Source organism: Mercenaria mercenaria, chromosome 17, assembly GCF_021730395.1.
Source record: "Mercenaria mercenaria strain notata chromosome 17, MADL_Memer_1, whole genome shotgun sequence".
Lineage (NCBI taxonomy): Eukaryota > Metazoa > Mollusca > Bivalvia > Venerida > Veneridae > Mercenaria > Mercenaria mercenaria.
This window is the reverse complement of record NC_069377.1, coordinates 39714112-39779052: the sequence shown is the minus strand read 5'-3', so window position 1 is coordinate 39779052 and position 64941 is coordinate 39714112. Positions and strand designations below refer to the sequence as shown.

General features: G+C 36.3%; 1 protein-coding gene across 2 annotated transcripts; it reads right to left on the bottom strand.

Moving 5' to 3' along the window:
- Nucleotides 1-17061: 17061 nt before the first annotated feature.
- LOC123536359 (uncharacterized) lies at nucleotides 17062-60954 on the bottom strand. 2 transcript variants are annotated; one of them, XM_053527998.1, is made up of 8 exons: nucleotides 60728-60954; nucleotides 35672-35832; nucleotides 30675-30851; nucleotides 28994-29149; nucleotides 28085-28274; nucleotides 26184-26275; nucleotides 24322-24432; nucleotides 17062-19548 (listed from the first exon to the last, which is right to left on the bottom strand). In XM_053527998.1, exons 1-8 carry the CDS (start codon nucleotides 60879-60881, stop codon nucleotides 19324-19326), a joined length of 1266 nt encoding a protein of 421 aa, XP_053383973.1. In that variant the 5' UTR covers nucleotides 60882-60954; the 3' UTR covers nucleotides 17062-19323. The 2 variants fall into 2 exon arrangements, with proteins under 2 accessions (XP_053383973.1, XP_053383974.1); XM_053527999.1 differs by having other exon boundaries at nucleotides 60795-60930.
- Nucleotides 60955-64941: the final 3987 nt, after the last annotated feature.

Sequence of the window (64941 nt, the reverse complement as noted above, 5' to 3'; positions counted from 1 at the left end):
ATCTGGAACGGCTGAAGTTTCCAGATGATAACTTCAGAATTATTGGCCGTAGGATCATGAAAGTTGATAGGGAGGTAGGTCATGACCCCTATTGGTTTTGAGGTCAAGGTTACAGTGACCCAGAACAGATAAACGGTTTCCGGATGATAACCCGAGAACACTGGCCTAGGATCATGAATGTTGATCGGGAGGTTGGTCATGACGAGCAGAGGTCAGTAGGTCAAATGATCCCTATTGATTTTGAGGTCAAAGGTCAAGGTCACAGTGGCCTGGAACAGTTAAACCGTTTCTGGATGATAACGCTTTTACCTAGGATCATGAAACTTAATGGGGAGGTTGATCATGAACAGCAGATGACCCTTATTGATTTTGAGGTCAAAGGTCAAGGTCACAATGACCTGAAAAATTTCTGTTCCTCTTGCAGTTACTGAATGCATCAAGGGGGCATTTTGTGGTCTAGGAGCTTACTGTCCTACACTACCCGAGGTTGGCATCCATTACAGATTCCTGGTTGAAATTCTGATTCCCTTGTTACTTAATGGATTCGCTTCAGACACTGCATCATTACCCACATAATGATGATGCAAAAGCTATAAACCTGGCACTAATAATGAATTATTATACCACTTTTATTATGAGCATGTTTGCAGCAGCAAGTCCAAGTTAATTAATTTTAGAAGTTCTTTTCAGAGTAATTGGTATGCTGAAATTGGTGTATTTTGACAGTTTGCACTTTAATTGCAAGTTAAATTCTAACGCACTGAGGAAGTCTAGATTTATGCATTTGTATGCGAGGGCAAACATCTACTTGGCGCTTTGGTTGTCCGTCCATCACGCTTGCCCGGAGTATCACTTGAAAAGTATTAATGGTATTTGATTGAAACCACATAATCATAGAGTGCATTGTCAAAGAATCGTAACTACCTTGCCTAGTTTCTGAATTACCTCCCTTTATCAAATAAGGCTTGTCCGAAGCATTACTTGAAAACTACCTAGTTTTTAGCTTGCCTCACCTGAGCAGGAAGTGCTCAAAGGTGAGCTTTGTGATCGCCCTGTGTCTATCCGTTGTCCACAATTTGACAACACTCTAGAGGTCACAGTTTTGGTCCAATCTTAATGACACTTGGTCAGAATGTTACTCTCGATAAAATCTTGGACGAGTTAGATATTGGGTCATCTGGGGTCAAAAACTAGGTCACCAGGTCAAATCAAAGGAAAAGCTTAATACTAGAGGCCATATTTATGACTATCTCATAATGAAACTTTGTCAGAATGTTAAACTTGATGATCTTTAGGTCAAGGTCAGGTGGGGTCAAAAACTAGGTCACCAGGTGAAATCAAAGGAAAAGCTAGTTAACACTCGAGAGGCCACATTTATGACCATACCTTAATGAAACTTGGTCAGAATGTTAATCTTGACGATCTATAGGTCAAGTTCAAATCTGGGTCAGGTGGGGTCAACAACTAGCTCACCAAGTGAAATCAAAGGAAAAGCTAGTTAACAGAGGCCATATTTATGACCATACTTGGTCAGAATGTTGATCTTTAGGTCAAGTGGGTTCAGAAAGTAGGTCACCAGGTCAAATTAAGGTAATCAAATCGGGTAAAGCTGAACACCCTGGAGGCCGCATTTATGAATATATTTTAATGACACTTGGTGAGAATGTTAACCTTGATGAACTTTATGTCAAGATTAAATCTGGGTCAGGTGGGGTCAAAAACTAGATCACGTCAAATCAAAGGAAAAACTCTTTTAACACTATAGAGGACACATTAATGACAATATCTATGAAAGTGGGTCAGAATGTTTATCTTGATGATCTTTAGGTCAAGGAGAATCAGAAGCTAGGTCGCCAGGTCAAATCAAAGGTAAAGCTTGTTAACACACTAGAGGCCACATTTAAGACTATTTTTTAATGAAACTTGGTGTGAATGTTAACCTTGATGATCTTTAGGTCAAGATTAAATCTGGGTCAGGTGGGGTCAAAAACTAGGTCACCAGGTCAAATCAGAGGAAAAGCTAGTTTACACTAGAGGCCACATTTATGACCATATTTTAACAAAACATGGTCAGAATATCTTCTTGATCTTTAGGTCAGATTTAAATCTGGGTCAGGTGGGGTCAAAAACTAGGTCACCAGGTCAAATCAAAGGAAAAGCTAGTCGACTATTAAAGGCCACATTTATGACTGTCTTCATGAAACTTAGTCAAAATGTGAAATCAAAGGAAAAGCTAAACACTAAAGGCCACATTTATGACCATACCGTAATGAAACTTGATCAGAATGTAAATCTTGATATCTTTAGATCAACTTCAAATCTGAGTCAGAAGGGGTCATAAACTAGGTCACCAGGTCAAATCAAAGAAAAGCTAATTAACACTTTAGAGGCCACATTTATGACTGTATCTTCATGAAACTTAGTCAAAATGTTATTCTTTATGATCTTAAGGTCAGTTTAAAATCTTGATGTCTTTAGATTAACTTCAAATCTGGGTCAGGTGGGGTCAAAAACTAGGTCACCAGGTCAAATCAAAGGAAAAGCTAGTTAACACTTTAAAGGCCACATTTATGACTGTATCTTCATGAAACTTGGTCAAAATGTGAAATCAAAGGAAAAGCTAAACACTAGAGACCACATTTATGACCATACCATAATGAAACTTGGTCAGAATGTAAATCTTGATATCTTTAGATCAACTTCAAATCTGGCTCATGTGTGATCAAAAACTAGGTCACCAGGCCAAATCAAAGGAAAAGCTTGTTAACTCTATAGAGGCCACATTATTATTATTATTATTATACCACATTTATATAGCACTCTTTTCATGCACTTGTACACGTTCAAAAGTGCTTTACAGAATAAATTGCAAAAATACAAACAAATACGTATACAAAGATAATGCATTCCACATTAACAAAAATCATGAATGAAAACAAGTATAATTTAAAAAAAACAAGATAAAAAAAGTAAATGTATCGGTCAGTTAACAAAATATTGTACAAAAAAGTGGGTTTTGAGCAGGCTTTTGAAAGCAGCTAGCGTGTCAGCTTCCCTGATTTTGACAGGAAGAGAGTTCCAAAGCTTTGGAGCAGTGCACGAAAAGCTGCGATTGCCATACATCATGGTATTAGATTTTGGCATAACCAGTGACAGCGTGTCTTGCGATCTTAGGGTCCTGACCGGTTTATACACTTCTAGCATATCCCTAATATAGGCAGGGGACTGATTGTGTAACGCCTTAAAGGTGTGGGTCAGAACCTTGTACTGCACCCTGTATTTCACTGGCAACCAGTGAAGCTCCTTCAGAACCGGTGTTATATGATTGCGACGGGGCGTCTTAGTGATTACGCGAGCTGCAGTGTTCTGGACATGTTGCAACTTGTTAAGTGTGCTGTTTGGTATACCACTTAACAAGGCATTACAGTAGTCTAACCGTGAAGTAACCAGGCTGTTTATAAGGGTTTTTGTGGCATCACTGGTAAGATACCGTCTGATGTGACCTATTCTGCGAAGTTGTGCATATCCAGCCCGGCACACCGAGTTGACTTGTTGTTCCATATCCATACCGCTGTCAAATACTGCTCCAAGATTCCTAACACATTTCGTGGATTTTATCACAGAATCACCGACCTTCACAGAAACGTCATCAATGTACTTGGAGTTACGCTTTGATGTCAATAGCATTACCTCAGTTTTGTCAGCATTGAGCTTCAGCATGTTGGAATTCATCCACGAGACAATTTCAGTCAGACAGCTCTCAATGCGGCGCAAAGCTTCACTTCTGGCCACAGCCTCTATCGGCTTAAAAGATAGGTATAATTGAGAGTCATCAGCGTAGAAATGATGAAGAAGTCCATGACGTCTGCATATGGCACCCACGGGTTTAGTGTACATGATATAGTTCTTTGGACCAAGCACTGATCCCTGGGGCACACTGTATTTCATCAACGTAGGCGTCGACAACTCACCATCAACGCATACAGTTTGATAGCGGTCACTAAGATATGATGACATCCATGCAAGTGCTTTGTGTGTGACTCCAAAATGATGTTCGAGCCGGTGTAACAGTGTTTGGTGATCAATCGTGTCGAAAGCCGCAGAAAGATCGAGTAGCACGAGGACTGTTACAGAATTTTGATCGAGAGATGTGAGGATGTCATTCTGTACCTTTATCAAAGCCGACTCAGTTGAATGAAACTTTCTGTAAGCAGACTGCAGTCCCTCATGTAGCTCATTTTCACTCAAGTGCCGCTCAAGACGCGCATCTACTACCTTTTCTAAGATTTTTGAAATGAAAGGGAGGTTAGATACAGGCCTGTAGTTTTTGAGAATGTTTGGTTCAAGACCTGGTTTTTTAAGCAGGGGTCTTATCCTAGCACTTTTAAACTCTTTTGGTACATAACCTTATTCCATTGATGTATTTAGATGTTTGTTATCAGCGGCAAGAGCTCATCTAGACATTTCTTCAGAAGCCATGTTGGTAAAGGGTCAAGTTCGCAGGATTTGTTTGGAGATTTTTGTATAATTTGTTCTACCTCTTCTATCGTTGTAGGAGCCAAATCAATAAGACAGTTTGCTACTTCTTGGTGTTCTGGACAATGCAAGTCTACTGAATCACGATCAGTTTGGCTATGCGAAATAATATCATTCCTAATGTTCTCAATTTTCTCGATGAAAAAGTCACTAAACTTCTGCGCAAGTTCCTTTGGTGATGTGTTAGAGGGACGGGAAGCATCTTGGCTGTCTCCTAGTAGATTTTTGGTTATCTTGGCCAAACTTTTGTGGTCAGTGCCACACGACTTCACCTTATCAGAGAAGTAGTCGGTTCGGGCCTGAATTAGGAGTTTATTCATGGTAGCACATTGGTCCCTATAAAGTTGATGGTCGATTGTTAGTTTGGATTTACGCCACTTCCGCTCAAGCTTGCGTTTTAAGTGTTTAGCCTCATGAAGTTCGTCTGTAAACCACGGACAGCTAGGTCGAAGAACGATAGTTTTTGTGCGTAAAGGAGCGTGTTTATCTATCAGTAAGGATAATCCTTTTGAATATGCATTTACTAGCTGATCCACGTCTGCGCCTTCTGGAAGCGTATTTAGTGCAAGGGACGCTGAGATGTCTTGTTTGAAAGAACTTACGTCAATAGAGCGTAACTTCAAATTTATGATAATATCTCTATGACACTTTGTCAAAATGTTAATCTTGATCATCTTTAGGTCAGGTTCGAATATGGGGCAGAAGTGGTCAAAAACTTGGTCATCGGGGTCAAATCAAGGCAAACACTTGTTAACAGTCTAGAGGCAAACTTATGACTGTATCTTTGTAGTCCTGTTTGGCGCCATATAACCTATACTGTGTTGGTGCGCCGTAAAACCCAAATAAATAAATATGACTGTATCTTCATTAAACTTGGCCAGAATATTAACCATAATGATCTTTAGGTCATGTGGAGTCGGGAACTAGGTCACCAGGTCAAATAAAGTCAGTTTATGATTATATCTTAATGAAACTTTGTCAGAATGATAACTTTGATAATCTTTAGGTCATGGTCAAATCTCGGTCAGGTGGGGTCAAAAACTAGGTCACCAGGTCAAATCAAAAGAAAAGCTTGTTAACACTATAGAGGCCACATTTATAACCATACCTTAATGTAAATTGGTCAGAAAGTTAATCTTTACGATCTATTGGTCAAGTTCAAATCTGGGTCAGGTGGGGTCAAAAACTACTACACCAGGTCAAATCAAAGGAAAAGCTAGTTAACAATCTGGAGGCCACATTCATGACCATATCTTAACGGAACTTGGTCAGAATGTTAACCTTGAAGATCTTTAGGTCAAGTTTAAATTGGGTTAGGGGTGGTCAAGAACTAGGTCATCCGGTTAAATGAAATGTAAAGTTTGTTAACACTCTAGAGGCCGCATTTATGATAATATCTCCTTGAAACTTGGTCAGAATGTTTATCTTTATGTGAAGGTCAAATCTGTGTAAGGAGGGATCCAAAACTAGGTCACCAGGTCAAATCAAACGAAAAGCTAGTTAACACTCTAGAGGCCACACTTATGACCATACCATAATGAAACTTTGTCAGAATGTTAATCTTCATGATCTTTAGGTCAAGTTTAAATCTGGGTCAGGTGGGGTCAAGAACTATGTCACCATGTCAAGTCAAATGTAAAGCATGTAAACACTCTAGAGGCCACATTTATGAAAATATCTCTTCTAAATATATTGTATTGAAACTTGGTGAGAATGTTAACCTTGATGATCTTTAGGACAAGATTAAATCTTGGTCAGGTGGGGTCAAAAACTAGGTCACCACGTCAAATCAAAGGAAAAGCTAGTTAACACTATAGAGGCCACATTTATGACAATATGTCTATGAAACTTGGTCAGAATGTTATCTTGATGCTCTTTAGGCCAAGTTTAAATCTAGGTCAAGTAGAATCAGAAACTAGGTCGCCAGGTCAAATCAAAGGTAAAGCTTGTTAACACTCTAGAGGCCACATTTAAGACTTTATCCCCCGACGAAAGTCGGAGGGATATAGTTTTGGCGTCGTCCGTCCGGAGCCATATCTAGGAAATGGTTGGGAATATTTATTTAAAACTTCATACACATGTTCACCACTATGAGTTCTTGCGGCCCGTCAAGTTTCAGTCAGATTGCCCAAGTAACACCAGAGTTATGACCCTTAGAATTTTCTAGTGTTAACTATATAGGGTACTATAAATATGGCAATTTCTGCATCATAAGTTTTGATATATTTGACCTAGAACTATGAAAATTAAACAGAATTTAGATCACCATAATGTGGTTGTGTACACACAATTTCGTTCGGATTTATTTGTAAATTATTTGTATAAAAATCCACATATTTGTACATAACAAACTTACCATTTGGTAGAATTTCATTAAATTTCTTTCAATCTTTTCCATGAAAATTTATTGTAAACATGTGAATTTGTGTACCCACACCTGGTCACCCCCTTACCTTGATCACACCTCTTCCTATCCCCCGACCCCCCCCCCCCCCCCTCCCCCAAAAAATCCTTATTTGAAATTTTTTAAACTTCATATACATTGTTCACCACTATGAGGTTATGGGGCCCATCAAGTTTCAGAGAAATTGCCCAAGTAACGCCCGAGTTATGGCCCTTAGAAGTTTCCAGTGTTAACTATATAGGGTACTAATAGATCTATAGATATGGCATTTTCTGCATCATAACTTTTGATATATTTGACCTTGAACTATGAAACTTTAACAGAATTGAGAGCACTATAATGGGGTTGTGCATACACAATTTCGAACGGGTTTCTTTTGTAACTTTAGAGTTATTGCCCTTTAATTTTCTAAAAATCCACATATTTGTACATACCAAATTTACCATTTGGCAGAATTTCATTAAATTTCTTTCATTCTTTTCTGTGAACATTTATTATAAACATGTGAAGTTGCGCACCCACTTGCCTTGGTCACACCCTGTCCAGCTCCCGCCCCCCCACTCCAAAAAAAATAATTTTTTTTTTCATTTCTTATTTTAGATTTTTTCAAACCTTCAATGATTATTTATCAGCATGCAAGTTGTACCATTCCCCCACCTCACTCCTCCACCCAGTCATGCCCACCACTGATCATGCATCATCTGCACCCCCACTTCACCCTTTTTTTTCATTTTTAATTTTCCATCAATATTTATAATCAACATGTGAAATTTTGTTTCCTCTCCCGTTCCCCTGCACCCCCACCCCCTAGTCCTCAGCCATGTTTAAGATATCTTACCTGTGTTCTCTTAAGAACATCTGTTCTTTTAAGTTCAAATGTACATGTTAAACAGCAACACCTGGTGCCAAACCACTCAAAGACAATATTTCGTTCCAGTTAAACTTCAAGCTCACATTTCAATTAACTGCATTTAATTTTAAAAGCTAAGCTTATTACAGTAAGCATATCCCATTCAAAATAAATTCTTTAGTCAGGATCAAAGTATCATACATTTATTATGTACTGTTTTATTAAACATTTGTTTTCTGTTAAATTGATTTTGACTAATGAAATTATTTGCTTCTTATTAACATCCTTAACTTTTTGCCGGATATATTTTTTTGCCATTCCTCACCACAAACCCTTTCGGCGGGGGATACCAATTCATCGAATTTGCTTGTTCTTAATGAAACTTGGTCAGAATGTTAACCTTGATGATATTTAGGTCAAGTTCGAATCTGGGTCATGTGGAATGTGACCTACTGACCTACTTTTTTGTTTTTAGCTCACCTTAGCACGAAGTGCTCAAAGGTGAGCTTTTGTCATCGCCCTGTGTCCTTTGTCCGTCCGTCCAAAAGCTAGGTCAGCTTAAATCAAAGGAAAGTCTTGTTAACACTCTAGAGGCCACATTTATGACTGTATCTTCATTAAACTTGGTCAGAATGTTGATCTTGATGGTCTTTAGGCAAAGTTTTAAGCTAAGTCAAGTGGAGTCCGAAACTAGGTCACCAGGTTTAATCAAAGGTAAGGCTTGTTTACACTCTAGAAGCCACATTTACGAGTATATCTTAATGAAACTTAGTCAGAATGTTAACCTTGATAATATTCAGGTAAAGGTCAAATCTGGTTCAGGTGGGTGAAAAACTAGATGACCAGGTCAAATCAAAATTAATGTAAAGCTTGTTAACACTCTAGAGGCCACATTTATGATAATATCTCTAAGAAACTTGGTCAGAATGTTAAACTTGATGATCTTTATGTCAAGTTTAAATTTGGGTCATGTGTGGTCAAAGCTAGGTCACCAGGTCAAAACAAAGGAAAAGATTGTTAACATTAGAGGCCATATTCCTGACGATATCTTAATGAAACTTGGTCAGAATGTTAATGTTAATGGTCTTTAGGTCAAGTTTAAATCTAGATCAAGTGGAGTCATAAACTAGGTCACCAGGTCAAATCAAATGTAAATCTTGTTAACACTCTAGAGGCCACATTTATGAAACTTGGTCAGAATGTTAATCTTGATGATCTTTAGGGCAAGTTTAAATCTGAGATCAGGTCAAATCAAATGTAAAGTTTGTTAACACTAGAGTCCACATTTATGACAATATCTCTATGAAACTTGTTCAGAACGTTAATCTTGATGATCTTTAGGTCAAGTTCAAATCTAGGTCAAGTGGAGTCAGAAACTAGGTCACCAGGTTAAATCAAAGGTAAAGCTTGTTAACACAATAGAGGCCACATTTAGGACTATATTTTAATGAAACTTGGTCAGAATGTTAATCCTGATGATCTTTAGGTCAAATTCAAATCTGGGTCAGCTGGGGTCGAAAACTAGGTTACCAGGTCAAATCAAAGGAAAAGCTAGTTAACAATCTAGAGGCCACATTTATGACCATACCTTAATGAAACTTGGTCAGAATGTTAATCTTGATCATCCTTAGGTCCAGGTCAAATCTGGGTCAGGTGGGGTCAAAAACTAAAAATCATTCGTCCTCCACCTCTGAAAATCCATGTGGGGAAGTTGGTAGTTACTTGCGGAGAACAGGTTTGTACTGGTACAGAATCCAGGAACACTGGTTAGGTTAACTGCCCGCCGTTATAGGACTGAAATACTGTTGAAAAACGGCATTAAACCAAAACAAACAAATAAACAATGTATCATCATGTGACCCAATCTTTATGAAACTTGGTCAGAATGTTTGTCTTGATGATCTCTAGTTAAAGTTCTAAACTGGGTCATGTCGGGTCAAAAACTAGGTCAGTAGGCCAGATCAAAGGAAAATCTTGTTAACACTCTACTGTTTAAATATGAAACTCGCGAGAATTGGTCAGATGATGACGTCAAGTTCAAATCTGGGTCACGTGTGATCAAAAACTAGGTCACCTGGTCAAATAAAAGGAAAAGCTTAACACAATAGAGGCCAAATTTATGACCCTATCTTCATGAAACTTGGTCAGAATATTTACCTTGATGATTCCCATGCCAAGTTTGAAACTGGGTCATATGGGGTCAAAAACTAGGTCACGGTCAAATCAGATGAAAAGCTTGCTAACACTTTATAGAGGCCAAATTTATGACCCTTTCTTCATGAAACTCGGTCAGAATGTTTAACTTGATGATTCCAAGATTAAGTTTGAATATGGGTGATATGGATTCAAAAACTAGGTCACTCGCTCAAATCCAAGGTAACGCTTGTTTGTCTTGATCTCTAGGCCAAGTTTGAAATTGGGTCATGTGGGGTCAAAAAGTACGTCATCCACTACAATCAAAAGAACGCTTGTTAACATTCTAGAGGCCACATTTATGACCCTATCCTTATGGAAATTGATCAGAATTTTTATCTTGATGATCCTTAGGTCAAGTTCGAATCTGGCTCATGTGGGGTCAAAAACTAGGTCACGTGCTCAAATGACATGAAAAGCTTGTTAACACTCTATAGAGGCCACATTTATGATCATATCTTCATGAAACTTGGTCAGAATGTTAATCTTGATGGTCTCTATGCCATGTTCGAATCTGGGTCATGCGGGGTCAAAAACTAGGTCACCCCGTCAAAGAAAAAGCCTAACATTCTAGAGGCCGTAGGCCCAATTACTCAGCGATCCAGGTTCATCATGACCCTCTTGTTTATTTCAAATGTGCAAACAAATTTTATAAAATATCTCACAAGTACTGTAATATAAAATCTGAAAAGTAGATCCCTCGGAAGCACCGAAAACAAGACAAACTGTGAAAATTGCAGACTCGGTTTGATTGAGTCTGTTCATGAGCAGTAATGGAAAATGCAACACCGCCCACGCCCCCTAGCACCTAAGCAGTATTCAGTCTTCAAATCTAAATCTAACCCACTTTGCACCCGCCTTACAAAAGGAAATTGATAAAATTAGGTATGCAATCATGCCATCTGAGTCAAAACAGGATAATGCAAATTTCTTTCTAATGACAAACTGAAAGCAAGAGCACCCCAGTACTTTGGTGAGTAAACAATCAAAATGATTACAAAAGAAATGACATAGCACTTGTTAACCCAGATTCGAACGTGACCTAAAGATCATCAAGATTAACATTCTGACCAAGATTCATGAAGATACAGTCATAAATGTGACCTCTAGATTGTTCACAAGTTTTTCCTTGTTTTTTTTGACCTGGTGACCTAATTTTTGATCCCACATGGTCCAGATTCGAATTTGACCTAGAGGTCATCAAGACATCTAGAGTGTTAACAAGCGTTTTCTTTGATTTCAACTGGTAACCTAGTTTTTGACCTCAGATGACCCATTATCAAACTCGTCCAAAATGTTATTGAAGGTACCAAGACCAAGTTTCGTTACGATTGGGCCAAAATTGTGACCTACAAGCTTTTCCTTTGATTTGACCTGGTGACTTAGTTTTTGACCCCACCTGACCCAGATTGGAACTTGACCTCAAGATCCTAAAGATTAACATTCTGACCAAGATTCATGAAGATACAGACATAAATGTGGCCTCTTGAGTGTAAATAAGTTTTTCCTTTGATTTTTCATTAAGATACTGTCATCATAAATGTTGCCTCAACATTGTTAACTAGCTTTTCCTTTGATCTGACCTAGTGACCCAGTTTTTGACACCACATGACCCAGATTCGAACTTGACCTAAAGATCATCAAGGTTAACTTTCTGACAAAGATTCATGAAGATACAGACATAAATGTGGCGTAAATAAGTTTTTCCTTTGATTTTTTGACCTGGTGACCTAGTTTTTGACCCCACTTGACCCAGACTTGATCTTAGCGTAAAGATCATCAAGATCAACGTACTGACCAAGTTTCATAAGAGATATTCCATAAATGTGGCCTCTTGAGTGTTAACAAGCTTTTCCTTTGATTTGACCTGGTGACCTAGTTTTTGACCCCATCTGACCCAGATTCAAACTTGAGATAAAGATCATCAAGATTAATATTCTGATCAAGATTCATTAACATGTGGTCATAAATGTGTTCTCTAGAGTGTTAAATAGCTTTTCCTTTGATTTGACCTGGTGATCCTAGTTTTTAAAAGATTTCAAAATTACCTAAAGATTATCAAGATTAACATTCTTACCAAGTTTCATGAATATACAGGCATAAATGTGGCCTCTAGGTTGTTAACAAGCTTTTCCTTTGTTTTGACCTAGTGACCTAGTTTCTGACCCCACACGACCCAGATTCGAATTTGACTTAGAGGTCATCAAGACAAACATTCAATTCTCATGAGTTTCAAACTTAAAATTAGGTGTCCAGAGTGTTAACAAGCTTTACCTTTGATTAGACCTGGTGACCTAGTTTCTGACCCAGATTTAAACTTGACCTAAAGATCATCAAGATTAACATTCTGACCAAGTTTCATTAAGATATGGTCATAAATGTGGCCTCTAGAGAGTTAACTAGCTTTTCCTTTGATTTGACCTGGTGACCTAGATTTTGACCTCACATGACCCAGATATAAACTTGGCCTAAAGATCATCAATATTAATATTCTGACAAGTTTCATTAAGATATGATGAGAGTTAACTGGCTTTTCCTTTGATTTGACCTTGTGGCCTAGTTTTTGACCCCACATGACCCAGATTCGAACTTGACCTGAAGATCATCAAGATTAACATTCTGACGAAGTTTCATGAAGACCCAGATGACCCAATATCGAACTTGTCCAAGATTTTATTGAGAGTAACATTCTGATCAAGTTTAATAAAGATTGGGCCAAAATTGTGACCTCTAAAGTGTTAACAAGCTTTTCCTTTGATTTGACCTGGTGACCTAGTTTTTGACCCCACTTGACCCAGATTTGATCTTGGCCTAAAATCATCAAGACAAACATTCTGATACAGTTTCATAGAGACATTGCCATAAATGCGGGCTCTAGATTGTTCACAAGCTTTTCCTTTTATTTGACCTGGTAACCTAGTTTTTGACCTCAGATGACCCATTATCAAACTCGTCCAAGATTTTATTGTGGGTAACATTCTGACCAAGTTTCATTAAGATTGGGCCAAAATTGTAGTTGATGACGTACTACGGACACAGGGCGATCACAAAAGCTCACCTTGAGCATTTCGTGCTCAGGTGAGCTAAAAAATTTAAATGGATGCTCATACTAATGCACTTACAAAGGACAGCTATTTGCAGGACTATGTCTGTGCTCTCTAGAAGCGGGCTCGACTAAAAATGCAGTTATGTATACCAGTAAAGACTACTTTGATGAATGTTAAATTTGATAGAACAAGAGCTTGTAGAACACGAAATGTCCCCTTTGATGCATTCAGTAACTGCATAAAGAACAGAAATTATTTGGTCACTGTGCACTGGACGTTTGACGTACTGGCCGCAAATCAATAATTATGGGTTATTTACTTGTCGTAAGTGACCTCTGTATCAAATGTGATCTTGGACTAAAGCATTTTGTAGTTATATGGCAAAAAAGGTGCTACTGTTCTGGGTCAATGTGACCTTGATCTTTGACTTCCTGACCTCACAATTAACGGGTCATCTGCTGGTCATGATCAACCTCCATAGAAGCTATTAAGTTTCAATTTAATATCTGCATTAGTTCGGAAGTTTTAGATGCAAGTTAGGTAGTCCAAAACTGGGCATAATTTGGTCAAAATGCATGTCAAGAGTTATGGGACTTGCTTTTATAACCCTGAAGACACGCGGGGTTTTAATTCAATATCTGCATTAGTTTTGGAGATAGCAACTTGCACGCAAAACTTTAACCAGGATTTTTTATGTCCAAATGGGGGCATAATTTGCCCAAAATACATGTCAGAGTTATGGGATTTGACTCATTGAGGTTGGTAATTGACCTAGAAAAAGAAAACAAGAGGGCCAAGATGGCCCTAGGTCGCTCACCTAAGAAACACACCATAACAGTGTAAAACATGTTTGACCTAGTGATTTCATGGAAACAAATATTTTGACCAATTTTCATTAAGATTGGACCAAAAAATTGGTCTCTTGCGATAAAACAAGCATTTTCTTAGATATGACCTAGTTTTTGATCCTAGATGACCCATGTTCAAATTCGACCTAGATTTCATTAAGGCAATCATCCTGACCAAATTTCATAAAAATCAATTGAAAAAAACAGTCTCTATCGCATACACAAGATTTTTCTTTAATTTGACCTAGTGACCTAGTTTTTGACCTCAGATAACCAATATTCAAACTCGACCTAGATTTCATCAAGGCAATCACTCTCACCAAATTTCATGAAGATCAATTGAAAAATACATCCTCTACTGCATACACAATTTTTTTCTTCGATTTGACCTAGTTACCTAGTTTTTGACCCCAGATGACCCATTTTCGAACTCGGCCTAGATTTTATCAAGGTAATCATTATGGCTAAATTTCATGAAGATCAGTTGAAAAATACAGCCTCTATTGCATACACAAGATTTTTCTTTGATTTGACCTAGTGACCTAGTTTTTGACCCCAGATGACCCATTTTCGAACTTGGTCTAAATTTCATCAAGGTTATTATTCTGACCAAAATTCATGAAGATCAATTGAAAAATACAGCCTCTATCGCATACACAAGGTTTTTCCTTGATTTGACCTAGTGACCTAGTTTTTCACCCCAGATGACCCATTTTCGAACTCGGCCTAGATTTCATCAAGGTTATCATTCTGACCAAAATTCATGAAGATCAATTGAAAAATACCGCCTCTATCACATACACAAGGTTTTTCTTTGATTTGACCTAGTGACCTAGTTTCTGATCCCAGATGACCCATTTTCGAACTCGGCCTAGATTTCATCAAGGCAATCATTCTGACCAATATTCATGAAGATCAATTGAAAAATACAGCCTCTATCGCATACACAAGGTTTTTCTTTGATTTGACCTAGTGACCTAGTTTTTGACCCGAGATGACCCATTTTCGAACTCGGCCTAGATTTCATCAAGGTTATCATTCTGACCAATATTCATGAAGATTAATTGAAAAATACAGCCTCTATGGTATACACAAGGTTTTTCTTTGATTTGACCTAGTGACCTAGTTTTTGACCCGAGATGACCCATTTTCGAACTCGGCCTAGATTTCATCAAGGTTATCATTCTGACCAATATTCATGAAGATTAATTGAAAAATACAGTCTCTATCGCATACACAAGCTAAATGTTGACAGACGACAGACGACGGACGACGGACATCGAGCGATCAGAAAAACTCACCTGAGCATTGCTCAGGTGAGCTAAAAACAAGAGCTGTCCATAAGACAGCGCGCTCCACTATTCGGCGATTTGACTGTAAAATGAATATATGTCTTAATAAGAGACCTCTACTTTTAAAAGGAAGATACACCATGGGGCATAATTCTGTCAAGAACACAAATTAGAGTTATTTGGATTGTTACCACACATGCAGATAATGATGGTAAAGATATATTTTGAGTTTCAAGTCATTATCTATATAGTACCAAAGTTATGTCCAGAAAACAAAGTTTGTCAAAAAATTTAAGTATGAAAGGGGCATAATTTGGTCAAAAATACAAATCAGAGTTATGGGGATTGTTACCACACATGCAGATGATGATGATAAAGATATATTTTAAGTTTCAAGTCTTATCTTATATTGTACTAAAGTTATATCCAGAAAGCGAAGATTGCCAAAAATCATTAAGTATGAAAGATGCATAATTCTGTCAAAAATACAATAAGAGTTATGGGGATTGTAACCACACATACAGGTGATGATTATAAAGAAACATTTTTAATTTCAAGTCCTTATCTTTTAAAAGTACCAAAGATATGTCTATAAACAAAGCCTTCAAAAAAAATTTAACATGAAAATAATTCCAAGTCTAACAACTTTGTGACCTTGACCTCAGGTATAATGGACCCAGCCCCTGCACATACTTTGTTTGTATGATGGACAATGTTTATGTGAACTTACAGTAAGATATAGAAATAGTAACGAAGATATGACAGAAAAGCAACGGTTGCTGAAAAACTTTAACCTTAAAAAAAAACAAATATAACACCTTGGTGACCTTGACCTTAGGTATAATGGGCCCAACCCCTGCATATACTTTGTTTGTACGATGGACAATGTTTATGTGAAGTTTCAGTAAGATATAAGTAATAGTAACAAAGATATGACAGAAAAACAAAGGTTGCCGAAAAACTTTAACCTTAAAAATAACCAAAGTATAACACCTTGGGTATAATGGGCCCAGCCCCTGCACATACTTTGTTTGTATGCTGGACAATGTTTATGTGAAGTTACAGTAAGATATAAGCAATAGTAAATAGTTGACAGAAGAACAGAGGTTGCCGAAAAACTTTAACCTTAAGAATAACCTAAGTATAACACCTTGGTGACCTTGACTTTATGTATAATGGGCCCAGCCCCTGCACATACTTTGTTTGTGTGCTGGACAATGTTTATGTGAAGTTACAGTAAGATATATGCAATAGTAATAAAGATAGGACAGAAAAACAAAGGTTGCCGAAAAACAAGAAAGGTCACGCCAACGCGAGTAGAATAGCCCCCCCTATTCTCCGAATACTGGAGCTAATGAGTTTCAAAGCTATATGCCTTAAAGTAAAAGCTATTATTATGTACTTGCATGCAAAACTTCAACAAAGATTTTCTAAGTCCAAAACGGAGCATTATTTGGCCAAAATGCATGTCAGAGTTATGGAACTTGATGCTATCACCTAGTTTTATAACCCTGAGGACACACGATAGTGAAGGTTCAATTTAATATATGTCTGCATTAGTTCTGGAGATAGTAACTTGCAAGTAAATTTTAACCAGGATTTTCTAAGTCCAAAGAGGGGCATAATTTTGCCAAAATACATGGGACCTGACCTAGTGGGGTTGGTAATTGACCTAGAAAAAAAAAGTTTCAAAGCTATATGCCTTTAAATGATAGCTATGTGTACTTGCATGCAAAACTTTAACCACTTTTTTTAAGGTGTGCTGCCAATGCCAGGGTGAGTAAACAGCTAGACTATTCTTTGAATAGTCGAGCTAAAAACATGGAATTTTCTCAGATCTGACTAACTTGTCCATACATGGTTTTACAATCCATATAAAGAAATAACACTATTTTTGATCAATGACAACATTTTATTTTTCATTAAAAACAACTTTTTTTGCAACAATAAATTGAACAATAGAATAGATAAATAGTAACAGAAATTTTAAGAAAATAGGACGGCCATGCTGGCCCTGTATCACTCACCAGAGTATTATTGCAGACAAGGACACAAGATCACAGAGACAAACCCGGTATCATCCAGATATTATTTCACAAATATATAAATCATAACTGGGCAATATTCTCACACTAATCACGTAGGCCTACAGATTCAAAATGTGAAGGAATGATGTCCTAGCACCGGACAAATGAGCCGTGCCATGGGAAAACCAACATAGTGGGTTTGCGACCAGCATGGATCCAGACCAGCCTGCGCATCCGCGCAGTCTGGTCAGGATCCATGCTGTTCGCTAACAGTTTCTCTAATTGCAATAGGCTTTGAAAGCGAACAGCATGGATCCTGACCAGACTGCGCGGATGCGCAGGCTGATTGGATCCATGCTGGTCGCAAACCCACTATGTTGGTTTTCTCATGGCACAGCTCAAATCATGAAATGGGACAACTTTTGCTAAATCAAAAATATAAGTATAATATAACCTGTCTCAGGTTTCATCCGAATATATATTCCCTCTGCAGATGATTAAAAGTTGGTGAATCACAGACTTTAAATGGTGCTGAATTATAAACATATATCTTCACACCATCTGGTCCATAATAACTTGAATGAGACTGAGTATTCTAATACCATCGGTATTGGCTAGAAATTAATGTGCTATTATTTAACAGTGAAATATGGTATTTTCAGAGTAATCAAAGTTACACAACTAGATCTACAGTTGCTCAAGTTGTTACAGGTATACTAATTTTGCATCAGTATGGTAAGGACTGCCTACTTCTTCAGCCTGACTTCAGTCAAACTTGATTCAGATCTTAGACCTGCATTCATAGTGTCCAAGTTTCTTGAGATTGCTCCAAAAATGTGGTTGAACCAATTACTAACATGGACAAAGGGTGATCACAGTATTTGTGGAAACCACGAATGCTTGTATGAGCTAAAAACAATAACAAATAACAGTATTATGCAGACAATAACTTGAACAACCTTTACAACACAGTTCGCATATAAACAGACAAAAAAAATTTTTGGACTAGAGAAAATACTACATTTGTTCTATTCAATAACTTAAACAGGAGGCCCATTGGGTCTAAGTCACTCACCTGAGAATTGTGACCTTTACTTTAGACCTTGCTTCCGGCTAAGTTTGGTGAACATCCATTAAGCAGCCCAATAAGTTATATCAGTCTTTTTATTTTTAACTGCGGCAGGCCCTCAGTGCTGCCATGGAACTGTATAAATAAATTTGGAGAGGTCCATACACGAATGCTACAGACAAGTTTGGTGATGATTCACCAAGTGGCTAATGAAAAGCTGTTTATTTAAAGTTTTTTTCTCCTTTTTTTAACTCTGGCAGCCTCTTAAGGGGGCGTAGTTAGTGTAACCATTTGAAAAAAAAACTGAGGACCTTACAAGTATTTTACAGACCAAGTTCGGTGAAGACCCATCATGAGAAGAATTTTCTTAAAGTTGTTTCCGTTTTTGGCTCTGGTGGCCACTAAACCGGGTCCAGCAAAATCATTTAAACAAACTTCAGAGACCTTACTAGGATACTACTAAGTTCGAAGAAGATCCATAAATGGATCACGAGAAGATTTTTCTTTTTTAAAAATTTCAGCCCATTCAAGGGGCCAAGCTTAACCAAGCCAAATGTGTTACTGGCCAAGTATGGTGTAATTGTGACCAGTAGTTTCAGAGAAGTTGTGTCAGTAAAAACGTTGATGCATGACATATCATCCGCCTATACTAATAGCTCACCTTGAACAAAGTTCAGATGAGCTAAAAAAAACACCCTAAATTTTAAACTTAGGCCACTAACCATATTCCTAAATTGTGAACATAAAACAATGTTTTATCTTTATAGGAAATAAAGTGAGCTTTATGTTGACACATGAAACACAAAATTTATGAGATATCTGCAACATACAGTTTTGTTATCATTAAAATTAAGAAATTTTGCAATCCAGAAAAGTGATTACTTTCAGCCATTTATTTTTATAAATTCACCTCTTTCTGCTGACTAAAGATAGTTTCTAATAAATGAAATTGTAAAAAAATACCTACACAAACTACTCTGCCCCTCTCCAGCACAAAAAACATGAACACAGCTACTTCACAGCTACTTTAACATATTACTAAATACCAAACACAAATTTATCTACTTTTCTTCTGTTTCATCCGACACTCGCCCATAGTTACGGCAATCCATTTACACAGATCAGGTGATACTGTCTTTGGGAAGAGGCAAACTTCATTCTGTAGTGAGGACACAGCCTGAAGATCAACTGGGTCTCCTTTAGTTGTCACATTCACAGAACAATAACGTCCAAGTCTACAATCATTGCCACTTTCGTGAAACTGAATTGTCCTCTTTGTTTTCTGGAAAATGAAAGAAATCCATTGTTAAAAGGACAAGAAATTGTAGCATATTTTAATTACACAATCCAGCCAAACTTTTCACTTTTCCTTCTTCAAACATGTGAACAAGAATCTCTGTTTTTCATTGCATTTGCCATTCCATCAGATATAAACCATTTTTTACAGGCTTTTCCTTGCTGAAACATTTTCATTTGACTGATTCGAAATGTCTGATACCATCCTAATTATTCAGATTCAGTAAGTAACAGATTTGCAACTGTACAAATCATTGTGCAGAAACAACTAATACCTCACAATAAATGTTAAGCAACCATTTACAAAATGGCATGAAACAACTTTGTACAACGGTTAACAAAACAAGTGGGCCAAGATGGCCCTAGGTCGCTCACCTGAGAAACACACCATAACAGTGTAAACATGTTTGACCTAGTGATTTCATGGAAAAAAATATTCTGACCAATTATCATTAAAATTGGAGCAAAAAATCTTGAGTATAAGTAAGTATTTTCTTTGATTTGACCTAGTGACCTAGTTTTTGACCCCAGATGACCCATATTCGAACTTGACCTAGATTTCATCAAGGCTATCATTCTGACCAAATTTCTTGAAGATCAATTGAAAAATACAGCCTCTAGCGCATAAACAAGGTTTTTCTTTGATTTGACCTAGAGACCTAGTTTTTGACCCCAGACTACCCATATTCGAACTCGACCTAAATTTCATCGAGGCAACCATTCTGACCAAATTTTAAGAAAATCCACTGTAAAATGCAGCCCCTATTGCATACATAAGGTTTTTCCTTGATTTGACCTAGTGACCTAGTTTTTAAACCCAGATGACCCATATTCAAACTTGACCTAGACTTCATCAAGGCTATCATTCTGACAAAATTTCATGAAGATCAGCTGAAAAATACAGCCTCTATCGCATACACAAGGTTTTTCTTTGATTTAACCTAGTGACCTACTTTTTGACCCAGATGACCCATATTCGAACTTGACCGTAGATTTCATTAAGGCAATCATTCTGACCAAATTTCATGAAGATTAATTGAAACAAGAGGACCATGATGGTCCTGAATCGCTCACCTTTTCCCACATGACCAAGTTTTGAGTATGACGTTTTTTCTATTATTTGACATAGTGACCTAGTTTTTGAGCTCATGTGACCCAGTTTTGAACTTGACCTAGATATTATCAAGATAAAAATTCTGACCAATTTTCAATATGGTCTCTAGAGAGGTCACAAGGTTTTTCTATTATTTGACCTATTGACCTAGTTTTCGAAGGTAGGTGACCCTGTTTTGAATTTTATCTAGATATCATCAATGTGAACATTCTCACTAATTTTCATGAAGATCTCATGAAAAATATGGCCTCTAGAGAGGTCACAGGGTTTTTCTATTTTTATACCTACTGGCCTAGTTTTTTAAGGGACGTGACCCAGTTTCAAACTTGACTTAGATATCATCAAGCTGAACATTCTGACCAATTTTTATGGAGATCCATTCACAAGTATGGCCTCTAGAGAGGTCACAAGGTTTTTCTATTTTTAAACCTACTGACCTAGTTTTTGACCGCACATGACCCTACTTCGAACTTCACCTAGATAACATCAAGATGAACATTCAGACCAACTTTCATACAGATCCCATGAAAAATATGGTCTCTAGAGAGGTCACAAGGTTTTTTTATTATTTGATCTACTGACCCAGTTTTTTAAGGCAAGTGACCCAGTTTCAAATTTGACCTAGATATCATCAAGGTGAACATTCTGACCAATTTTTATGGAGATCCATTCACAAGTATGGCCTCTAGAGAGGTCACAAAATTTTTCTATTTTTAGACCTACTGGCCTAGTTTTTGACCGCACATGACCCTGTTTCAAACTTGACCTAGCTATCATCAAGATGAACATTCAGACCAACTTTCATACAGATCCCATGAAAAATATGGCCTCTAGAGAGGTCACAAGGTTTTTCTATTATTTGACCTACTGACCTAGTTTTTGATGGCACGTGACCCACTTTCGAACTTGACCTAGATATCATCAAGGTGAACATTCTGACCAATTTTCATGAAGATCTCATGAAATATATGGCCTCTAGAGAGGTCACAAGGTTTTTCTATTTTTAGACCTACTGACCTAGTTTTTGATCGCACGTGACCCAGTTTCAAACTTGACCTAGATATCATCAAGATGAACATTCAGACCATCTTTCATACAGATCCCATGAAAAATGTGGCCTTTAAAGAGGTCACAAGGTTTTTCTATTATTTGACCTACTGACCTAGTTTTTGATGGCACGTGACCCAGTTTCGAACTTGACCTAGATATCATCAAGATGAACGTTCTGACCAATTTCCATGAAGATCTTGTGAAATATATGGCCTCTAGAGAGGTCACAAGGTTTTTCTATTTTTAGACCTACTGACCTAGTTTTTGATGGCACGTGACCCAGTTTCAAACTTGACCTAGATATCATCAAGATGAACATTCTCACCAATTTTCATGAAGATCTCGTGAAATATATGGCCTCTAGAGAGATCACAAGGTTTTTTCTATTTTTAGACCTACTGACCTAGTTTTTGAAGGCACGTGACCCAGTTTCGAACTTGACCTAGATATCATCAAGATGAACATTCTGACCAACTTTCATAAAGATCCCATGAAAAATGTGACCTCTAGAGTGGTCACAAGAAAAAGTTTACGGACGGACGGACGGACGGACACCACCGCGCGATCACAAAAGCTCACCTTGTCACTTTGTGACAGGTGAGCTAAAAAACAGCCTCTATCTCATACAGAAGGGTTTTCTTTGATTTGACCTAGTGACCTAGTTTTTGACCCCAGATGACCCATATTTAAATTTGACCTAGATTTCATCAATGCAAACATTCTGATCAAATTTCATGAAGATCAATTGAAAAATACAGCCTCTATCTCATACACAAGGTTTTTCTTTGATTTGACCTAGTGACCTACTTTTTGACCCCAGATGACCCATTTTCAAACTTGGCCTAGATTTTGTTAAGGCTATCATTTTGACTTAATTTCAGGAAGATCAATTGAAAAATACAGCCTCTATCGCATATACAAGCTTTTCCTTTGATATAACCTAGTGACCTATTTTTTGATCCCAGATGACCCATATTCAAATTTAACCTACATTTCATCAAGGCAATCACTCTGACCAAAATTCATGAAGATTAATTGAAAAATACAACCTCTATCGCATACACAAGGTTTTTCTTTGATTTGACCTAGTGACCTAGTTTTTGACCCCAGATGACCCATGTTCAAACTCGGCCTAGATTTCATCAAGGTAATCATTCTGACCATAATTCATGAAGATTAACTGAAAAATACAGTCTCTAACGCATACACAAGGTTTTTCTTTGACTTAACCTAGTGATCTAGTTTTTCATCCCAGATGACCCATTTTCAAACTCGGCCTAGATTTTATCAAGGCAATCATTCTGACCAAAATTCATGAAGATTAATTGAAAAATACAGCCTCTATTGCATACACAAGGTTTTTCTTTGATTTGACCTAGTGACCTAGTTTGTGACCCCAGATGACCCATTTTCGAACTCGGCCTAGATTTCATCAAGGTAATCACTCTGACCAAATTTCATGAAGATCAGTTGTAAAATACAACCTCTATCACATACACACACTAAATGTTGACAGACAGACGACAGACGCCGGACATCAAGTGATCAAAAAAACTCACCTGAGCATTGCTCAGGTGAGCTAGAAAGGGCCATCATGGCCTGGATTGCTCACCACAGTCTCAGAGCTCTAATGGGTATCAAAGTAACCAGGTTTTTATCAATTCAAAATGGCTTTATCAATTTCAATATATGGTCACCCAAGGAATAACTGTGTGGAATTATTCTGAAAGCTAACTTGTGGTTTCAAACAAGATCGTCAAACAATACACACCAAAAATATCAAATTAATTTTCGCTTTTAAAACCATTTCTCCAGCTGACACTATCAATTTTCACAATTTTTACTAATTCAAAGGACATTAAATTAGCAAACTTGTCTAGATCAGTTGGTTAGCTGTCTTGACAAAAATTGGAAAAGAATTACAATGAAGACACCAACAATTCATGCAATTTTAGCTAGGGCTTTAACTATAGAGAGGTACTAATTAAACTGACTAAATAACCTAGATACACATAATAGTACTGCTGAATCCTCAGAAAGTAACACTCCTTACTGAGTGGATAACATGTGTTTTCGCTATCTTAAGGGAAGAAAGGTTAGAGATACTGGTCAGAACTTGCTGGTTATTATGCTTTTTAGCATTCTGCTCATGCGTAAGGAAGAAATGCTAGAGTAGACAAACTTTGTGGATTCCAACCACTGCAGGTTCCTTCAAGACCGGTACACAGAAAGAAAGTATGCCCCCCATTCATGGCTGCCATATTTCTGATGAATCATGGTAGCCTCAACATCTTTGGTAGAGGTTCACCAAGAACATTCTTGTAAATATTTATGTTAAAATCCTGCCTTCCCTTTAAAAAAGAAAACATCAACACATGCCTTAAAGAGAAAGTCAGCCCACCCTAGACAGTATTGTATTTAGGTGAATCAAGGCAGCGTATAGTAACGTCAGCCAAGAAACATTCTTCCTTAATTATTTATAATTTTTAACAGGCCTGCAGATTCAAAGTTTTCAAAACTGAATGGCTGGACATAGGACGGTAAGCGATCACAACAGCTGTGAGCTAAACACTCTTGTGAGCTAAAAAGACTTACAACTTTCTTCAGATCTTTAATTAATGCTGTGTCTGAACCGTCTACTGCATACACTTGTCCTGTAGGGTCACTGTTATCTACAAACCTACTTATCTCATCCAACAGTACCTCCTGAAACATGCAACACACATATTGTATACACAACTTTTATCAGTTACAGCAAATGCTTTAATTTGCACCACTTAAAAGTTTAACTTTATGTTTCAATAGTCAAATGTCAAATTGTTCAAAAATATTAGAAATAAGAGCTCCCAAAAGCTTGGTTTTAAATGCCAGAAGAGTTCTAGATCAGAGGAAGTAAAATTTGAAGAAAATTTTTTGGGGTGGCAGTTGTGAGGGTATATGCGACTGCAGAGATAGAATACCAGGGCACAAGAAACTAAAAGTTTTTTTGTTGGGGATAGGGGTGCTGAATAATGAGGATTGTTGCACTCTTCAAATTGTCTCATCACCACCCGCCTATCTTTCAAGTTTAAAGTTAATACCTTGAATAGTTTTGAAGTTGTGCTCCAGACATAAAATACAAAGAACAGATTTGACATCTGAACTCAATTTGGAACCTTGACCTTTGATTAAGTTTTGCTCTGGACACAAAATTCAAAGAACATTTGACCTACATATCTATTTCATGTGCTTGAGTGAATCTGTGTGTGGGTGTGGGGGGTGGAGTAATGTGGGATAGGGGAAAGAGGGGTTGTGTAACATGGATTATTGCACTCCTCAAATCACCTTATCATCACTCACCTCTATTCCAAGTTTCGAATCAGTAACTTGAATAGTTTTGAAGGTGTGTTATGACCATACAATACAAAGGAAAGATTTTAACAAAATTTTCGACCTTGAACTTCGACCAATACCTTAACTGGTTATTATGTTCCTAACAAATATGAAAAACAGATGCACATGCCATAACATAATACTTAGATTTATCAATACTGTGAAATCATTAATATTTGTAAGGGATTAATTTTCGTGGATTTCGTGGTTGAGTCAAAACACAAAATTTAATCCCAACAAACAAGTAAAATTCCCATTAATTTTATGTTCAAAAGTTGAAATCCACAAATTCATATCCCCACGAAATTGCCATTTTGACCAAAACCACGAAATTTCATGCCCACAAAATTAAATGATTTCACAGTAATGGGCATATAAAAATTAAAGCATCCTGCCAAATATATTTAGACATTATCTATTCAAGGCAGTTGTACAGATTTGAAGGATTTCTCCATGTTAACCAATTTCCAAGTTCAACCCCCTGTAGGGGCCTCACCCACTCCTATGACACTCAGTTCCTTTCTTGAAGCACATCAGTCACAAACTTAACCTTTACTCTGCTAAATTACTAAAATGGACAGTTCCATTATTCAATTTGGGCAGTACCACTTATTATTTGAAAGGTTGATCACTGAAAATGTACCGACTGAATAGCTAACAGTGCAGACCTTGATCAGCCTGCACTGGACGCAAAGGCAGAATCAATTGCTGGCAGCAGGCTAAAGGTTAAAATCAGGTTTTCCACTTTCATGTTCACTTTTGGGTGAACAAGTGTAAGACACCCAGTACTAGGTTTGCAAAATGGCAATATTGCTCACTATGCAAAATTTAGCTGAAAATGTGGGACTACAACAACTTTCCTTGGTAAGTCTTATCGTACTAGTAACTAACATAACCTACAAATTGTGGACAAGTTTCAATATATCAATCAATTCAGCCACATTCACAAGTTGGAAAAAAAACTGCAAGGTGCCTAGAAGCTCAGCCTCAAAGCAGCATCATGAGGCCGAGGTTTCAGTCTTGGTCTGGCTTATCCCCTAGTATACATAATATTATATATTATGGAGTTGTTTACCAAAGCTTACCACTGTAGCATTTGACTCCTGCACAAGATCTTTGAGTTTGATCACTGTTAGACTGTAGTTTCCTATCTGTATCTCATCCAAGTCCTTCTGATCTGCTCAAGATTAAAGCAATACAATGGATATATTATAAAAGTACTTTCTACAGGTGGGCCATACTTTGATAAAAATTGGACACAATATTCATTTATTTCTATAAAACATTAGACACAATAACAACAACAATCCCATATAATATTCATCAATTAAACATTGATTATTAAAAAGAAAATAGTGTCAAACTGTTTATGTTGTGCAATTTTGATGATCAAACAGAAACACAGCATTAATTTTGTTTTAGGTTACTTTGAATGCACTGTTAGGACACTTAAAATCCTCAATGATGAAGTTTCTCCAGTGATAATGTCATGCATGTTTCTGCTAAATTATACCTTTCACTAAAACAGGAAGGGGTAGGCATGTTCTTTGGGGGGAGGTGGCAACTGCTTTGTATTCAGGCAAAAGAGAACAAAAAATCCTGATGGGAATCAATTTGTGGGGAAACTCCATTACTTGAAAGCAAATTTGTTAGGACAAATGGTCTATGAATGGCCCCTAATATAGAAACAAGAGCTCGTAGAACACAAAATGCCTCCCTTGATGCATTCAGTAACTGCACAAGGAACAGAAATTATTTGGTCTTGCACTGGACATTTGACCTACTGACATTCAAATCAATAATTATGGGTCATTAACCAGTCATAAGTGACCTCCTCATCATTTTTATGATCTTAGACCAAAGCATTCTCTAGTTATTTGGCAAAAAAGTTCTATTGTTCTGAGTCAAAGAGACCTTGACATATGACCTACTGACCTCAAAATCAATAGCGGTCTGTCTAACTGTTCCGGGTCATTGTGACCTTGACCTTTGACCTACTGACCTCAAAATCGATAGGGGTTATCTGCTGGTCATAACCATCAACTTTCATGATCCTAGGCCCAAGCGTTCTCGAGCTATCATCTGGAAACAGTTTAACTATTCGGGGTCACTGTGACCTTGACCTTTGAGCTACTGACCTCAAAATCAACAGGGGTCATCTGCTGGTCATTACCAACCTCCCTATCAACTTTCATGATCCTAGGCCCAAGCATTCTTGAGTTTTCATCCGGAAACTGTTTAACTGTTCAGGGTCACTGTGACCTTACCTTTGACCTACTGACCTCAAAACCAATAGGGGTCATCTGCTGGTCATGATCAACCTCCCAATCAACTTTCATGATCCTAGGCCCATACATTCTCGAGTAACCATCCTGAAGTGGATTGGTCTACTGACAGACAGACCTACCGACCGACCGACCGACCGACATCTGCAAAACGATATACCCAGAGGGCCATGGTGGCTCTAGATTGCTCACCCGAGTTTGTTTAACAGCTTGTCTGAACAGTTTTGGTAGAGGGTCAAAAAAGGAAAACAGATGAGGAGGTTTACCCAAAGCACAAAGCTGTCATATTGTTTTAAAATAAAGCCACGAACTTTTCCACAAACCCAAATGGAGAAAACTAGCCCTGTCCCTTGGCGGACATTTTTTAACAAAGAATAACTGGAAGAAATTTGGTAAATTAGTCACCTACGGAACATTTCTGTGAAATTATTTTCAAATTGGGCCAGCAGTTTCCAAGAAGATTTTAAAAGATTTTCCTTTTTGTTGCCATGACAAATGAGAATTCTGAATGATTTAGTTTGAAGGAATCTGAAAAGGGACCTCCCAAGGAACCAAGTTGGTTAAGGCAAAGATGTTCTCTAAAAAAATTGTGGACGATGGATTGATGATAGACATTCAATAGTCCTAAAAGTTCACCATGACCACTTGCTCAGGTAAGCTTAATAGAAATAAAAACAATGCCCAGTAATTTGAGTTCTTACCAAATCCAAAGATGACTACAGATTCTGGAATACTCGTAGACTGGAAATCAAACTGTGAGAAGAAATCACACACTTTAGACCAGATAACTTGAGGTAAGCCACATGAAACATCTACAGTGACTATATTGTCTTTACTTGTAAAGTAGTCCATGAAATGTTTAATACTGTTCTGGTAAAGAATAACTCTTTTCTGAAAAATACATTGAAAATAATTTAGTTATACTCTTATTTGAAATCAGCTGTTAACACATCATTACACATCATCTACAATACAAGACAAGCCCTAAATCTTTTCATAAATTGCATGTGTAATTCAGACCAAGTTATGAGAAGGTTGTAGAACAGATTTTTCTTCGGTAATTACCAAATGAACAACCATCAATCAAAAGCTGTAAGGTTTCTGAGTAAAAAAATACTGAAAACATAAGCAGTCTAATAAGTTTTGTTGAGAAAATATTGTAGCAGTTTGACCTCTACTTCATACTGTTTCTGCAGCAGGGCCACTTCAGGGTAAAGGAATTTGCGCCGCGCTATGACAAAACCAACACAGTGCATTTGCGACCAGCATGGATCCAGACCAGCCTGCACATCCGCAGTCTTGTCAGGATCCATGCTGTTTGCTAACGGTTAGGCTTTGATGCACTATGTTGGTTTTCTCATGGTGCGGCTCATTTGAAAAATTACAGCCAGATGACCTATTTAATACATTTTATTCATTCTATTACATTTGTATTATTTTTCTTTTCTCCTTTTCTAGTAAAAACTATAATCACATGAATGCAATCTAAATATTTCTCTTTTTACACTTTTGTCTTATACCAGGAACTGTGAGTTAAGTAACTAATTGTGACAACATGTGTCTTGGTCCTAAAGCCAGGGAAGAAATAAAGAGAAGTATGAACAAGTCACCTGTGTTCTGCTTGAATCTGCTTCATCTGACTGTTTTGGAGCATCAGGTTTCTTGGGATCTTTCTGTGTAGTTGGATGTTTGGCACATTCTACTTGTAGTTTGTTTATAACTTTCTCTTTGGGTATAACAAAATGTATTGCAAAGGAAATTGGGAACTGCAATGAAAAACATATTAGTCTACATCAAGGATTGTAAACAACAAAGTTCATGACCTTTTCATTAAAAAATCTCAAATCACCCTTTTTAACCATTTTAAAGCTTTAAGTAAAGCACACATTTCCATGAACTTGTTTGAATAAAGGCAGTAATTAAACTTCATTAAGTAAACATAAACACGAACAATTACAAACTATAAAACTTGTCAAATAAAAACAGATAAATCACTGTTTGCATAAACTGGCCAAATAGACATTTACTTACATTAGATATACAACATTAAAATAAACTTATTATTGTATGGCATAAATTGTATCATAAAACTTCAGCTACTGATCTAAGCATTTTTTTTCTTTCAAAACTGCATATTAGTGTAATAGAAATACCTTTTCCATTTCCTTCAGTCTGAAGTGACACATTTGTTTGTTTTTTTTTTTGTTTTTGTTTTTTTGTTTTGCTGTTTTTTATTTGTTGAAAAAAGTCCTGTCAAATATTATTTAAGAGTGTACACTTTGAAAGAAGCCTTTAGCAGAAACTGATTGTTTTCTTTTATAAATTATTTTGAAATGCCAATGATGAAATAAATACAATTCTTTTTAGGTTTTACAAATATTTAATAAAAATCTTTGCTTCCTTTATCAATTAAGACAATCTCTGTGATAATTAACCTTTACCCTGCTAATTTTCTAAAACGGACTGGTCTGTCATTCAATTTGGGCAGTACCATTTTTTTTTCGAAGGGCTGTTCCCTGAAAATTTACTGACTGAATAGCGAACAGTGCAGACCATGATCAGCCTGCACGGATCTTGGTTTGCACTGGTCAAAAAGGCAGAATCACTTGCCGGCAGCAGGCTAAAGGTTAAGAAATAAGAAAACTTCACTTCCACTGTAAACCAGTTTCAGATCCTATTAGAATATATTTTGTAAATTAATCATTTAATAGATATTTAGACATGAAGAAATCAAGTCAATCCACCGAAGCATCTCAGATAAAATGAACTTCACTGGTAGAACAAATTTTCTGTTAGGTTTTTATTGCAACAAGACCTGTCTGTAAGACAGTATGCTGGACTTTTCTCAGTTCTGGACTCTGAATTAGAGCTTTGCCAGTAAAAGGGGCATAAATCTGTCAAATATAATTATAATAAGAGTTATGGGGATTGTTTCTTCTGGTATTGCCTTTGACGGTAAATAAATATTTTAAGTTTCAAGTCAATAGCTTTGAAAGTAACAGAGATATTGGGCGTTATATAAAACTGTAACAAAAAGAATCTGTTAAAAAGGGGCATAACTCTTTCAAATTTCAAATCAGAGTTATGGGGATTGTTTCATCTGGTGTAGACTTTGATCGTAAATAACTATTTTAAGTTTCAAGTCAAAACAGAGATATCTGACTTAATCGAAAGCTTTAACCAACGGCTGTCGCTGTTGCTGGGGCGAATGCAATAGCTCTACTTTTTCTTTGAAAAGTCGAGCTAAAAGTATTAATAAACCATTTCTTTCTTCAAACTGTAGTATCTTACCTGTTCCTCAAAAACTCTGAACTCTTCTGCACATTCTTTAATGAACATGGGATTATTCAACATCCATTTCAGGTTTGGCATCAGATCTACTATAAAGAACTTTGACTTGTCATGCTCTTTAAGTGCTCTGCTAACCATACGTAACACAGCATCAAGTCTCAAAAAACTTTCTTCTTGCTGAATAAAGTAAAAACAAAATTCTCAAATGGGCATAATTATGTTCAACACAGTATGGACAAAAGCTGTAGACAGGACAACACACCCAATAATTAGAACATATTTGCCACCAGAGAACTGAAAATGATAGAATCCTGAGAATGCACATTGACAAGTCCTACAATCCTTTTTTATGGACTTCGAAGGTACTCTCCACAACAACAGATACAAAATTTGAACATTACCACTTTGTTATCAGTTTCTTTATGAAAAATGTTTTTCAAACTTATGTTGAATAAATTTTGCCATCATGATAGCAATTTATAATTTATCAACAAAAGCTGTCACTAATGGTGACAAATGCCCCCTCAGCACCTTGACCTTTGACCTGGTGACCTTGACCTTTGACCCAAAGTCAGTAGGGGTCGTGTACTCAATAAGTACTATCAGCATGTGAAGTTTGAAGGTTCTGGGTGCAGTGGTTCGCGAATAAAGTGCCTTCATACAAAAAGTTAACATTGTGACGACCGAACAAACTAACGGACGATCAGTTGAAAACTAATATGCCTCCCTTCGGGGGCATATTAATTAATTAATCAGTACTTAGAATTATTAGAACTCTATGAAGATGGCAGACTGAGGTGTCAGTATAAATCAGGAAGGAGGTTTAAAGATTCTAGAATTATAAGTATTCAGATGAATTTGTTTGTGTTATTTGTACAGGCTGAAATTGTAATAAACACAGAGTTTTCCCTCGGGTTTTTTATTTGGGAGTCCATGGACTCCCATGGCTGCTAATTTAAGGGTCCCTAATAATTTTTGGGGGTCCACAAATTACTGATCTTGAAAATGGACATTATTACTATAAAAATCTACCCTAAAACCGAACGAACTTGTACCTTTTTAAGTTACATAGCAGATGATTCAATATTTCGGAATGGTATCTTTCAAAATGACATGAGCTTCTCAATTCAGACCGATAACAAAAGGTGTGATACTCTCTGTTACGATCAAATAGCCAGTAATTACCGGCAATTAACGTGTCACCTCCTGCCAATTATGTTGTTCACAGTTTGATCTCGGTTAAAGATAATACTCGATCTTTAATTAGTATCATAATTTTTGTGATTTAATTATATTTCTTTTATCAAAATACTTCTTAATTTATTATGAAATTAATTTTGTTTGAAAGAAAAATAAACCATTCGATCTTTTAAGGAACGTAACGGCAATCTTAGATTTTAGCGGTGACAGTTAGCGCAGAGAGTAGTTTCCCTTAACTAAAATGGTGAACATCGGTAACAAAATTTGTTTTGAAGTTGGAAAATCATCTATACCTGTGTATAAATGCGCACCCACAATTTGGGGGTGGTCCCAGGGGTAAAAAATCTGCGCATTATACATGGGTATCTCACAAAGGAGGCTTCAGTGCAAAGGAGTTTCGTGACCGATTCTGCGGGTCCAGTGGATGCAGAGGCACTGAAAAATGCGAGTTCAAAGCAGTAAAAGCGCGTCAGGGACGCAGAAAACCTGCGTCCGGGAATACCCTGTTAAACACAAGAAACAATACAAACAAGTTCCTTATGACACAGCATAGCCTGGTAACTTCAAACCAAATTTTTAAATAAAAGACATTTTGGAGAACTTTGATAAAACATGACCGTGCAGGTATTTAAGACCAAACACAATAATTTGACTTTATTCTGTTATGTTATATTCAAATAAAGCCATGGTTGCATGTTTACGATAAAATCATTTTACCTTTTTGACAAATATTATATATATAAATACTGAGGTAAGACCACTTACATTTATATGAGTTATTATATATATACTCATTATTATGATATTGGGGTTAATAGTTTGTCAACAAAATGAAATTATCCAGTTTTCACTATACAGTGGAAAAGACAATGTGTTTACTCGCATGCATTTTTATGCATATTCTGTTACAGGAGAAACACTTTCTGTAAAGTAGTTATGTATAACTTAGGAATTTGAACACCTGTGAGAAAATTGGTGTTGTTACTGTAGTAAGCCCAAGCTGTAGCAGCCTCAAGAACCACATCGTTCCCATTGAAACATTATCGAAGGGCTTGCATATTGTCCAAGTAACCCACCATCCATATAAGCAAAGTGTCAAGTAAAGATTTCTTGACTTCTAGACAAGACCTATCTTCTGGGACTTATATGGACAAATAGATAGGAAAACAGATGGCCAAACATACAAAACTAGAGTTGTCACAGGAGTGACGAATTATACCCCCACAATATGGCCTTGTCACAGAACTAAGCTAATGTCAAAGCTGAACTTGCTTGACCTTTGACTTACTGACCTCAAAATCAATACAGGTCATCTGCTGGTCATGATCAACCTCCCTATGAAGTTTCATAATCCTTGGCCCAGGCGTTCTCAAGTTATTGTCCGGAAAAGGTTTAAATGTTCCGGGTAAATCTGACCTTTGACCTTTGGAACTCAAAATCAATAGGGGTTATCTGCTGGTCATGGTCAACCTCCCTATTAAGTTTCGTGATCCTAGTCCACGGTGTTCTGAAGTTATTGTCTGAAAACCTTTTTAAATGTTCCAGGCCACTTTGACCTTGACCTGTGACCTAATGAACTCAAAATCATAAGGGGTCATCTGCTGGTCATAACCAACCTCCCTATTAATTTTCATGATCCTAGGCCCAAGTGTTCTCAAGTTATCATCCGGAAACCATTTAACTGTTTTGTGTCATTGTGACCTTGACATTTGACCTACTAACTTCAAAGTCGAACTTGACCTGTATTTTATCATGTTACACCTGTGTACAAAAAATTACGATCCTAGACCAAAGTGTTCTCAAGTTATCATCCCGAAACCATTTAACTGTTCCGAGTCACTGTGACCTTGACCTTTGACCTACTGACCTCAAAGTCAACCTTGACCTGTATTTCATGATGTTACAACTGTGTACCAAAATTTATGATCATAGGCCCATATGTTCTCAAGTTATCATCTGGAAACTGTTTTACTGTTCAGGGCCACTGTGACCTTGACCTTTGACATACTGACCCTAAAGTCATTCTTTACCTGTATTTTATCATGTTACACCTGTGTACAAAAAATTATGATTCCAGACCAAAGTGTTCTCAAGTTACATCAAGAAACCGTTTAACTGTTCTGAGTCACTGTGACCTTGACCTTTGACCTACTGACCCCAAAGTCGAACCTGACCTGTATTTTCTGATGTTACACCTGTGTACCAAAAATTATCTAAAACGGTCAAGCCTTTCATGAGTTAACATCCGGAAACCATGAAAACCAACAGACCTACAGACAAGCTCACTCCTATATACCCCCACCACCCCCAAACTTTGTTTTGTGGGGGTATAATAAGATCTGCGTATTCTACATACTGCCTTTTATCTAATCTATGTTCTAGCTTTCATGAACCAGATACCTAAAAGGCCAACAATGTGGTTACCATTATCTGATACACCACCATTTCAGCCAATTTAAACAAGAGCACCGCTTACAGGTGCCATTGCCCGTCTGCAAGTGCTGGACAATATGTAAGAGAAAAGAGTTATAATTCAGAAAAAGGGCCATAATACTGACAAAATGCAGGCTAGAGTTATGGTTCTTGACCTACATTTCCTTCTAATGATGATAAACAAGTGTACAAGTTTCAAAACTGTAGCTCTTATAGTTTTTGAGAAAAGGTGGGCCTGAACAAAACGTGTTTGGCAACCTGTGAAGCTTCCACTTTTCTCTATTTTAACCAAGAAACTCAAATAATTTTCTTTGTACAAAAAGGGCCATGATTCTGACAAAATGCATACATCAGTTATGGGTCTTGGCCTATATAGTCCTAATGATGAAAAACAAGTGTGCAAAGTTTTAAAGCTGTAGGTCTTATAGTTTGTAAGAAGAGGTGGCTCTAAAGAAAAGATTTAACCAAGAAACTCAAATTTTCAAAGTACAAAAAGGGCCATAATTCTAACAAAATGCATATCAGAGGTATGGTCCTTGGCCTACATAGTCCCCTAATGATGGTTAACAAGTGTGCAAAGTTTCAAAGCTGTAGCTCTTACAGTGCTTGAGAAAAGGTGGACCTTAACAGAAATTTTAACCAATGTCAACGATCAAGTGACGACAATACATCGTAGTTTGTTTTTTTTTTCAAAAATCAGACAAGCTAAAAAAAAAAACTAGATGCGTGTCTATAGGACACTGGTGTCCTCCACTTCCTGTCACTGTACAGTCAACTTACCTGTTGCAAGACTAAGTAAATTGTTGTATTACCTTATGTTAGGGGTACAATTTATAAGGGGTTGGGGTGGGTCGGGGGGTCATTGATACTACAAAACATCATCAAGAAACTAGGAGGTATGTATTAAGCTTGACCTGTGCTGTCATCTAATGATGCAAAAAGACATATTTGTGAAAACATTTGGCCAAGTCATTTTAGAGAAATGCTGCTTACATGCTAAACTTTTGTGATGCAGATGCCAACAAAAGGGCTACAACAAAAACTTCAAACAGTAGAGCTGATAAAGGCACTACAAGATAGACCACTTCTAGTCTTAGAGCTTATTATAACTGTTCTGGGATACAGTCACTATTTACCTTGCTGGTACTATGTCAGTCTCGACTCTTTATTGATATTTTAAACATCTTCAGTTTGAAACTTGATGGATGAACATATTATATTGCTCACACCCCAGTGAAGGTACCAAAAACTGTCTTCTATGCAGAAATATATAATTTTTTCTACAATCATCAGATAGAACATACATTTTGTTCTAAAATTAAAACCTACATCCTATAATAAACTGTTAGTCATACTTCGCTCACCTTTAACAAACTCTGAATCATTGGCACTATTCTATTTGGATCTGGGTCTTCAACTTTTCTGGCAAGATTTTCTAAGATGATGTTTTCTACATTAATTATTTCCATATCAAACACATTTGCCAAGTTGTCTAGAATCTTGCCTTTCTTTGTGCCTGGACCACCTGCAATAAAACAATTAAAATCATCATAACAATGTACACAAAATTTTGTTATTTCGATTACAGTTATTAAGATTTTCTTTCAAATCAAATTTTCATAAATGACCCTAGAATGTTATATCTACCTCCTTTTCATACAAATAGAGTGAAAGTGCACCAAAACTTTAACCTGAAATTCTGGGTTAAAATGGGGGATAATTCATGAAATACTGGTGCCAGAGTTATGGCCCTTGTGTCATATCAAGTGGGTGATGATGTGGAACAACTGTTTCAAGTTTGAAACGGAACACGGAGGAATGCCGACGCCGATTTTGGGTTGTTGCGTTTTTTTCGGGTCAGCCATGTGAGGGGAAACAAACAATATTTTATTTTAGGCCTTAACAACCAGAAAAGCTCAATATTCAAATTCTATTTTTCTTAACTATTCTTGTTTTTTCAAAGCTATCACATTTCGACGATCAAAATAATGCCAAAACTTTGGAAGTAATGCATCCCAGAGGCCTTACACTAAGGTGCAGCCAATAAATTATCCTTAATTTATGTTTCAAGTATGCTGATTGGGATATATCTGTTACTTACATCATGTCATAAAAGATGAAGTTTAAAAATAAAATTATAGGAAATCCCAATATATTACAGCTCAATGTCTTGCATAATTTACATATCATTATTTCGGTAATTCTAACATGAGAAGTTCAGTGATATTACCTTTTCCAGAGTCATTTTTTGGAACTTATAGAGCGGAAATTTAGAAAAAAAGTAACTTATTCTGACTGAGGATCATCTGTTAACCAGTACCAAACATATAAGGAAAAATAATCATAGTGTATGCTGATGTAGTAGACATTATGTTAATCAGTCAGAGGTGTAACTGTTTTTAGTTATGTAACCTATTTCAGTTACTTTTTCAAGCATTTTAATTTTTATAACCTGTATTAGTTATAAAATATAATTAACTCGGGTAAGTTATTCAAACAAGAGGGCCATGATGGCCCTATATCGCTCACCTGTTATCATTGTACTTGAGGACAAGAAGGTCCTCAGAAAAAATATCTAAGTCCAAAGGACAGGAACAACAAAGGGAAGAAATTTAACCAAAAAGAAAAAAAAATCTTACAAGTTACAGATATGTCAAAATACACCAAAAAATTGGAGGTACCATCCATGTTGTACCACAGAAAAGTGGTCTCGGTTTTTCCCTACGGCCAGTAATAAAAAAGTTTCTAAAAATAAGCTATTTATAGTAACGTAAAAGGGAAGTAATTAAAAAAAAATTATTGTAAGTGAACAAAAGAAGGATCTGCCAAATAAATCTGTTGACATAAATGAAATTTCAGATCAGTATCTTCATTAGTTACGGAGATATACCCATTTTAATTTGAAATAAAGGGAGGTAATTTGACATAAAATCAGTCCATAATTAACTACCCTGATTGACTCAGTCCAACTAATGACAATAATGAAATTTCAAATAAGTCCTATAAGTACTTACTGATATAAATCCATTTTGATTACAATCAGGGGAGGTAATCAGATATAAAATAACTCTGGAACCTACAATTGGATCAGATTTGTCATGGAATCCAAGATTTATTGTTGTTGAAGATATTTTGGAAGTTTGTATCAAATAAAACCATAAATGAAGTCTCTATATGGCTGAAAAAGCCAAAATAGCCAATTTTGGACCTTTAAGGGGCCATAACTCTGGAACCCATAATGGAATCTGGCCAGTTCAAAAAAGGAACCAAGATCTTGTGGTGATACAAGTTGTGTGCAAGTTTGGTTAAAATCAAATCATAAATGAAGCTGCTATTGTGCAGACAAGGTCAAAATAGCTAATTTTGGCCGTTTCAGGGGCCATAACTCTGGAACCCATTAAGGGATCTGGCCGGTTTAAAAAAGGAACCGAGATCTTATGGTAACACAAGTTTTGTGCAAGTTTGATTAAATTCAAGTAATAAATGAAGCTGCTATTGTGCAGACAAGGTCAAAATAGCTAATTCTGGCCCTTTCAGGGGCCATCACTCTGGAACCCATCAAGGAATTTCGCCAGTTGAAGAAAGGAACCAAGATCTTATGGTGATACAAGTTGTGTGCAAGTTTGGTTAAAATCAAATCACAAATGTAGCTGCTATTGTGCAGACAAGGTCAAAATAGCTAGTTCTGGCCCTTTCAGGGGCCATAACTCTGGGACCCATATTGGAATCTGGCCAGTTCAAGAAAGGAAACAAGATCTTATGGTGATACAAGTTGTGTGCCAGTTTGGTTAAAATCAAATTATAAATAAAGCTGCTATTGTGCAGACAAGGTCAAAATAGCTAATTTTGGCCCTTTCAGGGACCATAACTCTGGAACCCATAATGGGATCTGGCCAGTTCAAGAAAGGAACCGAGATCTTATGGTGATACAAGTTGTGTGCAAGTTTGGTTAAAATAAAGTCATAAATGAAACCACTATTGTGCAGACAAGAAATTGTTGACGCACGGACGGACGCACAGACGGACGGACTGACGACGGACGAAGGGTGATCACAAAAGCTCACCTTGTCACTATGTGACAGGTGAGCTAAAAAAGTAGGGATGGGAACGAGTATTCAGACATTCGAATAATCGGCCGATTATTCGAATATGAAAATCAAATTCGAATATTCGTAAAGTAGTGTATATTAAGTATAGTTTATTTGGGGCAATATAAGCATGCTAATTTTTCAGAATAAAACGGTTTGTTTTGTCGTATTTGTTTATCGTATATCAAAAGATGTCCAATTAACAAGAAAAATGCAATGCATAATTGGCAGGGGCTACCATTATGGATTAACAATTTGCAACAGGTGTAAATGTGATGCATGTCAAAAATGGTCTAATTAACAAGAAAATTGCAATGCATAATTGACAGGGGTCATCGTTACGGATTAACAGTTTGCACCAGGCGTAAATGTGATATCTTTTTATCTTTTATTCATTTTTATTGCAGCCTGTTTTATGTAACAAATTTTAGATTTTTTTTTTCGAAAACAATACCATACTTGAAGATATTTGCAAAATTTTGCATGACATTTCATACCGTCTCATCCACAGCGCCCGGGCTATCAGTCGTATTTGAAATAAATTTTGAAGTAGTTTATAATACAAGAGGGTCATGATGACCCTGGATCGCTCACCAGAGTAATATGTTTCAAATGTCAAACTGATGATTTTTAGAAATTTTTTGGAAAATTTTCCGTTGTACAATCAAGTAACCCCTGGGGCGGGGCCAATTTTACCCCGGGGGTCATGATTTGAACAAAGTTTGTAGAAGTCGACTAGGCAATGTTGCATATCAAATATCTAAAATCTAGGCCTTCTGGTTTATTTTGAGCAAATTTATGAAGATTTCCCTATGTACAATAAAGTAACCCCTGGGGCTGGGTCAATTTGACCCTGGGGGTTCAAGATTTGAACAAATTTTGTAGAAGTCCACTAGGCAATGCTACATGTCGAATATCTAAGCTCTAGGCCTTCTGGTTTATTTTTAGAAAATATTGAAGATTTTTCTATGTACAATCAAGTAACCCCATGGGGCCTATTTGACCCCGGGGGTCATGATTTGAAGAAATTTTGTAGAGGTCTACTAGGCAATGCTACATGTCAAATATCTAAGACCTAGGCCTTCTGGTTTATTTTTAGAAATTTTTTGAAGATTTTCCTATGTAAAATCAAGTGACCCCTGGGGCGGGGTCAATTTTGACCCTGGGGTCATGATTTGAATAAATGTTGTAGAGGTCTACTAGGCAATGCTACATGTGAAATATCTAAGCTCTAGGCCTTCTGGTTTATTTTAAGAAAATTTTTGAAGATTTTCATATGTAAAATCAAGCGACCCCTTGACCCCGGGAGACATGATTTGAACAACTTTAGTAGAGGTCCACTAGGCAATGCTTCATGTCAAATATCTAAGCTCTAGGGCTTCTGCTTTTTGAGAAGAAGATTTTTTAAGGTTTTCCTATGTAAAATCAAGTGACCCCTGGGGCGGGGTCAATTTTGACCCCAGGGTCTGATTTGAAAAAATTTTGTAGAGGTCTACTAGGCAATGCTACATGTGAAATATCTAAGACCTAGGCCTTCTGCTTTATTTTTAGAAATTTTTTGAAGATTTTCCTATGTAAAATCAAGTGACCCCTGGGGCAGGGTCAATTTTGACCACGGGGTCATGATTTGAACAACTTTAGTAGAGGTCCATTAAGCAATGCTACATGTCAAATATCTAAGGTCTACGGCTTCTGGTTTTCGAGAAGAAGATTTTTTAAGATTTTTCTATGTAAAATCAAGTGACCCCTGGGGCGGGGTCAATTTTGACCCCGGGGTCATGATTTGAACAAACTTGGTAGAGGTCCACTAGGCAATGCTTCACACCAAATATCTAAGCTCTAGGGCTTCTGGTTTTTGAGAAGAAGATTTTTAAAGTTTTTCCTTTCGGTTGCCATGGCAACCAAAGTTAAGAATTCTGCATGGAATTCAATTCTTTGAACAATTTTTAGAGAAGACCATCCAAGGAACAGCTCTGTGAAGTTTCATCAAAATTGGCCTGTTGGTTAGGAGGAGATGTTGTTTAAAGGAAAGTGTGGACGGTCGGACGGACGCCGGACGGTGAGCGATCACAATAGCTCACCCTGAGCACTTTGTGCAGTGGTGAGCTAAAAATCAAGAAATAATGTATGATCATGTTGAAGGATGTTTAAGACTGCCTTCGTTAAGTTTGTCGGCTTTTTACACGCCGATTGAAAATTTTCAAAATGGCGGCGGTAATACAACAGCGCGACACGTGCTTAAATTGGACGACCTGCTATTTTTAAATAAAGTTGTGATGGCCTAAATTTTAATCGATTTGAATGTTTCTTCTAAAAGTCTGAATTCGTTAAATATGTTCATGATTATACTCACAGAATCGTGAAATAAAACACTAGGGTCGGCAGGTCTAACTAGGTAGGGTCGGATTACCTGAAACAATCATTTTTAGGCCTTATTACATACGATGATTCCAAACATGCCGAATATTCGAATATAGCAAACCAAATATTCGAATATTGATTTCAGTATTCCTTCCCATTTCTAAAAAAAAAAAGACTTTTTGCAGTTCTCACAAAGTGACCTTTTAAGTGCAAACTGTGGTTAATCAAATTCTCTTTTAGTCTGATCATGACCTGATAAACATAATGGGATGTTAAGACTTTTATAGCTTTAAAACTTCTGTGTAAAACTTTATCAGCCTTGCATAAAACATTTTATTACATAGCTGGAAAGATAAAAGCTCAAGGATTCCGGAAACAATTGCATTAGTCTCATTCAAAATAAGGAATTGGCACAGGAGGGCTTTGTAATATTTCATGATAACTGAAACAAGTTATGAAAGTATAAGCAGTAACTCAAATGGGTTATAAACTGCGATAACTTGAAACAGTTACACCCCTGACTGTTAATTACAACAAAATAATTTTTAATGCCATCATTTTTCAGCACAAGGGTTTAGGGTCAGTTAATACCAGATGGGGACTATCTGTAGGAACTTCCTGTATTTCACTCAAATGGAGGTAAATAAAATGAGGTGTCAAGAGTGATTAATATAAGTTGTGGAACTTCTTTCACAATCGACCTAAAATAAATTATGTATAAACTATAAATGGAGGTAAAGCAAACACTGCAGTGAGAATATATTTTTTTTAATGTTATACGGTATATAAACTGACCTTAAATTATAACAAAATCTAGAGAAAAGTCAATAAGAAATGGTTCTGTAATGTTGACAATATTCAGTTTTTGACTAAATAAGAATTAACAATTTCTCTAGTAAACATACTTTCTGCCATGTAATAAACTTTACTATATAATACAAAGATCAACATTAGCCAGTCATGTTTGGACAAGGGGTCTGGACAAATATAATTTTGTTAAAATCAAAAGTGAAATGTTACCAATGCTTGTGAAAAAGTAAAGATGAATAAATTTCCCCTGAGCTGTTGCATTTTGCAAATGGGAGTTATTTAGAGGCCCATGATGGCCATAGATTTTTCATTTTCCTTGAACAGTTTTGGTAGATGGTCACGCAAGGAAAATAATCCACTGTTTTCTGACAGAAAGATTTTTAAACTTTCCACTATTAATAAAATACAGGTTGGTAATGACACTGTGGGTGGGGATTGGAGGGGGAAACGATAGCAGAGGATATTAAGACACAATAAGAAGTAAATATATATACATTTTTTGGGTAGGGGTGGGGCATGGGGCTGGTAATGTGGGGTTAGAGGGAGGAGGCTTATGTGGGCAGGAGGGATGATGATGTGATACTAACAGACAATATCAACAAATACAAGAAACTAAAAGTTAACAAAAAATATTGGGTGGGGATGGGGAGAGAGTGGGGTGGGGGTGGGGGTTGTAGTTAGGTGAGAGGGAACTTTAAGGAAATTGGCAAAGGGTCTCCAAAGGAACATGATCATGTGAAATTATTTTCAATTTGGGCAAGCAATTTCAGTGGAGAAGATTTTTTAAGCTCACCTTGCATATTATGTATATCCATGCATTATTAACTGAGAAAATTAGCCCTGTTCAAAGGCAGCCAAGTTTATTAACTAAACAGAATAATTTGAACAAATTTTGTAGAAGGTCCCCTATTAGGCACATCGCTGTCAAACTATCTTATAATCACACCAGCCCCTTTAAGGAACATTAATTGTTGCAGAAATATCTTTTCAGTGAAGCCAGCTATTTGACTGAAGAAAATTTTCAAATTTTTCTATAATGCCATAAATAATATTATATAGAAAACTAGCCTCACCCCCCCTGAAGCCATGCTTTCTGACAAAACAGAATGATTAATTTTGAAGAAATTTGGTACAGGGTCACTCAATGAACATTTCTGTGCAATATATTATTTCAAAATCGAGCCAGCATTTTCCGAGATTTTTTTTTCTTTGCTGCCATGGCAACTATAACTATGCATGAATGTTCCAGATTTGAAGGAATCTGAAAGTAGACTACACAAGGAACTTTCCTGTGAAATTTGGTTGTAGGGATTTTTCTAGACCTCTAAAAAGGGCAGGGTGCCGCTAAAAAGGGGCAGGGTGCATTTTGCGCGTGGCGTACCTTTGTCTACGAAAATCATAAGGTAGATTTCCATGGTTTTTGTTGTAATGTCTACATTGTAAGGTACTGCAGAAAGACTTGAAATGAATCTGAATGTCAGGAAAAACATCAATACCTGTTTGTCTATATAACATGCTTATCATTTATAAATACATGCAGTTTGTTTTATGTTTGCATACATTATTTTTGTCTGGAAAGTTTTCTGGATTAGAAATATACCATAAAGATACTACTGAATAATTTAATAATTCTGGTGCAAATCTGTCATTATACATTCATTATATTACTGAACGTACCGTTGATACTCGTGTACATTTTTTTTTACCCCGGACGCCCGCCCCCCACGAATCGTGGGTGCATATATATATTATACATAGGTGTAGACAATTTTCCAACTACAAATTTAACAAAATAACTTTTGTAAAGTTAGGGAAATTAACTCCTGATTTTATTATGATAATTAATAAGTCAACCAACAATTCCATTTTACTATGTTCCTTTTATTTCTATGGTTCTATGATATATATGTAATGTTCATGTCCATCATAATTAATAACAAAATATATTTCCAAAACCTTATTTAAATCTTTCACTTCATTATCTCATTAATAATATTTTCTGCATAATTTCTTAATTTCTGAACTAACTCCAAATTTTGACCTAAACAGTTCTAAACCTAAAAGTATTCTGACCTAAACAGTTCTTAGTCTTCAAATCTTCTGACCACAACAATTTACAAACTTGAGCAGCTTCTGAACGTAGCCACACCTACAAGTATCATATTTCACAGGGCTGACCCTTTCTTAACCAATCAATGCCTTTGTAAAAGAATAGATAACTTGTCAATATTCATTAATTAGGTTACTAATGATGATTCCATCTTTTCCCACCAAAACTAAAGATCAAAGGCACTTTCACCTATGTGTGACTTTTAACAAGTAATACCATACCAAATTGCAGTATGTATATCATACTGCTTTCTAGACAAAACCAGCATGGACATTATGTTATATCAAAGACAAGCTATGTACACTTAATTAGCTCACACCTTGCCTAATATCTATACTTAATTCTGTCCAGACTATAATAAATATGCAGCTGCTGTGCATTCATGATTTGACCCAACAGCTACTTAAAAATTTATCAAATATTAATAATGCATAATATTAAATTCATCAAAAATAATATTCATAATCATAACTCTGTGACACTTTGTTTACGATTTCCGCCATTTTAGTAAAGGGAAACTACTCTACGCGCTGACTGTCTACGCTAAATTCTGAGATTGCCGTTACGTTCTGTAAAAGATCGAGTGGTTTATTTTTTTAAAACAAAATTAATGTCATAGAAATTTAATAGTATTTTGATGAAATAAATATAACAAAATCATAGATATTTTGATAGGCAGTGATACTAATTAAAGATCGACTGTTATCTTCAACCAAGATCAAACTGTGAACAACAAAATTGACATGAGGTGCCACGCTAATTGGCGATAATTACTGGCCATTAATCGGCATTTAATAAGCAGCAGACTTTGTTTTAAGATGTTTTTTCTCCTTTTTTAATCTGTTTTGCAGTCTGCTTTAATTGCTGACCTATCTAATTGTTGTTTGTTACGACTCGGTCGGTCGTCGTCTGCATACAGATACTGCATACATGCCTTGGGCAAATACACAGCACCTGTGAATAGTCGGTGCGTGTCATAACTTCGTATTGATTGACAATTATCTGGGATGGTATTTTGATTGATGGGCAGTTCGTTTAGAAATACTTAATTAATGGTCAAAGGGGCGGTGCTAAAAGGGCAAAGGGGCGCTGAAGAAAGGCAAAAGGGCGGCAATTTCGGGCAGAAGGGCGGCGCTAAAAATGGGCAGGGCGCTGCGCCCTGCTATTCCGCTCTAAAAAAATCCCTAGGTTGAAACTGGCACTGTGGTTTAGAAAGAGAAACACTTTAAAGAAATTGTGGATGATGGACTAAGGATATTCAACAATTTCAGAATCTCACAATGAGCACTCGAGCAGCTGAGCTAAATGAATATACAGCTGTCTACAAATCAAATTTGTCATAACTTTCCCTTAGGATTTAATACTGCTAACAAGAGAAACAACAGCAAAATACATTCAAAGCAATGTACCTACCAAATCTGAGAATAAAGTACAGGTCAAAGCATCCCAAGTAGAAACTTTTAACAACTGCAAATTTAATGGACAGACAACTTTTATGACCAGTACCATGCTATAATTCATCCCCATTCGATCACTTTAAATGAAAATACAGGAGTATGATCAGGTGTCATCCTACTGCACGTAAGCAATTTATTATTATAATATTATATGTCTGCCAAGTACAGTATTGAAGGTAAATGTTTTAAAGATACTTGGAGGAAAACATTTTCGAACTAACATTTACAAGTGCATGGTTACTGAGATACTAGCTTACATACAAAAACATATCATACCAAATCAATATGCGGCCGCCGACCAATGGGAATTAGTGCAATAGCTCTATCTATTCTCCATATACTAGAGCTATAATGAGAATAAATAAATCGCTCTTAGAAATTCCTTCTTTAGCTAAATGAAAATTTCCGAGAAACTAATATCACCCATATATTGGTGATTATCTTGCCATGCTAATTACCTTAGCATGTTATAAGAAGAACGTAACATGAACAATATTTGCTGCTTAAAATAATTAGCTAAACATTATATTCTATGAAACTCGAAGTGACCTACACAAGAGGATTATGTGAACTCAAAGAGCAATCATTTTGTATAAAACCATTTTAGAGACCTGTATACCCAGTAATATAGCCATAATATTTTTGTGAAAGCTATAACATTATTGAAAACTAAATTATGAACTACCTTTTTTGTTTTTTGGTAACATGCTCAAAATAAAGGTCATGATGACCATGAATTGCTTACCTGAGTAATATGAGCAATATATTTAAAATGGCAAACTGATGCCAGAAATATTATCAGAAAGTAGGTACGAATTCTGCTTGGCATGATACCTAAGTTGAAACGTCACAAGTCACGTGACTGTGCACCGTGAATATGTTTATTTCGTTAATAAATAAATATTTTTCATATTAATCATATCATTAAACATTCAAATGTTAACTGTCAATAGTTGTTCTGGAACATGGATTTATATGCACCTGAGTATTTGAAGTGAATAGATGTTGTAACGTATCTGTTGTTCAAATTGCCGACACAAAAGGTACGTACGCGGTCAATATACAAATGATTGACACATATTGAAAAAGGCGATGTTTTGTTCAAGATGTATATCATTAACTAATCATTTGAGCATAACAGTTTATTAATTGTCTTGACATTTAAATTTGAGTACCATGCAATTTAACCCTAGATCACCGCCTTGGCGATATATGACCATTTTGTGTTGATTCGCTGTAAAACCCAACTCACTCACCCCCTAGATCCCCGACATAGATTTTTGATCTCATGTGCATGTGTTAAACATCTGATTTCGAAAATGTTATTTCTAGTGGACATTTCAGTGCGATTTTAGACAGTATAAAGCATGCCTCCTTCATTTTTAAAGTTAAATAGTGATACTACCAAAAAGTATAAAAAGTTAAACTGTGCCAACATGCTGACTCTATGACTCTGTAGGTATAATTATATAGTATTTTGATTTTAAATTTTACAACTTAGGTGCAGATAATTTTGACAAATCCGGTGTTCACTGTGAGCTTTGTTTTTTTAGAACCTTTGAGAAGTAATTTTAGTTAAAGGAGAAATTTAAAAATAATATGGTAAGCTGAAATGGCTCTGTAGTTGTAATATATAATATTTTTTTGATTTTATATTTTACAACTTAGATGCAGATAATTTTGACAAATCAGGTGTTCACTGTGAACTTTGATTTTTAGAACCTTTGAGAAGACTTCAAGTAATTTTCGTTTAAGTAGAAATTTTAAAATAATATGGTAAGCTGAAATGACTCTGTAGTTGTAATATATAGTATTTTGATTTTATATTTTACAACTTAGATGCAGATAATGTCGACAAACCCGGTATTCACTGTGAGCTTTGTTTTTAGAACCTTTGAGAAGTATCACGTAATTTTAGTTTAAGGAGAAATTTTAAAATAATATGAATTTTTGGTTGTAAGCTGAAATGACTCTAGCAGTAAGGCCTAAAAAAAAAATATGTTTGTTTCCTGTAACCCGACCGACCGTAAGTTTTTACCGCCGACCGCAATTTTTTTATGGGCTAAAATTCGAGATTCTGATCATATCTTTATTGATTATAGGGATTATTTAGTTGCACCCGACCTCGTCGCGCATAGTCACGAACGTTCCTGGTTCTGTCGACATGAAACAACATGGCGAAAAGCCTGTTTGTCGGTAGACTCGAGGTTCCGGGTTTTCACCGCGAAAATCGAGAAGTTTTCTTTGATGCATATCGAGTTCAAAAGTTCTGCCCTAGTCAATCAAAATCTCGGTGGAATTTCAATACTGTTCGCCGCCACAAGCGGAAGTATGGCAGTAGGCGGAGCGTCATATACTAATTAGCTACTGACAGATGTCAATCACGCCACGCGCCGACTGACACGTGGTTATCTCGCGGTTTGTTTTTAGTACTTCATTATGAAAGGTGTTTATTGATCAAGGTGTAAACGTTAATTGATAAACAATTCGTAGAAGAGCAGTCTATTATCATGTTTGTACCACTTGTTCAGGGGTCACGCTGTCGATTGCACTTGAGCCATTTGCGACAAAAGATTAATTGCGGCCCCGAAAATCTCTAATTGGCAAAAACGGCCCGAAGCTATGTCTGTCTGCAAAACCATGAACTTTGCCTGTTACACAATGTTTACTGAACGAATGGAATCAGTGTAGAAAAAAAACTTGTATGAACAACATCTGTTATTGAAAGGCGGGAGCAAATTTTCAACAATTTTATTTGATTAGTAATTTAATTTATACAGGCCTCGACCTTAGCGGTAGACCGTTGGACCGACGCAACCAAAATCGGCAGGTCCACTATCAAAAGTTGGGTAGACCGACGGTCAACCAATTTTCAGTCACGGTCTGCAAATAAAAATAAACCCTTAAAAGTGGAAAAATAGGGGTGATGGGGGGTGGGGGATCGTACCCATATCGGCGAATTCACAAAACGAAAGTTGATTTTGCCTTAGTACGGCATTCTACAGTTATAAGCATTGGCGAGTTAAAGTCAGGATTTTGATTTAATCATATTTTATTGCTCTTTGATATATTATTACAATTACAATTCAAACATACATAATCAAAGGGCAAAAGGGTCGGACAACAAGTTCTGACAACATTAGAGACTGTCCTTCCCTTAAGCTTTAGTTAGAAAAAAACGAACACAAAAAATAACAACATATACACTCGAGCAATAATATACTACAGATGGCGGATGTACAAGTGTTTATAAGAGAAAAAAGTAATGAAGATGAGAGCACTTAATCCTGATGAAAAAAGAAAAAAAGAAAAAAGAACACAGAAGAATAATACAAAGAAAAAAAAACAAACACTTTCGATGTGATGGCATGAGTCTCTCTGTCTGTCTGCGACTGTCACGAGATGTTAAACGTTTATATAATTTGAACAATGGTGGATTAATCTAGTCAGATATTAGTAAGATGTTGTTTGGTCTGTTGTTAATATTATGTATTATTTAAACCTTTCTGTATGTTTTATAAACTTTTGCACTTCGTTGAATATCTGTGAATTTTCCTCCATTGTTAAATCTTCTTTACCAAATAATAATGCGTTAGTACTTAGGGGATGATAGGGGCGTGTGGATGTAAATAATTGGTGTCGTTGATCTCGGAAACGATTGCATTTAAAAGAGAAATGCTCAGCATCTTCAGTGCCATAGCCACATTCACACTGAGCTGAATCTCTTAAATGATTTTTAAAAAGATCACCATTTAAACTACTACACCTGTTTCTAATTCTGGCGTGATAAACAGACAATGTCCTTACACCAGATAAGTAAAACAAAGGAACTTGTGGAGGTTTAAATTTTTCTTTGAGACTTGTCTTAAAAGCGTTTAAAGTGGACGATTCTCGAATATTAATTTCTAGATTGTTCCAAGCAGAAATAGCAGATGGTATAAATGATTTGGAAAATATTTCTGTTCTTCTTGCAACTGTAACATAATTATTATCGTTTCTTAAGTTATAAGGAGTAGTTTCTGAAACTTCATGTGGAAAGAGAGTATTAAGATAGTCTGGTAAATCGCCGTGTTTTGCTTTATACATTATAGTTAGTTTTTGAATCAACCGACGGTCTGATAATGATACCCATCCTATTTCTTGTAGTAACCTTTCGATCGAAACGGACTTTGTTAAACCTGTAACTAACCTAGCAGCTTCGTACTGTAATTTTTCAATATTTTCCTTTTCGTATTCGGTACAACTATCCCAAATTACACTGGCATACTCTAATATAGGCCGCATATACGAAATGTAAATTTGATTTAAAGTTTTCCTGTTTAATTTAAATTTTAACAATCGCATTGATCCCAATATTTTTGAGGCAGATTTAGTTATATTTGAAATATGTTCATGCCAAGTACCGTCATCACTTAATGTAAGACCAAGATGTTTATGGTGTTGAGTAAAATCTAACTGAACATTATCGAAATACAAAATAGGTTTAGGATTATTAGTAAAAGAGCAGTAAAGAACTTCTGTCTTATTTGGGTTAAATGTAACTAACCACTGTTTTGCCCATTCTGATATCCGTTTGAGGTCTTCATTGAGAGTTAATTCTATATAGTTTGAGTCACAACTAGTTACAGATAAGGAACTGTCATCAGCAAAAAGACGCGTTAAACTTTCAAGGTTTTCAGCTATATCGTTAACGTATATCAAAAATAAAAGAGGACCTAACACTGACCCTTGAGGGACGCCAGCATTTGCATATTTAACATCAGAATACGAGCAACCAACAAAAACTTTCTGACTTCTGGATTCAAGATAACTTTTAAACCATTCGTATAAAATGTCATTAATTCCATATTGCCGCAATTTAAATAGTAGCCCCTTGTGCCAAACTCTGTCGAATGCTTTTGAAATATCACAAAAAACTATGCATGTTGATTTTTTATCATCAAATGATTTACAAATCTGATGGTATATGTCAATTAATTGATAGACAGTGGAATGACCCGGAATAAAACCTGATTGATATTTATATAAAAGATTATTACTATACATGTGATTATAAACGTGTTTAAATACAACTCTTTCCATTACTTTACCAACACAACTTATTAATGAAATCGGCCTGTAGTTAGAAGAAAGGTCACGGTCACCCTTTTTGTACAATGGCATTACAAAAGCTGTTTTCCAACAATTTGGGTAAGAGCATTCATGTATAGAACGATTGAAAATAATACACAATGGTTTACAAACACTTGCAGCTGTCTCTTTAAGCATACGGTGACTTATTTCGTCTGGTCCACTAGCCTTCTTTATTATTAAATTAAGCAATATGTCACTTATCTCTTGTTCACTAATTAGTATATTACTTAATGCTGCATTCGTTTTCATAGAAAATGGTGGTAAAAAAGCTTGTGAGTCATCAATGGTAGAAACGGAAATGAAATAATTGTTTAACTCAATTGCCTTTTCCGTATCAGAGAAAGCATAAGAATTGTCATCTTTTTTTAAAGGAGGAATAAAAGTTAAAGTCAGGATAGCACGAATGGACTACTCCACCGATCGGGTGAGTGGTTTTTACGTGGTAACTTTACCAAATTGAGTAATTACATCAGGCAAAATTACCTGGATTGACTGGAATTTACCCGCGAATCGTAAAAATATCAAAACGTCATGCTGGTAATTTTCCATTCCACAAGCACGTGCGCCCTATCGTAATACTTAATTTACATCGCAGTTACTTTTGACACAAAAAACGCGCGTAGTGCATTCATTTTTTAAAATATTCGCTTCAGATATTCAACACCGCTTGAGAACTAATACAGTTTGAATTCTATAACAATTTTAATAAGATATCGACAGGAATGTAGGCAAAATTCTTTTAAAACGATCAAATTTTCATATAATGTTTTGTAAAATTTCAGACAGCGCGATCTTGATTATTTATTTCCTTTTTAAAGTAAATAAACGGTACATACTATGGTAATAAAATTCAGACTTTTGACCAGAAAGTACAAAAAACACAATTAAAAGATCTTAAATAATGAAAAAGCGGCAGCAATTTAAATACATGGAGTAAAACGATTTTTTGGCAAACAGATTTCTGTTAACACGGCGGAATAGGTTACGTGACCTCATGAACGTAAATAGAAATGTGGTTTTAAAATGAGGCAGTATGATGTCGTTGCGATTTTTAATAAGTTTTAAATGAGTCTTCGTACATATATTTTTTGACACAACACTTTGTTAGATATTCTTCTCAAACAATAATGTAAATTTCTTGAGGGCAAATAGGTCAGTATCGTTCACGATCTGACACATTTACATGTCAGTTTATTCGGGATATTGCACATTCGCTTTTTAGAAAATTAAAGAAAAAACTTTTTTACTGATTTCTTCTCAACAATTAAAGGAATCGAGAAAGTACGATCAGACAGTGATGTGTCACATGGCGCGAAAACATGACGTAATGCAATGACAATCTCGTGGAAACTATACCGCTTTGATCTCCACTGCAGATGCCACAATAACCGACACACTTCTTTTAGCTCTTTGAGGGGGTGTTAATTGATGATGAAAACGAGGCCAATTACTTAGTTTATCATCAGAATGATTACCGATAATTGTTGATGTTTTTTTTTTCACTTTCAACACTGGTGCTGATTGTGTCTATATTTTGGAACACTTTTCAAAATAATTATTTTTTCGGGATAACAGATTGCTACAGTCTTCCATTTTTAATTATTTAGAAATAAGTCCTGTTTCTTTGAGTCATATGAAGTTATGACGTCTACAGCATCACAATTTATGAGATAGAATTGGAGGTCCACTAAAGTCTGAGCAGGTCTACTCGATTTTAGCAGTTGGTGAACCTGCTGGCAACTGCTGAAGAAAGTTAAGGTTGAGGCCTGATTAGGCAGTTAATTGGCGATAATAAGGTTACTAAACACTGAAATGTTCTGACACCTACTAAAAAAAATTAAAAAAAAAAAAAGAAATTCCCTACCTACCGACCCCCATTTTTTTCAGCATGTTACAGGAAACAAACATATTTTTTTTTTATGCCTAATGAGTAGTAGTTTGTTTCTATATTTTATCAATAACTTCTTATGACTCATGAAAATTGGAAATTATAAATTAGCTTAATATGAACTTTGTACATCATGCTTAAAAGATTATAAATAGGAATAGTCATAAATTTTAGCTAGTTTTTTTTATAACTATATAATATCATAGCCAAAACAAAACAGAAACAAGAGGGCCATGAAGGCCCTGTATCGCTCACCTGACCTACTGACCTAAAGATCATAAAGATTAACATTCTGACCAAGTTTCATTAAGATATGGTCATAAATGTGGCCTCTGAAGTGTTAACTAGCTTTTCCTTTGATTTGACCTGGTGACATAGTTTTTGACCCCACATAACCCAGATTCGAACTTGACCTAAAGATCATCAAGATTAACATTCTGACTAAGTTTCATGAAGATACAGTCATAAATGTTGCCTCTAGAGTGTTAACAAGCTTTTCCTTTGACTTGACCTAGTGACCTAGTTTTTCACCCCACCTGACCCAGATTTGAATTTGATCTAAAGATCATCAAGATTAACATTCTGACCAAGTTTCGTTTAGATATGGTCATAAATGTGGCCTCTGGAGTGTTAACTAGCTTTTCCTTTGATTTGACCTGGTGACATAGTTTTTGACCCCGTATAACCCAGATTCGAACTTGGCCTAAAGATCATCAAGATTAACATTCTGACTAAGTTTCATGAAGATACGGTCATAAATGTGGCCTCTAGAGTGTTAACAAGCTTTTCCTTTGATTTGACCTAGTGACCTAGTTTTTCACCCCACCTGACCCAGATTTTATTTGATCTAAAGATCATCAAGATTAACATTCTGACCAAGTTTTGTTTAGATATGGTCAAAAATGTGGCCTCTGGAGTGTTAACTAGCTTTTCCTTTGATTTGACCTAGTGACCTAGTTTTTGACCCCACATGACCCAGATCTGAACTTGACCTAAAGGTCATCAAGATTAACACTTTGATTTAGGTTCATAAAGACAGTCATAAATGTGGCCTCTAGAGTGTTAACAAGCTTTTCCTTTGATTTGACCTAGTGACCTAGTTTTTCACCCCACCTGACCCAGATTTGAATTTGACCTAAATATCATCAAAATTAACATTCTGACCAAGTTTCATTAAGATATGGTCATAAATGTGGCCTCTGGAGTGTTAACTAGCTTTTCCTTTGATTTGACCTGGTGACCTAGTTTTTGATCCTACATGACCCAGATTCAAACTGGGCCTTGAGATCATCAAGATTAACATTCTGACCAAGTTTCATGATGATATAGTCATAAAAGTGGCCTCTACAGTATTAACAAGCTTTTCCTTTGATTTGCCCTGGTGGCCTAGTTTTGACCCAAGATGACCCAATATAAAACTCGTCCAAGATTTTATTGAGGGTAACATTCTGACCAAGTTTCATGAAGATTGGGCAAAAATTGTGACCTCTATAGTGTTAACAAGCTTTTCCTTTGATTTGACCTGATGACCTAGTTTTTGACCCCAGATGACCCGATAACGAACTCGCTCAAGATTTTATTGAAGGTAACATTCTGACTAACTTTCATTAAGATTGGGCCAAAATTGTGACCTCTAGAGTGTTAACAAGCTTTTCCTTTGATTTGACCTGGTGACCTAGTTTTTGACCCAGATGACCCAATAGCAAACTCAGCCAAGATTTTATTGAAGGTAACATTCTGACTAACTTTCATTAAGATTGGGCCAAATTTGTGACCTTTAGAGTGTTAATAAGCTTTTCCTTTGATATGACCTGGTGACCTAGTTTTTGATCCCAGATGACCCAATATCGAAATCGTCCAAGATTTTATTGAGGGTAACATTCTGACCAAGTTTCATTAAGATTGGGCCAAAATTGTAACCTCTAGAGTGTTAACAAGCTTTTCCTTTGATTTGACCTGGTGACCTAGTTTTTGACCCCAGATGACCCAATATCGAACTCGTCCAAGACTTTATTGAGAGTAACATTCTGACCCAGTTTCATTAAGATTGGGCCAAAATTATGATCTCTAGAGTGTTAACAGTCAAATTGTTGACGACGCCGACTGACGACGGACACAAGGCGATTACAAAAGCTCACCTTTGAGCACTTTGTGCTCAGGTGAGCTAAAAAAAAAATACACATTGTAATTAATGAGCTAAATATTGGATATATTATTGGTAGACTGTAAATAGAATTTTTAGTGGTGATGTTTTATAGTCTCTTATAATTCCTATGAAGGAGTGGCTTTGTGTTATGTAAATGGTTTTATCTGTAAATTGTACTGTACACTAAGATGAGACTCTAATAAAATATGAGTTGAGTTGAGTTGTTGAGTTGTTTAAATTGGAGTTGCTCCTCTATCTGTAGAATGGACAATACGATATCGTCTGTGTCCCGGCTCTGTGTAGTAAATTTGACTGCGTAACAGTCAAATAGAATAGGAGAGATCGCCGTGACTTCACGCATTAATGCTTGTTTATCTGGTGGTGGGTTAAACAAATATTTTTATATCATTTGTGTATGGGATCGGAATTTTTAATTTTTAACAACTTTTTCGCTAATTTATGGATTTTAAAAATTCAAACAGTTTTGAAATGCTTACGATTTTCATATTTTCTTATTTAAATATCTTTTAAAACTGAAAAACCATTTTCAATGACGTATGATTTTAATAGCAGCGTAACGATGCTCCAAAGTTTTAGAAAAAACACAGTAAGTTACGCGTTCATAATTAATCCATTTTATTTCGAAATAATAATAAAAAGAAATCAATAAATTGCTTGTTTTATATCCTTTCCATTGATAAAAGAATATTGATATAATTTGTGTTTTAAGAAAGTTTAAGCCGTTAGAAAAACATCACTGTTTACAAAAAAAATCATGGACGCTCGGCGTCTGCCCACCCGACCTTTGTCTTATCAGTTCTAAAAACAAGAGCACCGCCGTGCGGGTGCTGACGCTCATCTGATTTTTTTTGTATAATAGAAATATTGTCCTACCCATGATTTTCTAAGTATAAAAAGGGCCATCATTCTTGCAAAAAGCAGGATAGAGTTATGTTTCTTGATGTACAGTGTCCACTTATGATGGTGAAAAACTGTTGCAAGTTTTAAAGCAATAGCTTTGATAGTTTATGAGAAAAGTATACTTAAACCTAATACTCAACCAAGAAAATGATTTTCTAAGTCCAAAAGGGGCAATAATTATTGCAAAAAGCAGGATGGAGTTATGTTGCTTGCTGTACAGGGTCAGCTTATGATGGTGAACAAGTGTTGCAAGTTTCAAAGCAATAGCTTTGATAGTTTAAGAGAAAAGTTGACCTAAACATAAAACTTAACCAAGAAATCTGATATTTTCTAAGTCCAAAAGGGGCCATAAATCTTGCAAAAAGCAGGATGGAGTTATGTTTCTTGCTGTACAGGGTCAGCTTATGATGGTGAACAAGTGTTGCAAGTTTTAAAGCAATAGCTTTGATAGTTTAGGATTAAAGCTGACCTAAACATAAAACTTAACCAAGAAAACTGATTTTCTAAGTCCAAAAGGGGCAATAATTCTTGCAAAAAGCAAGATGGAGTTATGTTTCTTGATGTACAGGATCTGCTTATGATGGTAAACAAGTATTCCAAGTTTCGAAGCAATAGCTTTGATAGTTTAGGAGAAAAGTTGACCTAAACATAAAACTTAACCAAGAAATCTGATATTTTCTAAGTACAAAAGGGGCCATAAATCTTGCAAAAAGCAAGATGGAGTTATGTTTCTTGCTATACAGGGTCAGCTTATGATGGTGAACAAGTATTCCAAGTTTCAAAGCAATAGCTTTGATAGTTTAGGAGAAAAGCTGACCTAAACATAAAACTTAACCAGGCAACGCCGACGCAGACACCGACGCCGACAACCGCTCAAGTGATGACAATAACTCATCATTTTTTTTCAAAAAATCAGATGAACTAAAAAGAAAATACAACAGATTTGTATACAAACACGATCTCTCCTATTAGAATTGTCTGTATTGATAGAATATGGGAGTTTTTTTAAACATGTTGAATAGTGGTAACAGAAGTTGTTGTATGATAGAGACATTAGATAAAATAATTCGACGTTCAGATTGTTTTATATTTGTGACAGGCAATCTCAACGTCAAAACTTTGAAGGACCAAAATAATGGAAGTTAAATCATAGTCATTCTCACATACCAGAGGTCTACCGTGGTTCCCCGGATGAACCTCTGGCACATTTCGCCGATATTTATGATTTGGTTACATTACAGGTAAAACGTTTCAGCCAATCAGCGTCGTTTCGCGACAAATCGTAGCGAACCAATCAAAATCGTCCGTGAAAAGCGTGACCGCGTCCTTTCCATATCATCGAGGGAATACGATGTCCATTTACGACGAATATTATTATTTCTTGATGTAAATCTCTTAACGTCGAATTACAGGAATAAATCTTTATTTATCGCAATCATGGAATACAGCCTTTATCCATCGTAAGCAAGTATCCTGTTTACATATTTTTTGAAGTTTCAATTCGGAGTTCCAAATAATGGCGAACAATGATTGGCTGAAACCACTCCCGATAGTAATTACGAGTGCGCATGCTCACCAAGTAAACGATGGAAATAAATCAGAGGTTCGTCTCGGGATTTTGACGGACCTCTGATGGATGAGAATGAATCATAGTACACAGTCATGTAAAGTTATTGGTTTTATATGGCGTGTAATCACACGGTAAACGTTGATCGTGTACAGTACATACAAATTCGTAATTTCGGATATTATTTAATAAGTTTAGCATAAATTAATGAGGAATTGAATCCCCTTTCGATACATGTAAGTTATTTTAATTCATGGCCAATTCTTGAAATAATTGACATTTAAACCTATTCTCTGGTTCAGCATGACGTCACAAACAAAATGGCTGCCTAGCTACGGGTCATACAACCGCTTAGTTACGTATACCATATAATGATATTAACTGCCAAACGCCAAAATTTCTAGCGATTATTACCGTTAAAACAGGTGTGAAGGTTGTTTTTCGCAAATTAATCATGTCTTTTAAGTATTATGCTGATCTTGATTCAGTGTCAAAAGCTAGATATAATGATTAAATTGAATTTAATGGTCATATATATAGAAACCGGTAGGCCTACTTGGGAAAACAATCCTAAGTTGCCTTCCGTGGAATATGGAAATATACAAAATTATTTGATCGAAACACCTATTAAGAGATTTTTAAACAAACTATTAATCATAATTGAAAAGAAAAATTTACTGTCACAGTAAACTTTCATTTATTGTAGATCTAGATCTATAAAAATATGCTCCAGTAGAATTTTTTTAACTTTAGCTTTCAGTGTAGAAGCATCGCGCTATTAAAGCTACTAAAATATTAATATTTCTAAACATTTTTAGTTCTTAGATGTCAGAAAATCTATCAACATCAGTATGATGAAGTAATTGTTCATTTAGTTTATTTTCAATTGTCACTCGAGCGCAGAAAAGTGAAGCGGTGAATAAATATACATAACGCATCATGACTGATCTTGGTGATGCTATTGTATAAGAACATAATGGTATGGAATTCAGGGGTTCCATTTGACCCGGGACCCCGGGTCCGGACCCGGGAGATTTTCAAAAGACGCTCAAAGGACCCGGCATGATACTTGCCTGTGCGTCCTTCGGGACCCGGAGGCATTTTCCTTTGATAATCCGTTCTCTTATCATTCATTTCCTTCAGTAAAACTATTTCCACGATAGACACGTGTATTCCAAAATAAACACTCCCGGTCATGCCCTCCTGTCTTTGATCTTCTGCTAAATCCCGCCCTTTCTCCTGTAGACATGCCTCGCTGATTTTTTTTATCAGCAAGTTACGTCACGGCGAGTACACATAGGTAACAAGAATCAATGAAGTGTTGAAATTAATTGATAAAGCGTATTGATCCTGTGGACAGTCAAAAAAGGCGCCAATTATTAAATTATCGTAAGCAGCTGATTACCGAGCATGTGAAAAGTGCCCTGCAATATTTTTTCATGCAAACCTTAAATTAGACCATTGCTTAATGATCATACCGTAATTTCAACAAGAAACTTCACAAATTTTGATGAATTTTGAAAGCAAAAATAAGATTAGAATGTCCGTTCACGAGTCTAATTACACCCGATGTCATATGCATATTTCCAAAATTCCTTGAAAAAAACTGACTTTCAATGCAGTTTTTAATGATAAGTAGCATAATTATTTGAGGAACTATATCTGATTCAGCTTAGTTTGCCAAGTAAACTGAGCAAAAACTACTTTCCGGTGACATTCCAAAAGTGTAACAGTATCCGGATAGTACATTTTGGATACATTTTTATATTGTTATAGCACTGTTCTGTTATTAAAAATTAAATGAAACATAGAAGAAAAACCTAATCAAAATAATATGAATTTTGATAAATACTAGTTTACAATATATGACCTGAAACTGACATTTTTATTATGCTGTAACATGATCTTGGGTTTATTGTTTTCTTAGGTAAAGATCTACGTATTACCTGGAACAACTGATACGTATTAGACCTTCCTGGTATTACTAAAAAAAATATAGTCAATTATATGGACATGTTGGGACAGGACTCCTGTATTTTAGAAAAGGACCCTTCAAAATTTGGGCCCAAGGGTCCTGGGACTCTTGGGTTTTCAGGTCTAGTGGAACCCCTGGAATTAAAGAAGTCTCTTGTCTGCTAAAAGACATTCCTTTGATATTAACTTGATCTTTATCATATTCTATCGCATAAATTGCCATTTAATGACAGCTGTGGTTAATTTTTGGGTTGTTTTAACACATGTCATACAGCAAGTGGAGTAGCTCAAATGAACAAAGGAAATGACAAGCAGGAACACCCCCCTATGTGCTGCCGGATTAACGAGCAATCACAAAATATCACATGAAAGATTAAATCAATAATTGTTGAGATTTGATTCTGAGTAAAAGAAAAGATTATCTAAAAGTTAATGACATTCATTTTAAAAGATATGCAAGCAAATATTTTATTCTTAAGAGAGTTAAATTAAAACAAGCTAAAGTTTGAGAGGCGTCTAATAATAGTATACTTTTGAGACAGTTCTAAGTGTTCCTTGTAATATTTCAAATTTGTGTTTCATCAGACCTTTTACCCTCTCTATATTTTTTCTGACACTGCTTATTTTCTTGAAGTCTCAACTTCTTGGACTGACAATTGTTTTCGTAAAATTAGTTCTGCGCAGCAAGCTGTGGTAAAATGTCGGCTAAAATCTGATCATTGGGTAAGTGGTACTTTCTATCAATAAAATGATGACGATTTCAACTTCAGAGACCCCACCACCCACGCACATGAAAGGAAAAAAATATCACTGTTTTGTTACATGAAATAAACACTTCAACTTTGCTGTGTTTCTTTTAATCAGAGTAGATTCTTCTAATATTTTGCACGTACCTTCAAATTTCGATAAATATTTCAAAGCAATCAATAATTGAGGTAAATCTCGGAAATTTCAGTTCGAAAGAAACGGGTAGAGTGGCAATCACAGTTGCCTGTTCTGGCAATTTTATCAGAAAATCTAATTTAGCATGTATTAAGTTTATCCACTTCCAAAATATATTGCAAACAGTAGACACTGAAACATCCTACAAATCATTTGGAAAAGTGAAAAATAATTTCTTTAGTATTCTGCCTTGGTTTCTACACCCAATGACTCAGGAAGTATTTGGTAACTTTACTATTTCAAAATTGCCTTATATATTTATAAGAACAACGTTCGTTATCTTCCAGTTTTAGCAATAAACTATATGGCGTAAATGGCTTTGTATTTCGCATCATTATTATGTTATGATGTATATTAAGAATAACATTCGTATCATCTTCCAGTATATAACGTATAATTAAATGACTGTGCATTTGGCATCATTATTATTTCAAAATTGTCCTTTATATTTTAAAAGATTAACGTTTGATGTCTTCCAGTTTTAACAATAAATTATACAGCGTAAATGGCTTTGTTTGCCCCAGTCGTCAAGGGGTGCGTAACTCTTATCGACCAAAATACCCGGATGTGTGAAGCCGAGAATAGCACATAAAGCGTCGGCAGCGATGAAAATTTCATCAAAGTTGCTTCAACTATTTTGGTCATTCGAGTGTTTGATGCGAGTGGGGATATTGCACATAATTATGAAAAAAATATCTCAGTATTTCCTGGGATCGCGTCAAATTAGTTGGACTAATCGAGACATGTGCTCAGTTTGTTTTAAAAGACGAAAATATATTGGCTGAAGGTTTGCAGGGGTGGATTGGAAGGGGGATGGGTGCTGACCCACAAGTGTCTGTGATCATGCCAAATGAGTATGGCTGTACGTCCGGTTACTGGACGGCTCTAGAGACACTTCCTTATAAATTTTTAACTTAGCTATGCCCCTGTCTGCTTCGGGCATGCAATACTTTGGTGTGTGACATTTGCCTCAGCTATCATTAAATGTTATAAAGTCAAAACTTGAATTGAAATTCAACTCACCAAACACAAAAATGACTTTTGGTTGGCCTTCCAACAACCGCACTTCATTCCCTGCTTTTATGCTTACTTTTGGTTGGCGCTGGAAATAAGTCGTCTTTAAGCCATCATCCGAATTCTGGCCTTGATCACTGCTCGTAGATCCGCCACATCCCATATTATTTTATTTGATAGAGGAACGCTATGGGTTTCGCGCTAAATGTCACTCGCATCTCATTTGCATATGACCTAAAACAAACAGGTCAATATTTAATATTGTGGACAAACTCGATTGGCAACTTGTTGTTGTTGTTGTTGTTGTTGTTCGCTATCGTGTAGCTGTTAACTTCTAATTTTTACCCTGCGCCTAAAGTGCGAAAAGCGTAGACAACGTGCGAAAAGAAGTTACTATGCAACAAAGGTTATACTTTTCTAATTAACGAAAATAATGCACTTTTTTTCAACACAGTATGAATATGATTGAATCACATACTTAAACGAAAAACAGCATTAAGTTTCATTGTTAAATAAAAAAAATAAAATTCTACAGTATTTGTACTGGAAAGCAGTTATATTTTTCTAATTACTGAATATAATGCATTTTTTAACACAGTATGAATAATATGTTATTATGATTAAATCACAAACTTTAAGGAAAAAATCAAATTTCTATGTTAAATGAAAAATGAAAAAATTCTGTGACACTCTACATAGCCTATACCATGAAAAATATAAAGAAGACTTAATTCACTGAAAAGAACATACATTTTACCGCATATCTTACCAGTTGTCCAAATAATTGAAACTATACTGAATCTGAATCTGAGATGATACGTTGAAGTAACCAATACTGCATGGCTTTTATTCAACGGGGAGGTGTGCGCGAATTTAGACTAATGATGTTAGTTCACGTTTGAAGCTTTCTATGGTCTTATGTTTCACAATACTGTCACTGAGTTTATTCCAGTCAATCACTGTTCTTGGGAAGAAAGAGTTTTTGAAATTGTCACTTTTTGCGTGAATTAGTTAGAAACACTTTGTATTATTGTTCACCTGGTTTGCAATCATTTATGTATATAGTCCTCGTATTGCTTAGCTCTAATTGTTCGTTTAGGCCTAAGGGGTTTCAAATAGTGTTCAATGTTGATGGCTGGTACGTGCCCTTCCACCACCTTGTATAGGAACGTCAGCCGCAAGTGGCATCGTCTCTCTTGTAGTGGGGCCAGTTCCAGGTCCTTCAGCATAGCGGACACGCATCCATCTTGTCTGGATCTGTAGTCATTCTTGATGAAGCGTGCAGATGATCTCTGTATGCACTCTAGCTTGTCGATTTCGCCTTGCTGGTAGGAGTCCCAGATTATACACCCAGTTTGTAGCGGATCAAGCCGAGGTAGGCATTCTTCCGGCAGCTAGAAGGACAGTGTCTAAGGTTCCTTCTCATGAATCCAAGGGTAGAGTTGGCACGTTTGGTAATTTTGGATATGTGGGTGTTCCATTTCAGGTCATCAGAGAATGTAATGCCAAGGTAAGGGTTTTCTTGAACTTGTTTTAGGATTTCGCCGTTGATTGTATAAAAATAGCTGGACTTATGTTTGGTGCTGAGGAGATAGCATTTCTTGGCGTTGAACTTCATGCCCCAGTCTTGTGCCCATTGTTGAAGTTTTTTAGGTCAAGTTGAAGGGGTTCATGGTCTTTAAAGGATTTAATGGTTCTGTATAACAGACAGTCATCTGCAAACAGGCGTATGTGAGACTTTACCCTCTCGGGCAGGTTGTTGATGTGGCAGAGAAACAGCAGAGGCCCTAACACTGTGCCTTGAGGTACACCGGATCCTACTGGGACATGTCGGGACTTTTCACCTTCTACCACCACGCACATTTCACGCTGTTGGAGGAAGTTGGCAATCCAGTCGAGGAGAGGGCCACGGACACCATAGTTCTCTAACTTTAGGAGAAGGTGTTGGTGGGGGACGGTGTCAAAAGCCTTGCTGAAATCAAGTATCATTGTGTCGACCTGTTTGTTTTGGTCAAAGTAGCCTAGGAGATCGTGAGCAGTGATGACAAGTTGTGTTTCGCAGGAATAGCCTGAACGGAAGCCATGATTAAGGTGAGTGAGGACTCTGTGTTTGTCTACATGTTCAAGCATATTGTGACAGATAATATGTTCCAGTAGTCTGGAGAGGACACAAGTGAGGGACTCTGGGCGGCAGTTCTCTGGAGTATGACGATCCCCTTTTTTGAAGACCGGTGCAACGTTCGCACTTCTCCAGTCCATGGGCAGGTCGCCGATTTTTGGAAGATGGCTGTGATGGCTGGGGTGACTTCTGTCGCGCAAATAATCTTTGAACATGATTTAATTAACAACAAATATTTTATAATAATTTTTACTTTTTTATTTCTGTAAGAAAAATATCATCAAAACTAGAGAATTAAATGAAGATTTCAGTCATCGTTTGATGTTGGACACGTGTATCTGAGATAATTGATAATGAATGATTGGATTATCTCACCTATATAAATATGGCTTGTATTAGTACTTCAGTAATCACCATTAAACACATAATAAAGCGAATGCGGTGGTTCCTTTTCTGTATTATACTGAAAGGAAATTATTCTCATCTGGGTCTAAAGATATTTAAGAGAAAGCACATAGTTTTTACAACGATATTTCTATCAGGAGTTAATTTTAATACATGCCCCCTTTCATAAACATTTCTAAAGACGATTTGTAGAAAGTCTAAACAACATTATATGACATTGATTGGAAGTGTAGGGAGCAATGACATAAATTACTCTGTGAATAATTAGTGAATGATCTCCACTGGTATATTTCAATATTGCAAGTACACTAGCTATAAAACTAGTGAGTATGCATAGAATAAGCTGTTCAACTTCATATGTAAGTAAACGCAATTTGAGAAGTGCAAATCTATATGATGTAGTTAAGAAAATGATCACGCCACAGAAAACATGTGCAGTTTGGTTTTATGGATGCACGTCATTAATCAAATCTGAAGAATGATGCACTTTGGGAAGAACGTCCATTGTTATGGATTTCGTAAGTTAAAAACTAAACAGAGACCAATAAAGGGAATTCAGTGAGTTCAAGGCAATGTTAAAAACTTTCTTGTAGTCTGTGTAATATTTAAGAAAGCTCACTGCTGCTAACTAATAAAAATTCTAACAGAAATACGATTAGAAGACTACAGATACTGGAGATGTACAGGGTCAGCCCTATAGTGTTCAGTGGTTCGATAATGGAAATAATTATTACGATAACTAGTAACGAATTAAATTATGGTGTTGTTTTTTTTTTTTTTTTTTAAACTCTTGATATTGGATAGTCCGTATGCAGGTCGTCCCAAGCCAGTATCTTTGCCAGTGATACACTTTCTTCAAAAGCATATCTGCACTGTGGAGGATGACACCAACCTCCAACCTAACCTCTCATCCCAGGAGGAGAGGGAATCCAAGTGGCAGATAAGCTTCTACCATGAGAAGTGTTCAGTACCGAGGATTATAACGCACAAGCGATACCGCAGTGAAACAGACTACTACCTCCACGGTCAAGAGCTCCAGGTCACAGATAGTACCAAGTACCTTGGAGTTACCCTCAGGGATGACCTTCATTGGGAGAAGCACATCAAGGCAACAGCAGCCAAGGCTGTCATGTCACTTTGTTTCCTCTGGTGCAAGCTGAGAGACTGCAGCAAGCAAGTCCGTGACACGACTTACAAGTATGATGCCTCGTCATGGAATCTCTACAAAGCGGAAGACATTAACCGAATAGACAAGGTGCAGCGCTGTGCCAGGTTGTGTCACTTCAATGGTTAACAGTTTCGGCTGGGAATCGCTTCAGGACCGCCGTAAATTCTTACCTCTTGCCATGCTATTCAAGATAACACACAGATTAGTTGAAATCCCTGACGTAGAAGAGCGACAGGAGATGAACCAGCGACAGTCAGAGGGTATATTCCTAGCTCCCTTAGGGAAAAAACTGCTCAATTTTGCAGTCTTTTTGCAGTGAAACAGCAGTTTTTCAGAAAAACTACATGCTTTGCCAGTTATTAAAACTGTTTCCAGCATGAAATGACTAGTAAAAAGCAGTTTTTTTTTAGAAACTGCATATAACTGGAGGATTGAAAAACTGGTGGTGGCCAGTTTTCTGTAGTTATTTTGAAGTTTTTGTAAATGTTTTCACAAAAAGCAGTTTTATGGGCAGTTAAATGCAGTTATTTT

Bases quoted from the DNA above. Each gene is read 5' to 3' on its own strand.
- LOC123536359 (XM_053527998.1), bottom strand. From the start codon at position 60,881: ATGGGATGTGGCGGATCTACGAGCAGTGATCAAGGCCAGAATTCGGAT. The intron at 26,276-28,084 runs GTAAGAACTCAA...AATCTTGAGCAG, and splicing joins TGTAGTCATCTTTGGATTTG to ATCAGAAGGACTTGGATGAG. The intron at 24,433-26,183 runs GTAAGCTTTGGT...TGCATGTTTCAG, and splicing joins AGGAGTCAAATGCTACAGTG to GAGGTACTGTTGGATGAGAT.